Source organism: Sander lucioperca, chromosome 1 (genome assembly GCF_008315115.2).
Source record: "Sander lucioperca isolate FBNREF2018 chromosome 1, SLUC_FBN_1.2, whole genome shotgun sequence".
Classification (NCBI taxonomy): domain Eukaryota; kingdom Metazoa; phylum Chordata; class Actinopteri; order Perciformes; family Percidae; genus Sander; species Sander lucioperca.
In genome coordinates this window covers 2,271,456-2,343,544 of record NC_050173.1, presented here as the reverse complement: position 1 = coordinate 2,343,544, position 72,089 = coordinate 2,271,456, and the positions used below count along the sequence as shown (strand labels likewise).

Below are 72,089 nucleotides of genomic sequence, written 5' to 3'. Positions count from 1 at the left end.
CAGCGGCTGGAAACGATCGTAATGTAAATATCACGCCCCTATATATTCTCGGTTTTGAGGCCTCGCCCCTACAATTTACGACATGGCGAGACGTAATCCGGCTGAGAAGCGGCACTTTTCAGAGGTGGAGATTGAAACCCTGATATCTCAGGTTCATTTGCACCTACGTGTGTACTATTTGGCAGCCTGAAAACTGTTATTAAAGGCTGTAGAAAGAATGCGGAACGGAAAGAGATCACTGATGCAGTCAACAGTGTTGCCATGGTAAATCAGACTCCAGCTGAAGTTTATTTAATTTATACATCCTTGACACATGTATGCTATAGTCCTAATAGTAATATACAGGCTTATATTGTAATCTCTTAGGCCTACATGGTGTACCTATATTTAAATAAACACACAGTAGCGGAGTTTATGCAGAGCCAGGCAACAGCTGTGAGGGAGAGCGCATGTCCTCTGCCCCCCGGGCTGGACCACAACCCCGACCCTGTCTCCTGACAGCAGAGGGGCTAGAAAAACAAGCCGAAATGTGTCGGTCAATGGCAGAAATAAATCGTTCACTATGGCCATTAACGACACTTTAAAAGAGAAACGAAAACCTGAAGAATAAATAAAAATGTTGTGCATGTTTCCTGTATTGCCAAACATAACACTATACCTTTTAAAAGCGAGGAATAATATCCTGTCTCTTTCGTATAGCCCCCAGTTGGGGCTGTGCTGGACACTAGTCTCTGGGCATCGGGTCATCTGGCTCCATCACTACATTTATGGCACCCTGTTTTCCTGTGCAATGTTGTGCAGAACCCCACAGGCTAAAACTATTTTGCAGACTTTTTCTGCTGTGTATAGTAGATTATGATTATATGCACTGACTCGAAAACTTGCGTACACGAGTTCAGACCAGACGTGAGATAAATGCCTTGCTTTGCGTAGGAATCGGCGTACGCCTGTCCTACGCCTGTTTTAAGTTGTACGCATGTTTCATAAATGAGGGCCATTGTGTGTTGAATGTAGAGTCCAGTTTAATGGGTGAACTCTTTAGGGCTCTTGATTCTTCAGAGCTGCAGACTGCACTGGTGGTCCCAGTCCATGATTCAGCGCATGGCCAGCTGGCTGACCCTGATCAAATAAATGTCAACATGTTGTAGTTGGTCTACAGGATACAGTGGGTAGCCAATAGTCAGCTCTACAGTTACACAACACAGAAATGTCACTTGCCTCTGTGAAGGGCATCTGCAGCATGACCTCGGGAGCTGTGGTACAAAATCTTCCAGAGTAGCTAGCTATTTAGTGGTTCCTGGTTGGTCGGAGGCATGCCGCCCAGAATGCAAGCATGGCTTTTAGATGAACTGAATAAAGTGAAACTGATTTCATTAATAAAGGCTTGTTGATTTTTGTTTCCATTGATGGAGCAGCTGACAACAGCACAGGCCAAAATTGAAATCTAGCCATTTATTGAAATCAAAATACATTACATTGAAATCACGTTGATGGTGGCTTGTTTACTTTTGCCTACAATTTGGATTAGTCCATTAGCCATATTGCACCATTAACTTTTATATACCATTACTCTCTGCTATTAGAGAATGGTACAAATGTGTCTCTTGAATTACCTCTGTTAACTTGTTATTAGGGCTGTCAAACGATTAATTTTTTTAATCGCGATTAATCGCTGAATTTCTATAGTTAATCGCGATTAATCGCATGTTTTATCACATTTAAAATTCTATTATTTTGCATTTTAGAACTGTTTTTAAGTACATATTAACAATGGAAAGCAATTCTTACCAGTGTATATTGATTGGGAATCAAATGAATGCAAAGAAAGTGACTTTATGAACTTGATTTTAAGATTTGTGTTTGTATAAAAGAAAAATGTATGAATCTAGTCACACATTTGAATCTAGAGTCAATACAATAACTTATTTCACTAGTAAATAGCTGTTGGACGACAAAAACAACCACCAGATGGGAAATGGGCATTTAACAATAACTTTGAATGCACCACGAGGCTGTAGGTTACCAGTTTGTGCAGCTGCAGATTGTTACATCCCGGTGTTGGAATCCTCTACAGTGAAATACAGTCACCCTTTACACCGTTTAGCTGTCAGCATTGTAACTGTGTTTAATCCAGCTACTAGCTAGCGGTAGGCTAACGTTAGCTGCTGTCGAATGTAGTGTTAACTACCGTCACGTGCAGCAATGTTTCTGTTGCCTGTAACGTCTGTTTCAGAGCATCAGAGAGAAGCGCAGGCATATCAGTGGCACCGGAATGAGGCACCGAAATCCGCGTTAGTATTCCTGCAGCAGCAGGATGTGTTACGAGGAAGTATGGCAGCTTGATGATAAGTAAATGTGCGGTAAAGGGTCAAAAATAATAGCCTGTTAGGCATGACGCAAAGCCGAGTGAAGTGTAAAATAAATTAATAAATGGCGGCATGCGATTAAAAAAATTTAACGTGTTATGGTCGGCCCTTAATCGCATCGCGATTAACGCGTTAATGCTGACAGCCCTACTTATTATCAATTAGCAACCGAGGTGCCTAGCTTGCTGAGTTCCCAAGCAAGCTTGGAGAGCATGAATGATTAGAGCTAGCATGTTGCTGACACGCTAGCATGTTAGCTGTTAGCTCAACACACAGTGATGGCCAAATTAAGCCTCATAAAGCTTTGTGACGCATTTTCATAATTTTTCTGAGCCCACTTTATGGCGCTCTCTCTTTAACAAAGGGTTGAAAGCACACTGATTTGCCATTCACTGAGCGCAACATGTAACTTAATTTTCTCCTGATGTTCTTTTTCATGTCTATAGTTCCAAGTAGCATGTGAGTCCAGGCAGCAGTTTGCTCCTATGGTTGGGTTTTAGCCATGCCACTCAGGACAGTATCTTTACCTCAGCAGCTCTGTGAGTATAGCAAACCACAAAGTCCAGCGTGCTTAATTTTTTACACTCAAAACTGTTAAAGTATATTGTGCTCATCTATATAGATCTTTTTCTCTAACTCTTACCACAGCCATCACAAGTCATCCCTATCCCTCCCCCTACTAATGTCCCCTCTTCAGTTTATTTTCCCACACTTGTTTTCTGAATCTGGTGCCTTGTTTTGTTTAGTTGCAGCTCTTTGTGTGTAGTAGCCATGTCTCCTGGAAACATCTCCCTCTGCATTGGCTGTAACCAGTAAGCTGAACATTACATCAGGTCAGTCACAGTGAGCCACTTCTTAGCAGTGTCAGCAAGCTTTGACTCTCTCTCCTCTATAAGTCAGGAATCCCAAAGATTGTAGCTCTGGCTGTTCTGATTGTTTAAAAAAATAAAACTTTAACTCAGATTTTATGCACAATGTGTTGTGTTCTTTATACTATGACATGATTCTCCTTTATCTCCTTGAAAACAGTTTTGTGATACATCATAATATTTTAAACAGTAACATCTGTATCATCGCTTACATTGTGGCTATACACAGCCCTAACACTGTGGTGTTTTGAAATTGGGTACCATATGCCCCTTTTTAACTTTCAGCTCCTGCCCCCTTCAGAGGTCTCTGCATGGCTCTGTCTTACAGCGCCATGGTTAAGCAGCTGCTCTGCCTAGTGCATCCCATACAGACGCTATAGGGTGCATTGTGCGTCGGTATCTAACGCTGAGGGACCACTGACCTATCGTCAGTATGTTGATAAATTGGAAGTGAGAAAGGATTGTTTTCCCAGCAACAATAATAAGTCATGTTCTAGGAGATATTGGGTCTATTAGCGCCTTTGCTCATGGGCGCCTTTGGCAGAATTCATTCAACCCAGCCAGTCCTCATCTCACAAACCCGATTTGGTTTGTTACACATTTATTCACTCACACAAAGTTTCATCTTTGAAGTGTATTCTGTTTTTAGATGGAATTTCACCTTGAGAGTGCTCAGTCAAATTCATTTGCTTTAAACTCACCTGCTGGTCCGCCTATTGATAAATCCAGTAATTGTCTGTCTAAGCTGGTGTTTTTTTTGCTGGGCTCCCACATGACAAGGGAACTAATATGTTATAATGAGACTGAGCGCTGGGGTGACAGAATCAAATTTTCAGTTTGGTCCCAGGCTGAATTTCATTTGGATACCAGGCTAAAAAGTATTTAAGAGCCCCTGTGTTGAGCGATACTCCAGGTTGATAGAGCACTCAGAGATAAGAAGGCTTACTCCTGCCTCTTTAATAACACTGTACTTATGGACAGATATGTCACGCTTGCTTTCAAATTGCACTTTAGGTGACATCAAGCTGAATTTATTACTGTCACAACATGTTTAAGATGAAATGTATCTTGACATGCGCACAAGATCACAAAGGCTCTTTTTCAATCTCCATTTTTTTCTTCTTCTTTTATTTTTACACAATTGTACATCAGCACGCTTGGTGTGGCAGAGCAAACAGTGTGTGTGATTTGAAGGCAGATGAGCAGAAAGCTAAAAATAAGCCAAAATATGCAGAGCGTGTTGACACAGACGTGAAGATGAAATGTCAGAATCAGGAGGGAAAGAATCAGAGCAGAGATAGAAATGTCGAAGACACAGAAAAAGACTACCAGATTATAAAAAAGGGGATGATGGGAAGAGGTGTACAGGTAATAAACAGAAGCCACAAGCAAAAGGATCTAACTCGCTGAGTTAAATAATGACAAAACTAGAAAGGTCTCTACATGTAATTCAAATTATGATTGAAAACTAAAAGTATATGTGTAAAAAATATAGGCTATAGAAACTAATGTTATAATTTATAATTAATAATTAAAATGTATCCTCTTTATTGATCCCCAATGGGGAAATTACAATTTACACTCTGTTGTTATTACACACTACACACAGGAGTGCCTTGCTCAAGAGCACCTTGGCAGTGCCCAGGAGGTGAACTGGCATCTCTCCAGCTACCAGTCCACCTCCGTACTTTGGTCCGTATGGGAACTTGAACTTGATCTGCAGGCCAGAAGCTACTGTATACATGCCCCAGTCTCTTTACATGATATACAGTAAATCCTCTCATTCAATTTCCTCTGAGGAATTATTATCTTTGTAAATGTGAATCGTCATATTTCTCAAATACAGAACAGTTTGGAAGATTTTGTAACAATAAGGAATTGTAGCAAAGCAAAACAAGGAGCGAGCCTCTCGTATGAAATAATCATATTAGAATGGTGTTGAAAAAGAAATAGTATGTATTATGAAAATGTATATGGGACTACTCTGTAGGTGTAATGGCTCCTGAAATAACTGATAAATATTTACTCAGAATATTGAAAATAGGGGTGCCTGGATAGCTTACTTGGTAAAGGGTGCGTCCCATGTACAAAGGCTCTTTCCTTGTCGCAGTGGCCGCAGGTTCAACTCCGACCTGCGGCCCATTGCTGCATGTCATTCCCCCTCTCTCTCCCGTTTCACATCTTCAGCTGTCCTATATAATATACACCTAAAAAAATGCCCCCCCCAAAAAGAATATTGAAAATTAGTTCTTTAAAAATAAATGGAAATAGTTGGAGCCCAAAGGCAAGTATAAAGAAACTAAACAAAACTAGGGAAGCTAATTAAAAGCATACAGTAAGCAATAACATCCAAGCAAGGCAGAAAAAAAGATGGGCTAAATGTATGTGTGACTGCTTCACTGTAGACCAGTCAGGTTTAAAACAAGACTGAAATACTGTTACATAACCTAAGAAGAGATGGACGTTAGATGTTTAGACAATATTAACTAATATATATTTCACTTAAGATTAGAATTGTTTGTGGCATGGTTAGCTCAGTTGGTAGAGCGGGCACACATATGTATGAGGTTTATTCCTCGACGCAGAAGTTCCAGGGTTAGAGTCTGACCTGTGCCGGTTTTCTGCATGTCTCCCCCCCCCCTCCCCTTTCATATCTCAGCTATCCATTAAAGGCGGAAATGCCCAAAAAAAATCTTTAAAATTTGAATTGTTTTGGATTAGAAATGTAGTCAGTGTATTTTGGTAAAAGTCCAAAACTGGGTGTCTGGGTAGCTCACCTGGTAGAGTGTGCGCCCATGTATAGAGGTTTACTCCTCGACGCAGTGGCCGTCCTATAAAAATAAAGGCCTAAAATGCCCAAAACAGGTTCCAAACTGAGGAAGCTCTGTATAGAATGGTTTATTTCAAAGTGAATTTCCTCAAAAGTAAATTTGACTCTTTGTTATGGCAGACTGTTAGTTAGATAACTCGCAGTGGGAATTTCTTTCTGTGCCCATATAGCTCAGCTGTATAATCATATCTCAGGGATATGATTATTAAAGTAGCATTACATTCATTTTTGTATTGAGGGCTTCTTAGCCATCCAAACCAACCAAAGATCCTGATCACTTGGAATCAGAACAACAATAGCATGCTTAAAAGGTTGTGTCAACAGATTGTCTATGGCTCTTTCCTGTATCATCATGACAATCCCCCAGTGCAAAAAAGCCAGGCCCATAAAGAAATGTTTTCCCAGTTTGGTGAGGAAAAACTTGATTGGCCCCCACAGAGCCCTGACCTCAACCCCATCCAACACCTCTGTGATGAACTGGAATGCTGATTTAGCCTGAAATAAATTGCCATTTTGTTTTACTTCAGTTCATGTTAGCTGATGTGTTGTTCTTATTTTGCTTGATTTCTCCCTGAACAAAGAGTAGTGAGTGATGGATCTGAACATTTTTTGAAATGTGTTGAATTTGTTGACAATTTTTGTATGTTGACTTACAACAACCTACAGTTCTGTCAATGTTACCCATACATCTGGCCATTTTTCTGCCACTTTCTTTCATGGCTGAAGCTAGGTAGTATGGCTGAGGTAGTAGGGCTAGGCAGTGGCGGCGGTGGCAGGATTTCATAGTACGCACAAAAATCGCCCGCCCGCTGAAGCTGTTTACTGCGCCAGAAATCAGCTGTTCTTATAATATTTATGTGTGTGTGCTCCTAGCGTACTTTTATCACATAATGATGACAAGATTATGAAAGTATTTTACTGAACCGTTTTGTAAGAGAGAGAGAGAGAAAGAGGTGGATGTGCTCAGAGCAGTCAGCGGTCGGCGAGCCTGTACGGACAGTTCCGGCGCCACTGGGGCTGGGGCTTGTCAAGGAGCTCACGATTCGATTTAATTGCGATACTTTGGGTCACAATTCGATATAGATTCAATGTTGGAGTCTCAGTCTCTGGATGCTCATGGTTTTGAAATGTTCCGTTTTTAGTTTTTTTTTCTTAGTTGTAATTTATTCATGGGTTCCTAGGAAGGTATAATAATGATAAGGAACCTTAATTGCTGATAGAAGGAAAGTGATCTAACTCATGATACTATATGGGGTAACTTATTGCATGTGTTCTCAATATGGGTGATTCATATGAAAGGTCAGGTGTCTCTGAAATGTCTATAGAGAATATGAATGGTAAAAATGTATTTCCAAAACCAAGGCTATTGAAAGGAAATACGATAATGTTTCCCCCCCAGAGCACCACCACCTGCAAGAACTCCACGAATCTGTGAAAATACAAAGATAGAGAAAGAGATATTAGTGGCTAAAGTACACATAAAATGGACAGAGGACTTCATTAGGAAATATAGGAAGATATTCAGCCCCGTGTCTGTTAGATCAAACTAATGACATCCCTGTGTGTACGCAGGAAGCCTTAATCTCCACTCTGAGCAGACTGGGAATTTAATCCTTGAGAGTCATTGTAGATGGCTGGCTGCGCTTGCCGGCTTTTCACTGTCAATTTTTTAGTCTGCACAAACATGAAGGAGGGTGTCAATGCATCACTGTGTCTCCATCAACCCACCCCCATTTCATATGCTATCTTGGAAGGGAAGGATGCAAGATACATGGAGGGCCTGTAAAGTAGATACTATGTGGACACCTACTCACAGAAAATGCTCTCTGGCACAATAACTATTTGTGGAGGATCTTGTGAAATGGATCTGCATCATTGAAAGCTGCACTAATCTTAGTTAGTTAGTTTTTTATCTTTGAGTTTGAGAGCTTTAGTCCCTTTCTTTCTAAGGGACCGTTCGGTATTTATGGAATGGACCACCGGAGAAAAATAGGGGAGGGTCATGTCTTTTTATTCTTTGTTGAGGGGAGGGTCATCCAACATTTTTTAGTCTGGGGGTTGGGGGTCACCCAACTTTTGTATTCATGAAAACAGCTACATTTCAAAGTGGCTTGTTTGGTGCATATTTTTTCATGTAGCTCTTAGTCTCAGCCCTCCTTCGCTACCAGATGGGTCTGACCCATGAGTTTGCTGGGGGGGCCCCCTGGTGGCTGAAATGGGTAAGTGCTTTGTTTAAAAAATGAGTGGAATAATTATATCTGGCATGACCAGATATTTTATAAATATCTTAAATAACACAAAACAACTAAATGGGGGTAGGTAATACATCAGATTTCATATACTGCTTTAGTAAAACAAATATTACCTGGCTGACGATGGGAGCAGCAGGACGCAAAAAACGAAAGTTACTGTTGCACTAGTCTGGACATTGACGTGCCAACGTTGCAATAAAGGTTTCCTAAATGCCATGTATATACATGTGATGTCAGCTTACTAATTGATTGCGGGTTTTGTGTAGATTTAGATTTGTATACGTTTATTCCACTTTGTTTAAACGGCGAAGTGGAGAGGCCTCGTTCACCTGTTTGGAGCTGGCTGGTGAATGTGACGCTCGTATCGGCCTTGCTGGATACACCGTGACCCTTTTTGTGGATCTACTGATCGCTGTGGATTACTTTTTTTCCGTGTCACTGGATTACGGCAAAATACGGATCTTTTTTCTCAACGTGTCTTAACGTTTTATGGTGTGACTGCGCTTCGTTTCTGCGTTTGGAGAGGCATCTCAACAGACTGTAGGTCCAACACTGAGTGTTCACTGTTACATTTTAGTTGAATTTAAGTGTCGGCGCATTCCAAGACAGCTGTGCCGCGATTGGATTTCATAAGGGCGAATTGTTAAATTGTTACAATGTAATTTTAAAATCTGCTTTAAAAATAAACATATATGTTTTGGAATATAATGTTCAGCTTTGGCAGCTTTACCTATATGCTAAAATATACAATGACGAAGCCTAGTGACAAGTCCATAGCAACCAGTGTTGAATTGGTTATTTCCCAGTGTCCTTTGCTGAATGGTCTCAATGTTTTATTGTTTTATTTCATGTGATACTAGTTTACTAGAGGAGTAACCTCGTATTTGAAGTAATGCAGTAATGCAGGAAGTGTGCATTTAGTTTCCATGCTTATTGTGTTTTCCCAACAATGTTAATGAGTAAATCTACTGAAATGACCACCACACCATAACAGAGGAGTGTGATGTGTAAGATGAGAAAGCAGAGGTTAACTTGTGTATGTTACAGCTGTAAAAAATCGAATGGCATCTGTACATCTTTGCTAAGCGCAAACTAGCACATAAGGGGAGGGTCATGCCACTTTTTCAAATCATTTTGGAGGATCATAGAAAAATTATTACTGGCGAGGGGAGGGTCAAGTCTTTTTAGCCTAAAGGTCCCAAAACTCCTCCGGTGGCCCCTTAAATAAATAACGAACGGTCCCTAACCCTTGTGTTGTCTCTCATCAACCATGACCTTGTGTCCGAAATTGTTGATTATATTTCTCCTGACGTTTTTGTCGCCTTTTATCCGATGCTTTTGACAAATTTTTAAATGTTTGTCACTTTTTTCAACGTTTTTATTATTTATTACATGGTCAATTAACATAATTTATACCTAATACATTATACCTAATTTTTTTGTTAGAGAAAGCAGAAATTATGAATTATTCTGAATAATAGTTAAGATCAGAGGATGCTGAGTGAATCACAGACTGGTTTATATCATAGGTTTAGCCTGGATATGGTTTTAAAACCATTTAAAAAAATGTTTTGCAAATGCTATAAATTTGAATAAATCACCCAAAATTCAACAAAAGTAATAATTAATTTTAATGTCTTTGTAATGACAACTTGACATTAACCAGGATGACATAACTGCGAAGAACTTATCCATACAACGTACATCCATGCATCCATGTTATTTTTGGGCAATTTGGTTGAACGAAACCCATATTTCTGATATATGAAACTTTGAAAACGGGTCAAATTTGACCAGAGGACAACACAGGGGCTAATGTCCAATCATTGGCACCTCAGCCAAGGACCGTGCTGGAAATAAGTATTTTATTTTAGCATGTCATCTTTTAGATTACTGTTTTATCGTCTCGATCCAGAAATCAATCAATCAATCAATCAATCAATCAATCAATCAATCAATCAGCAGAAAACAAAAACATACTCTAACTAAACTAAACTAAAAAACAAAATATGTTGTTTGTCATTGCCTTCCAAAGTGATCATTATAATTATTTTATCTGACATTTTTATATTTTCTAATCTAATCCACAACTGGTTAAGGTTTGGTTAGGTTTAAACTACTTGGTAAACTATTTAGTTAGGAAAAGTGTCAAAAGTCACAAACCAATTAATCCAATCTGACTGAAAGTCACACCTACATTTACAACAGCAAACTTTGGTGGCAAAATAAATCCCCACAAATGTGTCACATTGAGTTCCGCTTTGGTGAACAACCCATCTTGACATTGGCCTTGAAGGGGCCAGGCAGCTTGAGAGTACAAAACAGAAGCTATCATAGTTGTTCCACTTCACTCCACTGATTTAGCATTGCACTTCTATAACATTGTCCGTTCCAAGGTCAAATTTACTTTAGAGGAAATTCACTTTGAAATAAACCGTTCTATACAGAGCTTCCTCAGTTTGGAACCTGTTTTGGGCATGTTAGGCCTTTATTTTTATAGGACAGCTTAGACATGAAATGGGAGAGAGAAGGGGAATGACATGCAGCAGAGGGATGCAGGTTGGAGTCGAACCTGCGACCGCTGCGTCGAGGAGTAAACCTCTATATATGGGCACATGCTCTACCAGGTGAGCTACCCAGATGCCCAGTTTGGAACCTTTGAAGTTGAAAAAAAGAAGAAGATACAAATCGATGCAGCAGAACCAGAGATATTGTCTTTTTTATTCCACGCATTGTACTTCCCTGGCAAAGCCAGGCACCTACATTACCCACAATGCAGTTTAATCAGAGATTTGACTGTGTTATGCTAGTAGCAGCTAACGTAGCCCTGGACTGGTAGCCTCAAGTAGAAATGACGACCGGGCCTGGTAGCTCACTTCTTTCTAACTCCTTACCCACAGATTATTTTCATTTTCAAACTTGTAGTCTTCAGCCTCAATGATGCTGACTCAAGTGACATCACTTAAGGACATTTATAAGACTTCACACATTTCTCTCTTAAGCAATAAAAGGCTTTATAATAGTTTTTTACATATGCAGTAGTGGTTCCCCTTTAAGTGACCCTGCACTGCCGACACTTAAGAGGCATGGTTTGCAGACAGTTTTGTGGAGTCAATAGTACAATACATCTCTTTAGTAAACTGTGTAAACTTTAGGCAACTAACTGTCGGTTAGCAAGCTAGTTAAAGGTGCAGGAAGTGATGCTGCACGAAGATGGTTGATGTTTGAACTCAACTGCCAAACAAATACCCCCCTTCAGAAGCTCCGCCCCCAGATTCATAGACAGATAACTACTGGCCGGCTGGCACATTCACATGCTGCCTACCATAAACTGTTGCCAATTGGCTGAAATAGTGTTTTGTGGCTTGTGCACTCCTTTAGTTTCCATTTACACAGCTGTGTATTAACAACAGATATTTTTTCAGCGCACACCGAAAATAGAGAGCTAGGTGACCGTGAGGAGGTATTCACTGAATTTGACAAAGTGTATTGGATTGACATCACTTACTATACCTTTTAATGGAGCTAGCTTGAAGAGCTATGCTAGTTCAGCAACAAACCTTGCAAGTAGTCACCAAGCTTCCAACACTAGCCTATCTATTTTTGTGTGTGTGTGGTTTAACTTAATTGTGGGACTTCCTGGTTTTTGATGCTTTAACAATGCTATAGCTGCTTGTAATGCCATGCAGTTCAATGTTGCATAAGTGAGAGTTTTTCTTATTTTGTCATGCTTTTATTTAGCCAGTGGAGGGTTTTGAGCCAGTAACCTTTCAGTCAACCATTTGAGACCTTTGCTCAGACGGCTGGGTTAATTTCTCATTAATGGATGGCAGGAGTCAAGAGTGGAGAGAAGGCTTCTGTTGCATGCTTTCTGGACATATACTGTCTATTAAAGATGATGGTCTTTGAAAACCCTCATGCTAAAACAGTTGTCTGACTCTAGCGACACATGACCTGACAGGCAAAGAGCATAAGCGGAGAGGATAAGTGAGAGTGTTAATAAAATTAAATGTAGGCTGCAGCATAGATATCAACAAATACTTGTCACAAACATGCTAATTCAGTTGAAGTAATCTTGTTATGCATTTCCACCCTTTGCCAAATATAGATATTTTTTGATTAACTGCTGGATATGGCTTGACAGTGCAAAATAAGATGGCAAAACATTTTAAGGGATTTAGAGGTTCAGTAAATCTCATTCTTAACACTTCATGGCACAGCTCTGATCTTTACATTGCTGTCAGAAAAAAACAGTGTCTGACCATTTTTATGAACTTCTTGGGTAACACTTTATTTGACAGTACCGACATAATCGTAACATGACACCATCATAACTATGACATGACACTGTCATGAACGTGTCATAAACCTTATGAACAAGTCAAACGTTTATGACTTCTGTCATTAAGTGTCATTCGGTTTTTGTCATGACAAGTTGACATTGTTTGGGTTGTCTTGATTATGACAACTTGACATTAACCAAAGTGACATTACCAGAAGTGGTCTTGGTCATGACAAGTTGATATTAAATTTGTCTTGATTATGACAACTTGACATTAATCAAAGTGACTTTACCAGAAGTTGTCTTGGTCATGAAAAGCCTTGTTAAGGCTTGTTTTGTAACACGATGGCCAAGCTCAACACTCACACTCAGGAATTAAACAAGAAAGCAGTTTAATAAATGAACATGTACAGGCTTTCACTTGAAAAACATTGTACAGAAACAGTTAAATTAAAATAGGTGCATACGAATAATAGGTATATACAAATAAATTCTTTGAACTCAAGTGGTACCATTTTGATGTCATTAAGATATCATTAAGGATAAGACTGGCTGTCATGACACCATTATGACAGTGTAACGAATACATTCTTTGACCTCAAGTAAAGTGGTACCATTTTGATTTGTCATTAAGATATGCAGGATAAATGTAACCCTTATTACGATGTAGTAAGAATGTACATTTATGAAATAGCTTGTAGTAGTGTTATGTAGTTGATATCAGTGTGAATTTGGACCAGAATCAGAGCCAGAGAATTGAACATCAATAAAGAGACTAGGAAACCAGGATAAAGTTTGAGAAGTGTATTAATATACACATAAATATAGCATACATAAAGATAAAACACAGGTATGAAAAATAACAACTAAAATAATAAAGTGTGCACATAAAAGAAACCCTTTTCAGTTCTATGAGCTCAATTGTTCTTTGATGAGAGATTTCAGAGATGTTCAACGTTGGGGCCCATATGAGTGTGGTTTCTGTTTGTCCTACCACCATGAAGAAGGAATCCAGGGCAATCCGTCTAAGTTCAGAGTCTCGATCCTGTAGCTCGCCACCCAGCCAACTGAACTGGGAATCTCTAAACCCTGGAAATCTCTGGGATCTGAGGAGTCGATGTGATCCAATATCCCTCTGTGAACTGGACCTCCCCTGCGTAGCGTTTCTCAAATCTCCACCAACAACCTGACCTATAGATAAGGCCAAATAATTCCTCTCAATTACTATTCTGTAATAAAATCAATTTCTTAGGCTACGATGAAAATAGAATGAGGTAATATTTCAGTTAACCCATATCGAAATATCTAAATCTCTATTTAGTGGTATAACTGTTTCTTAGGTATCAAAAGTATATAAATCCCTTTCAGGTATTAACAGTACATTTATATTAATAGGCAACCTTTATACAAAAAATACATTTCTAATTCAAGTTGTATGGAACCTTAGTAACATTAACACTATCCTAAATATAATTGCATAAATTGCATGTAAACATCTCTCAAATTGTATTATTTTACCATAACTTAAAGGGGTGATAGAATGATTGTATAGGGTATTTCACACTGTTCCTTAAGGTCTCCTAATAGGGTATGGAACATTCGTTAGGCGGAAAATGTCCTGGTTGGTATTTTATGGGTCCTTATGCATCCCTGTGTTTTGGCCCTATTTGGAACGACAGCTTTTCTTCCAAATATGGTATGCTCATGAATATTTAGACGCTGATTGGTTGAGCGAACCACATACACACACACACACACAGAGCTACATGCACACACACACACACACACACACACACAGAGCTACACACACACACACACACACACACACACACACGCATGGAGCTACACACACACAGAGCTACGCACACACACACACACACACAGAGCTACACAGAGACGGAGCTACACACACACAGACACGGAGCTACACAAACAGACAAACACACACACTCTGTGACATGCCCAGACATGCCCAGGCGCTAGCCGTGGCTGCAGCGCGCCTAAAACAGCAGAGAGAAAATACAAAGTTTCGACACTTTCATTACAACTAGTGTTGTTGTAACATTACCCTTGGAAACTCCACCAAAGAATCACAACTCACCCTGTAGCTAGTCAGCGTGGGAAAATTTAGTGGAGAGTGAATCCCTGCAGGCACATCCTCTGCGCCGCTGCGTTAGATCCAAACTCCCGCTCCATTGTCCGATATACTGTACTTCAAAACTTTCTTCTTTCTAAAGTACACAGCGCAGAGCGTGTGTGTGAGATCCTGACAGAGCTCCAGCTCATATAGCAGGTCTGTGAAGGGGGAGAGGCTGACCGGGAAGGCATCAAACCCGGCCAGCAGCCGCCTGCTGTCACGGCAGATTGTGGAAGTCCGACACTGTCTTACCAAATTTGCAATTAGCCATCAATTTTCGTAAAACAGCCCATATTTGAGCTCTACATAGTTGATTTCTCGCATAAAAAAGTCTCAGAAGTGAATTTAGTGATGGAATAGCAGATGAACATTGTATAAAATTTCTGAGATCTGCGTGACCTAGATTCAGAAGACTAAGCTGACCTCAGGTCAGTGGTGTAGCCTATGCAAATGTTGGGGCGTGACAAAGACTAGGAGTTGAGGAGTTGACGTCAACTTTTAGCTTTGTTGAGATTTGCCCGTTTTCAGCAGCAGTTTCAAATTTTGAGATTTGCATAGGAAAGAGGTGTCAATGGAATTTTGAGGTTCTATGTATGTCCTATTTACCCTCCAAACTTTCGTTTTTCAACTATGACAAGGTAAAATCGGTTTTGCATTCTATCACCCCTTTAAGCTACAGTGTTGTAATCTAGAGGCATTAAGACATGCATGCTTATTTATCCATCCCTGCACTGGTAACAGTAGAAAGAATGCACAAAAAGTTTGCCTCTTTAAGTTACTTCACTATAAACTCCAGTTAAACAATTAAACTCACAATTTGTAGCCTACCAACAGTCATTCAACAAAATACCCACAGCTAGCAATAGTGTTGAAAAGCAACATTACTTTTCATAACCAATAGATAGAATCATTAGCCTTTTCACAGGCAATATACAGTACTCCACTAGGCTTTTGTGGCTAATTACCCTATTAGCATATGAATGCACTGCACCTTAGCTAACCCATTAGCTTTGCGTTTGCATAGATGCTAGCGAACTCAAGGACTAGTGCTAAGGAATGACTCACCATTTTAACGGAATTCACTGCCTTTAACTCCGTGACAACAGTGGATTCAGGCACAGCTCTCTTTCGCTCTATTTACAACAAAGCATAGCCAGTATTAGATAGTATTGAGTATGTAAAATTGATTTAATTCACAAAATGTCATTCTTTTTCTCTTACCGAGTGAATAATGGCAGCCTCCTACGTTCAGATGCAAGCGCCAAAAGGGACGTGAGGAGATGTAAATCTAGCGATCTAACATTGATAGTTGATTGGTCAGCTCACGGACCCAAGTTCACCCATTGGCTTATTTACAAGACCATCAAAGCTAAGTGAAAGTTAAATCATTTTCCACTATTTTCTCCCATAGATTTTACCAACTACTTTTGACCACATTTTAATAACTTGGAAAACAAAAGGAATGTCTCAAAATAAAATAAAAATAATATAGGGGTGTCATTATTAAGCCTGGGCTACATAAGACATGTCTTAAGAAGTGCCATCACACACCAAAAGCCCAGGCTTAATAATAACACCCCTATATTATTGTTTTCCAAGTTATTAAAATGTGGTCAAAAGTAGTTGGTAAAAGCTATGGGAATTATAATCGTAATAATCTATCCTTTATGATATCTTAATGACAAATCAAAATGGTACCACTTTACTTGAGGTCAAAGAATGTATTCATTACACTGTCATAATGGTGTCATGACAGCCAGTCTTATCCTTAATGATATCTTAATGACATCAAAATGGTGCCACTTGAGTTCAAAGAATGTATTCGTATATACCTATTATTCATATGCACCTATTTTAATTTAACTGTTTCTGTACAATGTTTTTCAAGTGAAAGCCTGTACATATTCATTTATTAAGCTTCTTTCTTGTTTAATTCCTGAGTGTTGAGCTCGGTCATCGTGTTACAAAACAAGCCTTAACAATTATTTTTACATCGCATGATGTGTTAGGAAGGTAATTTGGTGTGTGATGGCACTTCTTAAGACATGTCTTAACCTTCATAATAGCTTAATGACAAATCAACATGGTACCACTTTACTTGAGGTCAAAGAATGTATTTGTTACACTGTCATAATTGTGTCATCACAGCAAGTATTATCCATGATATCTTAATGACAAATAAAAATGGTACCACTTTACTTGAGGTCTAAATATGTATTAGTTACACTGTTATAATGTTGTCATGACAGCAAGTCTTATCCACGATACTTTAATGACAAATAAAAATGATACCACTTTACTTGAGGTCAAAATATTTATTAGTTACACTGTCATAATGTTGTCGTGACAGCAAGTCTTATCCATATCTTAATGACAAATAAAAATGGTACCACTTTACTTGAGGTCTAATCATAATAGTGTCATGACAGACAGTTTTGTGAAATACCCTGCCACACATCTATCTGACCAAGTGCTAGAATTGGTCTCTAACCTTGCACATCTAATTATAAAAATCATTATGTCAACATGTCATGAATACAAAAAGGTGGATTTTCTGTTTATGTCAAGTTGTCATGACAGAGACATCTTCTGGTAATGTCATCCTGGTTAATGTCAAGTTGTCATTACAAAGACATCCCAAACAAATTTAATGTCAACTTGTCATAACAAAAACCGAATGACACTTAATGACAGAAGTCATCAACTTATATGACTTGTTCATAAGGTTTATGACAATGTCATGTCATAGTTATGACAGTGTCATGTCATGATTTTGTTGGTACTGTCAAATAAAGTGTTACTACTTCTTGTTACCTCCCTACATTTAAGATAAAACAATGGTAACATTGGAAAAGACAAAGTGGGGAAAGTAGACATTATTGTCTTAATCTTTTGGACACACACTTGCTTACTATACAAAATGGAAATTATATGGAAATAGAGATGAAAAAGTGAATGCTACTGCATTTGTTTCACCTGCATTGACAACACCCCTGCAATACAAGATCAGTGGAAGGAAACACAAAAGGAAAGCTGTACTTTGTCATTACTTTTTTACTTCACTTGTGATTATAATATAAAGAGAAATGATCAGCAAAACTTAATTCCAGTATAATTCACATAAAAATGTTTCACACCATTATAACAGAAGATATGTCCATGCAGATGCACTGTTTTTTGAGAGGAACATAGAAAAGTGATACTTTCTTAGGTTTTGTTGTCCTTTGCTTCTGTTCTGACTTCTTTTGTTGGTGGTGTAAAAAACAACTAATTCACTCTGTTGATCCACACAAGCAAAACAAGTGTAACCTATGTGAAATATAGGGCTACTATAATCCCATGTCATTCAGAGAGGTGTAGTTGCATGTTGTTACCATAAGGAGCGCAATTCACTGTCTGCGCATCTTAAGAGCTAGAGAGGGCTACGTGCGGTCAGCAATCATTTTCCGCTGTGAATGTGCTGCAAACGTCTAAGGAATTCAAGGCATGAAACGCCAGAATAATTCTAAAATTTAGATTTTTTTTCATGTGACACCACTTATAAGCTGTTCCTTTATCAGAATCCCAGCTGTGAACGAGAGGGAGACAGTTTCACTCAAGTTATTAGTGGTAAAGTAGTCTCACTTTGCCAGACCTTCCTTCACAGCACTGCGGAGGTGGGTCTGGCTAGTCCACATAGCTTTGCGGCATAGGAGAAAGGTTTATTGACATGTCTTTAAACCAGTCACAATCGTCTGGGGCGGCGCCACTTGGAGCCGTGCAACAGAAAAACTCAGATTGGACAGATAGTCTAGCTAGCTGTCTGGATTTACCCTGCAGAGATCTGAGGAGCAGCTAACCATAGTCCTCATAAATCGACCGGAGTTTAAAATTCCAACACAAAGAAAGAGGAAGGTAACGGACATCCGGCGGAATTTCCGGCAGCACCGGAGCAATCCCGAAAGTGGAACATCGTGGATATAGACTAGTGTTGAAGAAACTCTGTTGTGTTAAAGCACACATGTCTTTGCTAGTTGTTGTTAGCTATTAAGGCTAGTCTACTGTTGTGTCTTAATGTAATGTTAGCAGCCTTCTGGCCTAAGTAAAGTCCATCCAGGTTTTTTGTTCTGTCGAATAATGATAAACACAGCTCGTTTAGAATCAGCTTTGCAGTTCTGTTGCATCCAGCAACAATCCTAATAAAGATAACTCTGGCTGTTTGACCTTTTGAATTAAAATAAGGATTGGTCTTTGCTATGGCTGCTAACACTAACATCGCTAATTTGCTACCTGACCTGTGCTCTCTGACCCCGTCTCCTCCTGAGCAGGGTCACTAGCTCCTGCAGGTTATTTGATACCACCTTGTGGCCACAGATGCACTTTGAATATACACACACTTATAGTACTTATATCATGATCAGTGCTGTCTAATGTCTACCCTGATATTATATATAATGTTAAACAGACCCTGCACCCGCGGTACTAGAACCAGACCCGACTCGGACCCAGTTGACCTTATAAACCGTAGATCAGAACCCATACGGGTCACGGGTCGGATCTCATGTTCTAGGGTTCGGGTAGACCTATGAAGTCCTCTACCACAGTTGCCTTGATTTTTTTTTTGGGGACAAAAATTGAACACGGCAATGCTGATAATTCACACAGTGTGCATAGTTGTCATGGCAGAAAATTTGCATGCAGATTTTCTGTATTCTCGTACCCCATTTTTCTTTTGCACTGGTGAGAAATGGCTTTAAAACCACCCAGAACATCATTGGTACCCATCTACTGCACATCAGTGATATCGATGAGGTGAGGTGTGTGTGCTGAGCCCAAGGGATATTAAGGGGGCTTTGACACCTGCCTCATTTAGTTTGGTTGAATCGCCCTAGAGTTTGTTTTGTTTTCCTCCTTGGTGCGGTTCGTTTGGGCTGGTGTGAATGCAGCTATCGCACTTGGATGCACAACCTCGAAACACCCTAACTATGTTGGCAAGTCTAAGCTAAATGTCTCCTGTAGTCAGGTGTGCTTTGTAATTTCCGATGCGGCAGAGCAGAAAACTGTAGCTGCTTGCAATGTTTCTTTCACAGAAATAGACTGCAGTCAAGCTGGCCCTCACCTGCTTTTCCGTGGTCAAACTAGTCGCCGCTAAAGTTGGAGACAGATACTTGCGAAAAAATGTCTGAAAGATTATTTAAATGAAATGAGCTGGTTTGACCATGGATATGCAAGAAATATGCACTAGCCCAGAACACAGGACCTTCTTTCTGTATTTACTTTCCTGCTCCCGCCCCAGACACATCTGACCAATAAGCGGAGTGAACGTTCTTGCATGGTTTGTAGTGATGCATTTTGGTTCGCTTGGGTTTTTCCTCTGTATGTAAGGGGAAAACGCTCCAAGTTTACAAACTCATCACTGACTCGGACCAGAGCGAACAAACTATAGGTGTGAAAACACCCTAAAGACAATACTCACTCCAGCAAAGCCTGATCAACCTGCTGCTGTCTGGTTAGCAATACATAAGTATCCGTTGTCAAAGCACCAGAAAGCAGCTTCTTTCCTAACGCTAAGGTTGCTTTCCATTTAACCAGCCCTTGAGCGTTTCGTGGGATAGTCCGGTTCATGTGGGGTGGTGTGAAAGCTTACTCAAACTCTGGTGCAGACCAAACAACCGTACTCTAGTCCGCTTGAAAGCATGGTTCTCGGTTTGCTTCCAAGTCCACTACAGTTTGGTTCACTTTAGGTGAGGATGTGATCTGACCCAAATATAGGAAGTGAACTAAAAAACTGCATTTATAAGCCTGCAATTTGAACCATGCACACAATTTACGGACTTATATATAATTTAAGGGATGATACATTTCAAATCCATAACCTATTATGACCATATGTCGCTAGTCGTCTGTGTAATAACACATCATAATCTCTCTCTCATCAGGGCCCACCCTCTCCTTCACTCGCTGTCTTCTAAGCTGCTCATATTGTTTGCCTTCTTCTAAAATATTAATAAACACCAGGCAAAACCAGAAAACTCAATATGTTATTAATTTGGTGTTGCTCCATTATTTCTGAGACCAGAAGTGTCCACGAGTTTCACTCGGATATCCTGTCCAATAAACAAGCGACTGCTTTGTTTATTGGACAAGATATCTTTGTTTGGAGTGTTTGACAAAGTGCAGCGTGAATGCAACCCAAACCATATGAAAAATGCAACAATGTTGCAACTTCACCCCTGAATCGCTCGCAGCGAGTCTGCCGTACTATAGGTGTGAAAGCGCCCTTAGGAACGTCTGTCTGTCTGTCTGTCTGTCTGTCTGTCTGCGTGTTATGCACATATCTCTTGAACCGTTAGTCCGATGGATTTCAAACTTGACAGGTGTCTTGCTATGTGCAGTGCCAAGTTTGACGTTGTTTGGATTAGAAATGCAAAAGATATTGTTAAATATATATCGGTAAAAGACGCACATGGGCTTTTGCCGCTCTAGCCTCTGACCACTCCCCCTCTCACACTGCGCACTGAGTGACTACAGCACAGGACCAGAGACAGAGAGGGTCGAAGAAAGCAGCGGCGCTTTGGCAGCTAAAATGTGAAATACACCTCAGACCCACAAAATGTGCAAAGTAGCACTACTTTGGACTGTCTTTGACTTTGAATAAACAAACGACAATTCCTGAATTTAAGGACGTTTCAGAAAATTGACCTGGCGCGTATCTTTAGCGGAGCAGACAGCCGCTTCACGCACACTTCTGGGGCGCGCCGTGGCATAGCTGGTGGAATATCAAGCATTGACTTGAATGGCTGCGATTGCTCGGATGGCCCACGGCGCAGACGCGCCTGGTAGAAAATAGGGGTTAGACTTTCAGTCTTGCTGTGTTTATGCTTGACAGAAGGGCGTGATGGGAGTCTCACATTAGATACTTATGTAGTAGGCTTTGATTTACAGTTCAGCAGCTGCTTTCACCTGCAGATGGCACCTCCACAACACTTGATGGATGGATCATACGTGATCGGATTGCATAACCTCCAACGGTATCTTTGTTGAAACTTTTTCATTTACTTTCATATCCAGTAATGAAAAAATCCCATTATTGCTTGTATTACAGACTATTCCACATTTGCCGTATTGATGTTTCAATTACTGTGATTGAAGATTTGCGGTGGAGATTCTTTCGCTATATGTGTGTTAATCAAAAGAAGATTACTGAGCTTTCTTTCAACTTTATGTTGTCTTCACTATCAACACTCCCTAATGGCATCAGAAACTTCCTGAAGAAAACACAAGCAACCCAGGCTGACCAATCTCAGTTCATGCAGTCCCCATGTTGAATCTCTATAGTGTCCAAGTGTAGCTACATTTTTTTAGGCTGGGCATGTCATCTATGGCTAAGCTACCGGTGTAGCTCCAGTAACTATGTATGGGAGCCCTGTCGGTACGGCGTAACCCCTTCACTCAAACAAACTTAATTCAACCATGACGCTATAAGCTAATACCGTCAATGTTCTAAAGGGCTTTATGGGTCCAAAACGTTGGACACGATCTGAAATGGACCTGTGTCAATAAAATAATAAAAAATGAGTCAACAAAGAGCATTCAAATCAATAATATAGATCATGCTCTAGCTATTTATTGAGTATCTTTCACAAGTCAAGTACACAGCCTCTTACATGAAAAACGAGGGTTGCAGCAAAAATGCTATGCCTCTTGAATATGATTTTTCTCTTTATATTTGCTCTTAAGCTTTAAAACACAAAAATATGATAGTGCTGTGAATTGCTGTAATGGTAATAACCAAACAGGACAAGTCACAGACTGTAGGCTTTCAGGGAAGAGAGAAATATACATCATGCAGAACTTTGTAACTTTGATTTTAAGTTAGTCACAAAATGTCATGATATAACTGTTGTAAAATGTAATTTGTCATGTTACACAATGTCTATGATAATAATCCAATGCTCATCCCATGCAGTGTGTTCCTATATAGGCTGTTGTACTTTCAAAATACACATTGTTATGGTAGTTTCCTGAAGTGCTGCAAACATTTGCATTAATTATTCAGCTCTGGGTATAAAAGATTGATAGTCTTATATTCATTTCTTACATCTGACTTGAATGCAATATCTTCCAGGTTTCTGAGGCTTGGGACCTCCTCTGAAATATTGGAGCTCCCTGCCCACGCACACACACACACACACACACACACACACATATATATAGGCCAGCACTGCAGGTTAAATACCAGCGGCCAAATAAATCTGTCCCATCCATCAAATATTGACTTTGTGGTTCACATTAAAGGGTGAGTCTTGAATTTTAAGAAGGCTGCTGTATTGATCAGCGACCAAGACTCTTTCAGGCCATGCGGAGAAGTCCATTTTGCTGTAGTATTATTGTTTGTGAGAAACTGGCAGCAACCTCCTGTTGACATTTTTACCGTGGTGTGACTTAAAGCATTAATGAAGGCATATTGTTTCAAAAGAGTTTTGTTTACACCCCCAGAGTATTTAGACAATAAGTCAATTTGCTGGTCTGCATAAAATTCAGGAAGGAAAAGATTTTGGTTTCCTTTTGACTTGCATCTGAATTGCCAAGGCTATTGAGGCTGTCTAAAAACATTACAATAAAAGATGAATTACCAGGAAGCAGGTTAGTGTATATTTTTTTTATTGTCAACCAATCCAAGAAAAAAGTCCATCACTCAGTACTTTCTGAATTCTACACTGAGTATGTTTACATGCACACCAATATTCCACTATTATTCTGAATATGACAATATTCCGAATTTGATACAGGTCATGTAAACAGCATATTCCAACCAACCAGCCAATAGTTTGCAAGGCTGCAGACCCGATAAGAAGGAGAAACACAGATACTTTTAAACATTATCAAAGACTTGGATATCAACAGGTTTTTGGATATGCGCACACATCGATACGGCAACCTTTTCAAGAAGCTGGTTGAAGGAATAAAAGAGGGACGCTGTGTTCGCACGGTCCAACAAGTCCTCCACCGCTGGTAAACTTAGAAAAAAATCGTATTTTGTGGAATATTCACTTTCATTAGCCATGTTAACAGTTTAGTCGGCATTTCGTCTTTTTCAAAAGAAATTTTTTATTATGTGCATGTAAACGTCTGTCTGTGGCATTTGTGTTTTTAGGAACCGAGTGGGCCCCAAGCCCCTTGGTTCCAACTGAAGACATTCATCTTTGAAATGGGGTCAGACTGATGGTGTGAGTCAGTGGTTACAGCTGCCTCCCAACCAAAAGGTCCAAGTTCAAACCCTCAGACGCCCCACTCAGCATTCTTGTTGGAGTGTCTTGGTGGCCTAGGGGTTTGAGATGCCCACGCTGGTTTGGCACGTCACCCCTGAATAGAGAAGGCACCAGGATTAACCAAGCACCAGGATTATCCTCTACAGCGCTGCAGAGGAGGGTCTGGCTTGTCCACACAGCATTCCGGGATGGGAGAAAAACGTGCTCTGGTTTATTGGCATGTCTTTAAACCAATCACAATCGTCATGGGTGGCGCTAAGCGCCGGATGGAGCCCCAGTGCCGCTGCAAAATAGCCTCGGGAAGGAACTTGTTTTGGTGGAACATGTACGTTCAAAGGTTGTCTAGTCGTGCAACAGAAAACTCAGATTGGACAGATAGTCTAGCTAGCTGTCTGGATTTACCCTGCAGCAGTGGAAGGTCGTGAATATAGACTAGCTTTGTAGAAACCTGAAATTGATCGATCACATCAGAGACTTAACAGTATGTTCCCATACTAAATGAGCTCAATGTAATGTTTTACGGCTGAACACATTCAGCTGTCCACAGTCACTGCTTCCCGAAAGCTGTGAACCTCCAATATGGCTGCCAAAGTGTATGCAACAGTAAGAGAAAGCCACATACAGTATAAGCAAAACGCATTTAAACACAACAGTTCAGTGGCATTGCTCTCTAAGGGTAAACACAACGTACAGTATCTGTAGCCTCTGCTGAGCCCCTCATCACATTCAGTGTCAAGCCTCTCCTGAACAGCCTCACTGTAATAACTCTCATTTCCAAAGGCAATCTGTGTGAAAGGGGCTTGACAGCAGTGTGTGTGTGTGTGTGTGTGTGTGTGTGTGTGTGTGTGTGTGTGTGTGTGTGTGTGTGTGTGTGTGTTTGAGATTTGATTCTGACTGCAGAGAAATATCAGGGAAAACTTTAACCTTTATGCACCTTAAGCCCTATTCGTGCGGGACCTTGTGGGATTTAGAAATGACCCCCTCCCCCCACACGCACACACATCTGAGTTCCGTGTAGCGCATTTGCATTGGCAAGTGATGCCTGCTTTTACTTGAATGTACTGACATATCTATATACCAAGAGTTGGCTACCTGCAGGGTGCACAGAGGACAGCCAGGGCGAGACCGCCGCACCACACTTGGACCGGGGTTCCGTATCTTTTTGGGCCAGGCCCGGTAGAGGTTACCAGAGACGGCGGTACCCACACATCGTCACTGTGGTTTATTTTAAGACAAATTTCGAGTCAAAGGTAATGTGCAGATTGGTTGTACAAACACACTAACTCACGTATATTCGCCAGTAGCAAGTACAGTATATTGTGGGCTCCTGTGATATGCTGGGTGGTAGGGGTGATAAATTGTAAGACACACGTGCTAGCCACACTATATCTTCAGTGGTAGTAGTTGTGGAATTCAGGGGTGGTGGTAGCTTGGTTGATGGATAGCAGCTTATGATGCTGTGTGTGCGCGTGTGTGTGTGTGTGTGTGTGTGTGTGTGCGTGTGCGTGTGCGTGTGTGTGTGTTTTACTGTCAGCTATATCGCCAGCTGAAACTTGTAGGGTCTCTGGGATTGCTGGGATTGTTTCATAGCTAGAGTGATGAATTGTGACCAGCGTTTGTGTGTGTGTGTGTGTGTGTGTGTGTGTGTGTGTGTGTGTGTGTGTGTGTCAGCTCTCTAACTTGTGGGGTCTTGGGGATACTTCCATAGCGAGTTGATATATAGTCTAGGGGGTGGCCAACAGGAAAAGTGCTGAGGTTCACAGTGTGTTTGTGTGTGTGTGTGTGTGAGTGTGTGGGATTGAGAGAGCAATACCCGACCATGAGAGAACAGGCAACATGAGTGATGGACAGAAACCCATGGTTACATCAATCTGCTTTACTTACTCACACACAGACACACACATTCCCTCCCTCCATCACAAACAGCACACACACACACACACACACACACACACAGCATTTCTTCCTTCCTTGTTCTCTTGGTGCAGTTCTCTCTTTCTTTGAGCCCTCACATAAACATACACTGTGGGATAAGCAGCTGTACAGCTCCTGCTGCACTACTATGGCCTCTATTCTCTTGGCTATTGAGGTAAATGTGATACAGTGATGGAGCAACACTCTCTTGGCCTCTCTTTCTATCTCGGGCTCAGTGACTAAACAGGCCACGAGGACAGGGGCAGAGGGAACACAAAGTCCCTTAAGGACAATGTGGAGTGGTGTAGAATGCAAATAAAGAAACACAACTGTACTTTTACAATGTATTGTTCCTTAAACATATGAGACAATGAAAATGATCCTTTGGAAATATGTTTTTGCCTGTCTGTGAGAATGAGATGAGAAGATTTATATCACTTTCATGTCTGTGCATTAAACCGACAATACGTGTTTTCTTTTACCACTTAGGGGCAGCAGAAATAAGTTGTGAACACAACATAGCCATATCATCACTTTTTAGGTTCATATGGCAACCTTTCCATTGTTTATTTACACAAAAAACTGTTACGGAGCAACATTATTATTTAGTTGAAGTCCTGTTTCTGGCCAAGTTCAGTTTTCACTCTCTTTTACAGTAGCTCTGTTTTAGGTCTCCACCAACCCTTGAGGGAAATATCTGGCTCTCTGGCTGCTTAATGCTCCATAATGTTTACCGGATAGTTTCTACCTGTGTCTGTCTGGTGTTAGTATGCAGGGTGCCATGCCATAGTAGTAGCGTAGTGGACCAACTTTAATCAAGCGCTGCTCCTGGCAAAGGAGGGTGTTTTTGTAAAAACAAACAAAAAAAAACCCTCTATTTTGTTTTCTAGAAATTATTCTATTATTATGACAATACAGGAATGTTAGGAAAACCTAACAATAACAATGTTGGAACAATTAAAAAAATAAAAATAAAATCACAGCGCTCATTAGCGTGGTTTTGTTGGTCAATGGCGCGATCACTTTCCGCTATCTCGAGATAGCAATACGCCAAGAATGCACCTGAACACACCTCCCTGTAAGCCCATGGGCGCACAGATGGGTGCAGATGCATTTGCTATTTAAATGACGTGGGCAAATTGACAACTGCGTCGGTCTTCAACTAGCTATTTGCGTCGGGCTTTGCACTGGGTGCAAGATAGGGCCCATAATGTTCAAAACCTTAACTATTTTGAAAAGAATAGTGAGTGGATCAAGGAACTAAGGCACCAATACGTCCAGGTACAGTATGTTGTCTTGTCTTGTTCTATAGTGAGTTTTATAATTTGTTACTTTACATTTTAACATGAGTTACAGTACTGATACTGTGTTGGATATCTCTGAGAGTCATGGAGTTGGAGGCTAATCAAAACCTACATGAAACCATTTATGTATGGATGATGGGGCAGTGGATATGACACATACCTTTGGTGTGGGAGACCTAGGTTCGAATCCCACTGCGATACATCAACCAATGTGTCCCTGAGCAAGACACTTAACCCCTAGTTGCTCCAGAGGCGTGCGACCTCTGACATATGTAGCAATTGTAAGTCGCTTTGGATGAAAGCGTCAACTAAATGACATGTAATGTAATGTATAAGGCATGCTAAGCATTTCCATCCAAGGTGCATAGCGAGAGACGACATAAGACGTGATGTGGATGAGAACATGTGGCCAAATGCTGAAGATCGCATGGATGTAGACAAGGAATGTGCGTTTTTGTTTTTTCCCTTCTGTGCCTTTTTGTTTCACTTTTTTTTTTTTTTTTTTACAAATTTTGAACCAAAAGCGACTTAAGTTGGATTATATGTTGATCACTGACTGCAATTTCCTGTTGCTAATAAAGCTTTTACTTCGGCAATTTTTCTACTGTACATTCTATAAAGTAAAGATGACTGATTAATTTTTTTATGTAGTTTGTTGCCAAAATGCACACATTTGACCCTCAAGCCAAAAATAAAGGGTGGTTTAAAGTAAAAGGAAAATGAATTACAAAAAGCACTGGATTTGACATTGTCTGTTGTATAAAGGAGGTAGAACTGAAACATGAAAAGTAATGCATTTTTTTGTAATCTCATCAACTGTTAGTATTTAGAAAGGGGGTATATTTTGTCCCCGCCAGGGATAAAAAATAATTCAGCAGAGGCAGGAATATGTAGCAGAAAGGGGCATCCCCCCCCCCGGCAAATAGCACCCTGTCCATTATAGCTGCTTTAAGTACTGAGCTGGACTACATTTGTTCTGGCTTAGCATAAAGACGGGCGTTTTCCATTTTATGTAATCAATCAGCCAGTTAACATAATGTACTATAATTGAGTATCTAAGTATGATAATGCTTAAATTAAAATTAGAAGCAGGCAGATATTGTGGAATGCAAGGCAGCTTAATATTCTTCAGTTTGCCAGACACAAAATGTACAGATATTGGTGGTAAAGAACTGGAAAAATAAAATAAAAAAAGATGTTGTGATCGTCTCTCAGGTCAACCTAAAGTACTGTATCCTGAGGGATGAACCACCTAAATCCAAAAATATAAAAAACTCTGCCTCTGGCCAACACTTGTGGGGAGTAATGCTGTAAGGTTACGGCTTTGCTGTGATCCAGCAGATTCCAAAACCTTGGATTTAGCTTGTGGCTGCACAGTTGTACAGATAGAGCAAACAATGTTTTCACATGTCAGCACAGCCAAATATTTTTAAATCCCAATCCAAATGCAAATCCTGTGGTCAGTGAGTTCAGAGTAGGCCTGGCAAACTCGATGCCTTTTAAGGATTCAGGTTATTCTGAGTCACTCACTAAACTCACTGCCAAGTTACTTGAGTCAGTATTGCTAGCTTGCAATGTTTCAGACTGTCTGCTCGACCTAATTGCATTTAAACATACTACATTTATACACCAAAACCTACAGTAGGCCTAGCTAGGCTATGTGCAGAACATTGTATGTTATTTCAGAAGTGAAAGAATGGCTTTTGTTGTGGATTTGCTTTACCCTGAGCTCGAGGAGAGACCTCACTTGTCTGCTACAGATCCACTCATAGCCGGCTGATTCGTGCGATTGCCTTACTCACACGAGAACTCATGAGTCATCGACAACTCATGAGTGATCTGCGAGGCAAGCTGAGGCAAGCTTGCAATGTTTCGGACTGTCTGCTCAACCTAATTGCGTTTTAACATACTACATTTGTACACCAAAACCTACAGTAGGCCTAGCTAGGCTACATGCAGAACATTGTATGTTATTTCAGAAGTTAAAGAATAGCTTTTATTGTGGATTTACTTTACCCTGAGCTCGAGGAGAGACTTCACTCGCTCGTCTGCTACAGATCCACTCATAGCCAGCTGATTCGCGCAACTGACTGACTCACGCGAGAACTCATGAGTCATCGAGGACTCATGAGTTCTCGAGTTAGTCCCATGGTCTGCGAGCTTGCAATGTTTCCGGCTCCGAGTCTGCGGGTCGGGAGGTTCCTATAACCTGTCTCGGACTGTCTCTCTGCTCAGTCAGTCGCTTGAGTTGACTTGTGGAGTTGTGGTTGCCTACGAAATTGTAAGTTATAAAGCTTTTGGCAGCTAAGATGGCTAGGACTAGTAGTTGTTATTGTTGCAAGAGGTTTGTGTGTAGCGCTGTTATCATTTAAGATTGAATTGTAGTAGGACTTAACTGATCTGAGTTAATGATACTAGAGACTCGCGAATCATGAGTCAATTTAAAGACTTGGGTGAAAGATCCGAGTGAATCACGACTCAAACAGGTTTAGTTCAGAGAACACACAGATCAGCACTCAGCTTCGGAATATGTAAGTCGTGCTTTTGATTTGTACATAAACTCTAAGCTGCAGACTTACAGTATGTCTTTATGCAAAGGAGCATGTATACATTCAGAATCCTGGTCTGTTTTTGCTTATTTGCTGCCATACTGTATTTAGTTCTCAAAATGAAATACTGCAGTAAAATGAGCAATAGTTGGCTACCTGTTTAAAGATGGATGTATCTGATGTAGATTGACTCTAGTTGATTGAATGACATTTTTGACATTCTGTCTTCTTCACTGAAAATTACAAATCATAGCTCCACAACACATGCAATGCTATTTGTGTATATGTGTGTGTGTGTGTGTGTGTGTGTGTGTGTGTGTGTGTGTGTGTGTGTGTGTATAGAAATTATCCTGTTAGTTCATATTCCTTCTCTGCGTATGCTAAAATATGGTCACTATTAAATAACAAGTACTCAAGTAAAGGCAGTCACCAAAATATAATTTCTGGTAGCCACAGGCAAACGGCTTTGTATAAAGAAAAACAACTGTCTGTCTTCATTGCATAAGCTACAACAAATAGATGTAATACCATTGCACAACATTAGCAGTATGCAGTGATGTAATGTAACAAAGTACAAATACTTAGTCACTGTATTTAAGTAGAATTTCCACGTATCTGTACTTTACTTCGTTATTTATATTTCTGGAAACTTTTACTTCTACTCCACTACATTTCCTAAATAAAATCTATCCTTTTACTCCACCACATGTCCCCTAAGCATCTTTGTTACTTGTTATTGCAAGAAATGTTTTCGTACGTTGGAGTGAAAGGTTCTTCCTTAAAAGGAAATTTAAATTGTGTTTGTTTTCTTTTTTTATGTCAGATATTGAATTTGATGTTTTAGAAGGTGTGGAAACCCTGACTATGATGCTTTACTATAAAGAAGCCACAATAACATTCATAATCAAAGTGTTTTGTTTTACTTCTTATGCTTACTTTATACTTTTACTAGTACTATATCAGAAAATGACTTTTGATACTTAAATACAGTAAATATCAGATACTTTAAGACTACTTACTTTACTTTACTCAAGTGGTATTCTAAAAGGTGACTTTAACTTCTACCAAAGTAATTTTCTGGTAAGATACTTTTACTTGTACTCAAGTATTGCTTTCAAGTACTTTATACAAGACTGGCAGTATGAATACAGTACGAGTATGAGAGAAGCAGGGGTACCTGAACATTTTGATCTATAACATGTACTATAACATGTACTATATACAGTGTAAACCTGCAGCTATAACCACAGTCTACACATACAGTTGTGTTCAAAATAATAGCAGTCCAACATCACTAACCTCATAAATCAATTTTTTTGGTAGAAGTGATATTTCTACATGGCAAATAATTTACTAGTAAGTGTTGTAGAGTCATAGAAAACCAACAGACCCAACAGTCATGACATGCATGTTGCTCATTCTGTGTAATTGAATCTGTAATTGAAAGGGGCATGTTCAAAATAATAGCAGTGTTGTGTTCAATTAGTGAGGTGATTGATTTTGTGAAGAAACAGGTGTCAATTATGGCCCATATTTAAGGAAGGAAGGAAGTAAATGTTGTGCATGCTGGTTATAGTGCATTTTACACTGAAATACTCAGTAAAATAGGTCGTTCCAGACATTGCTCTGAGGAACAGCGGACTTTGATTAAAAAGTTGGTTGGAGAGGGGAAAACATATAAAGAAGTGCAGAAAATTATAGGCTGCTCAGCCAAAATGATTTCAAATGCCTTGAAATGGCATCCAAAGCCTGAACGACGTGGGAAAAAACGGTCAACTACCATTCGAATGGATCGAAGAATAGCCAAAATGGCAAAGGCTCAACCAATGATCAGCTCCAGGAAAATCAAAGAAGACTTAAAGTTACCTGTGAGTACTGTTACGATCAGAAGAAGGCTATGTGAAGCAAAGCTATCAATTAGAAGCCCCCGCAAAGTCCCATTGCTGAAAAAAAGACATGTACTGAATAGGTTGAAATTTGCCAAAGGACATTGACTGGCCAAAGGAGAAATGGTGCAACATTCTGTGGACTGATGAGAGCAAAATTGTTCTTTTTGGGTCTAGGGGCCGCAGACCGTTTGTCCGACAACCCCCATGCACTGAATTCAAGCCACAGTACACTGTGAAGACAATAAAGCATGGTGGTGCAAAAATCATGTTATGGGGATGTTTCTCATACTGTGGTGTTGGGCCTATTTATCGCATACCAGGGATCATGGATCAGTTTCAATACATCAAAATACTTGAAGAGGTCATGTTGCCTTATGCTGAAGAGGAAATGCCTTTTTGAAATGGGTCTTTCAACAAGACAATGACCCAAAACACACCAGTAAGCGAACAAAGTCTTGGTTCCAGATGAACAAGATTGATGTTATGGAGTGGCCAGCCCAATCCCCAGACCTCAATCCCATAGAAAACTTGTGGGGTGACATCAGAAATGCTGTTTCTGAGGCAAAATCCAGTAATGCAGAGGAATTGTGGAATGTAGTTCAATCGTCCTGGGCTGGAATACCTGTTCACAGGTGCCAGAAGTTGGTCGACTCCATGCAACACAGATGTGAAGCAGTTCTCAGAAATAATGGTTATGCAACTAAATATTAGTGCAGTGATACAAAGTAAAGCAAACCCTTGAGACATTTTTCAGTTTATACAGTAAATGTTTGTTTGTAAAGAAAAATGCAAATACTGCTATTTTTTTTGAACAGCCTAATAATCCATTTTCTTTACTTTCTGTAAAGGTATAACACAAACTTGATCAATTTTTGTCATGTTTTGATTTGGAATTGAATGTGCAGTGTTCCCAATGCATTGATAGCATGGAATTAAAAGCTATTGTAAGGATTTTGAGCATTATTCACTTTTTTTTAAACACACTGCTATTATTCTGAACACAACTGTACTTCATGTCTCTGTCAGCTCAGTATCAGCACAGTAATCTGGTGTCCTGGACTCAACCCAGCATTCACAACTACAACTTGATGTTGTCGGACATCATGAACTGTTTGTCATTGATACTCTGACAAGAGCAGAAAAAAAGGCCAAGGATATTCTGCTTCACCTGAGTCTCTTGCTATAGCTGCAACTGTTATTCTACTTTCCTATTTATGTTACTTTAGGCTATTGTTTCTCTCCCTTTTGTGTGTTCTTTTTGACATGTGAATTGTAGATGTAGGTTTAAATGTGAATTTGGCTTCGTAAAAGCAGCAACTGATCTCTAACTCTGTTAAATAACAACAAACTTCAAGCTGGCAAGTCACACACTGAAAATGGCAAGTTTTCAAGAAAATTTGGATCGTGCAATAAGGCAGGCCTGCATAGTTCTTTCGGGGAATGACTGTAAATATTTACAAAGAATATGCTTACAGCATTTACTATCTAATTGGGACGTTTTGGGACCGATTTGTGGTATTGCTATCGACGAGGTACACATGGCGATACACTGGTAAGAGCAAATTTAATTTAACCATGTACAAACCTAATTAAAATAGCTCATGTTACTGTATTGTGTGAACCATTAACTTAATTATATATTTTATGTGGAGTTTTCTTTTGCGGGGTGCAAATGTCCCACCAAAACAAGTTCCTTCCCGAGATTTTGCAGAGTCACCGTCGCTGAGTCTGGAGAAAACATCACAATGTTATACAATGTGTGTGTTTCTGTGTGTTCACTATGAAATGTTGAAAGATTAGTGATTGTGATTGGTTTAAAGAAATGCAAAAAACCCAGATTGTTTTTTTTCTCCCCATAGCGCCGTGGAGACAGGTCTGGCAATGCGGGACTACCAAATCAGTAATTTGAATAAAAGACAGTCAACAGACGTTACCTCGTATTGTCTTAGCCCCACACTTCCCCATTAAAGCTCATCAATTTAGGGGTGGCAATAGCTCAGTCTTTAGGGACTTGGCTTGGGAACCGGGGGGTCGCTATCACGCACACCAGAGAACGGATGCACAAATGCACGACTCAGTCGAGTAAAATACAACGGTTTTATTAACAAGCTAATAAAAACTCACAAGCAACAGTGTCCAGCAAACGGGGAATCCGAGAAAACAGGCAATGGTCAAAATCCAAGGGAAAACAGGAACTCAGGAATACAGGACACAGGGGAAAAACACTCAAAGGCTGAACACATGGAAACAGACAATCTCGCACAGGAGCAAAGAAAAGACTGAACTTAAATACACAAGACAGGGGAGACAATGAGACACAGGTGCAACACATTAGGGCGGGGACAGGTAATCACACAGGCGGGAAAGTAGAAGACAGGAAGTAAAACAAAACAACACATGGGAGAACAGAGAGACTACAAAATAAAACAGGAAATGGAAAACTAACAGAAAACATGAAACAAACTAAACACAAAAATTTGACACAGGGACGAGACATGACAGTTGCAGGTGCAATTCCGTGCAGACCAAGTATGGACTGGTAGCTGGGGAGGTGCCATTTCACCACGCTTTCATGCCAGAGAGCGGAGTTCACTTTGCGGCGAAAACAAAATATTTTCACCCAGGAAACAGGAGTATTTTAACCACAATCTTTTGTCTAAACTTAACTAGTCGTTTTGGTGCCTAAACTGAATTGTAATCATCGCATGACGCTCACTTTTTCTAGCTAAACTCATCCATGGTCCCTAAAAGGACCATCATCTGGCGGTGCCTGTACCCGGCTCACAGTCACCTATTGGCGGCTTAACAACTGCTGCTGGTAGCCGGCGTCTTGGAGCTCTGCAGTGGCGACTAAATACAACCAGCAACTGCCACTCAGATTGTATCGTTCTATGGCACTATGTGTTCACACAACATTATATTGCTTTGCTTAGTTTAAAATACTTCCATTTTAGGTATATACTATATGGTCTATTGGTGAAGTATTGATCACTTTGAGGGGGGGGAAACATTTTGTCCCCACCTGGGATACAAATAATTTTGTAGACCAGAAAGGGAGAAATCCGACAGATTACTCCCCCGGAAAATCGCACCCTGTGTGTATATAACCATAATAATTTGACATTTGGTCTACTTTCCCCCAGACTTCATCAGATGCTGCCAAATGCTCTAGTGATTATCCAACAATTCACTCCAGACACCTCCAGTCCACCTAGATGTTCATTTGCATCTGTGAAAGCGCCACAAGCAAGTTCCTAAGATCAGACTCTTACAACAAAATCTAGCACTGCTACAGCTTAAGCTTTTCCTTCAACATGAGTTACTCCTGTTGTGAGATCAAGATGTTACACCCAGCAGCCTGTATCCAAATTCACAGGGAGGCCAATATTTCAGACATCATATGTGCTTCCCACAAGAACATTTTTTTGCACACCAATACCTCAAGTAATGTAAATAAGAGGACCTAGGGAATAAGTACAGCTACAGCACTTTATATAATTACTGATCATTGGACATCCATTTGTACGACCAGCTGTATGACCATCACCTTCCTTTTTCTCCTTAGTGATCTCTTATGTGATGGGCTATTTTAATTTTGGTGTGTCTTGTTGTGGGATATAATGGTTGCATGCATCAGTGACAATGCAAATGTCACAGTCAACAGTGATCATCCACAGAATCCATAGTCTTGACTTGTCAAGCGTCAACCTCCAGGCCTAAAAAGTGAAGCCAATGCAGAAGTGACTTAAACTTGTATTATTTCAAATGGCCAGCAGTGGTCGACTCCACTGGCTACAAAAATAGTCAATAAAACAGGGTATGCTTCGTAGCTACACGCCGACCTGTCAATCAGTATAGAGCCTTAGCCATGCATATCAATGGCACTGTGTACATTAAAATAGACTTGTTTTGAGTGTTGTCCGTGTTTTTGTCTTAAAACGTTGACCCTCTCACAGTGTGTTTTTAGTTAATGAAAGTAAATTGGAACATTTTGGTCGCCTAAAAATGTCTGACCTTGCCAACTGAAGCTAGCTAGCTAGTGCAACCGTTAGCCAGCGTCACACTCCAAAATACCAATGTTGGGAATAGGTAGGGGTACAGATTCAATTATTGGCAAATTATCAAAGATGTTTTATCAATATTAATGAAGTTATGAATATGTGTATTAATAACTTCACCAAATTGACAAACAATCAAAACGGGGCACCACCCTGGAACCAGGGACCAATAATTGAGCTGTGAAATAGTCTCATAGGTGGTGTTCCCTTTAAAATACAGATCTGAATTAATTTGATTAATTTATCTGGTATCTGTTAAAAGGAACAAAAGGAAGGGTGAATCCAAGCACAGACCTGTTTAACCAGCTTGTTATTACAATAGATACACAAATAATCACAAACAACTGCTGTTTAAAGTATAGTAGAATTTATTTAACTTCAAAATTATCAATGGCTAATCAATAATTCTTCAATCATCAAAACCTATATACCTTTTTACAAACAAACAACAAACAGACATGTAGCAGGCATGTCTCTGTGTCTGTGGGTCTGTGAGTGTGTGTGTGTGTGTGTGTGTGTGTGTGTGTGTGTGTGTGTGTATGAGGAGGAGGGGGGTGTGACGAAAACCGGGTGGTTGCTAGGCTACGCCCAAGGTTAGCCGTTAGCTCGTTCAAGCTAACGTGTTACAGACAATAGTGTTGTAAAATGGTGCTGCGGCTCCTTTAAGAGAGCTCCGTGCATGTGGGTGTGGGTGTGTGTGTGGGAAAGGGGGCAGAGGAAAAATAGAGAAGAAGGAAGCAGACGTGTGAATGCGACCGGAGCAGAGTTGGTGGAATAAGTTTAAGTTTTGTACAGTGTGTGCGGTGTTCGAAATGAACTCCAGACTAAAAGCTATGCTCATTCATTTGCTCACCAGAAACGTGATTTTAACCCCGACGTCGGCCCTGGAGGTAACGAGTCTTCCCTGGTTTTCTGACTACGGTTGGAAAAGAAGCAATCAGGAAAGGTTAACAATAGGCTATGTGCTTGCCGGTTAGCTTATCTGTGAGTGACTGTGGAAGCTAGCAAGGCTAGCTGCTAAAACTAACGTGTGTGAGCTTTGTAGCAGCCTCACGTGTGGCTAGGGGCTAGCTGTTAGCTGTTCAAGCTAACTTGTTACTGACAAAGACGCGCTCCAAGGAGCGCAGTTGTGAAGCTGTGTATGCTCCTTACTTGACTAGCTGGCCAGCTGTTCAAATTGTGTAGGTTAGGTTTGTGTGCAAAAGAAGAGCGGAAAGCACATTTAAAGAAAGAAAAGACACTTTGGACCCTGATTATCTCACTCAGTACAGTCACTAAACTCTGTGAAGGGAGCTGCAATGTAGCATTTACAGTTCAATAACCTACATTAGTCAACACAAACTCAACAAGTATCGTGATCAAAAATATATTCACAGCAAAACTGGGACACGGCAGACTCCTAGGCGTATTAAGTCCCTTTGGTTGCTGGGATCTGGGGATTGGCTAATGTGGACTGATAATTGACACCTGGATCAACTGATTGCTCACATGTCCATAAATAGGAGTGCCTGGGCAGTCATTTTCTCTCTTTTCCCTCCTCAAGGTTGCTTGGTTTGTTTGGATTTTGGGTTTAGTTACTTTTGCGTTCTAGCCTTGATACACCTACACACATCCATACACTACACACATTACTGATTAACTGATTGCACGTTTATCTTTGTTTATTACAATAAATTGGATTTAATGTGTTATTACCTTTTGTCATACCTTTGAGCCAGGTTATGACACCAATCACAGATTGTAACAGTAGCACCTTATTAATCAAATCACATTAATGGGGAACAATGGCAACATTAGCCTCCACTCATTAAAAAAACACACATACATTCTCTGCCCAGAAACCTCACGCCTCTTTACAGGACAGAAACGGGTTAACCACTTGGCCAGTGATTAACGAAACAACTCCATCCGGGCAGGGTGTGTGGAGCGGTTCAGAGTCGACTCGGAAGAGAAAAGCAGTCTGTGTTGTCCAATTTCCTTCTAGAGAAAAGCGTGGTTGATTTCCCTCTCTGCAGAGCTGAAACACCGATGCGTGTTTCAAAGGATCGAATGGTGCTCACCAGAACACCGAAATAGTTCACTTTTCGGGAAAATTAAGCTATTCAAAGCAAACGTTCGTTTGCAAAATTTCCAGCAGCAGAAGCCACCGGGGTAAGACAATGGAGGTGAAGGGGCTCGTTATCCCCTCGGTCCCACCTGTGGTGTTCAGGTTCCAGGAACCAATGGAAGATCAGAGTTCTCGGACCTGTGGCCATTTTGTGAAGTGACACCTACGTGTGACCCTCTGGCTGCTGCAGTAAAATGGGGACTTCACCCTTTTGTCTGAGGAGACGTGCTTTGCTTTGTTCCAGAGGGGGCCCTGGGCTTGGAATTTTACGTGTAGGCCGAAAATCCTTTGTTTGAAAGAAGCCACATATTGGTCATGTCTCAGAGGCCTTTGTTTAAAAGATAATGTTTAACCCACTGCTGGACGGTTCCAACACCAAGATTGCAACAGCCAACTGCAATCTCAAGGCTTCAAAATGGTAGTCCACAAACCAATGGGTAGGCTACTGTCACTGATGCTACGTCCATTATTTTTTACAGTCTAGCTTTGTAGGGATGAGAGAGTACAGCATTATCTGTATCATTATCTGTTAACCATATGAATCATCTGTATCTGTATCTATACTCGGACTGGGCGGGGCCTAACCCGGAAGTGGGCGGGATTTAACCCGGAAGTGGGTCGGTTTGTCTTGAAATGGGCGGGGCTTTAACCGGTATGTTATTTTAAGCATGCAATTGATATGGGTTGATCAGAAATTGTTATATTTATTGCTGATTAGAAAACTATTTACATGACAGCATCAGCATTGAGCTTCAGATCAATGGTTTTGATCATGATAAACAAACTATATACAGAACAAGAACAATGAATATGTGGTTGCAATTATGAAGTAAAATGTAATGAACAAGAGTTTTCATACTCAACATAACTTTCTTTTTTTAACTTTAAATTTTTTTATGATCAGTGTGATTTTTTTTTATTATTTTATTTTATTTTTTTATTTCCACACCAGGTATGTGTGTGTGTGTGTGTGTGTGTGTGTGTGTGTGTGTGTGTGTGTGTGAGTGAGTAAGAGAGAGAGAGAGAGAGAGAGAGAGAGAGGAGGGGGGGGGGGGGGGGGGGGGACTGTGTTCTACGGATCAAATAGTCCGACGCTGTTTTTCAGATCTGTTTAGAGCCAGCTGACGGTTTAAAAAAGAAAAAAAATCTCCGACAGGCAGAGACGCAACGCGAGTCGCATTCTACCAAGTACCACGTCTGAACAAACCCCACGTTTACCAGAACTCTACTGGTTAATAAGTAAGTACTACAAACCGAAGTAAAAAACAAACCTGAAGCTGAAAAAAACCTAAACGTTAACGGAAAAGCCCCGCGAACCTGAGTGACTGAGGGAGAGACAGAGAGAGTTGTTCTGTGTGAGTGAGCAGAGCGGGACACCTACAGCAACACAATACATCTGTATGTGTGTAGGGGAGGGGCGCTGTGACGACTAGCCTATCACAGAACGCAGACACAGTCAGCTCCCAATGAGGATTTTTATTCAATCCGAGCACAGATATTGACTCGTATTACTCGTATAATACTCGTACTCGGCAAAAGTGCTTTATCCGTACCGGATACTCGTTTCAGCCGAGTATCCGGCTCAACTCTAATGCTTTGCACACATATGTACATATGGGCACACCAGAACTTTAGCTGCTTGCTACAAGGTGGAAATCTACACTTGATATCCATTAAAAAGTAAAGATGCCACCATGCCTACATTAGCTACAAAAACAAATGTGACCACTGCTGGTGATGCATGAATGGAGGTGTGTGTTTACTTGAATAAACCCTTTCTGCATACGTCTGACATCTTGATGTGGCAGTTGAACTGTCTCATCTGTGCATTAAGGCCATGTTTGTGCCCCGTGAGCAAGTATTTTCCAAATAAAGGTCACAAAATCACTGATGTAAAAAGTAGAATCAACAGTGGTAAGTCTCTCTGAATGTCAGACTTTCCTTTGTGACAACACCCCTTTAGGCGAACAAAGAGGATAGAGTGCTAAGTGATGTGAAGTTTTATTTTAAATTCAGTTTTTTGTCTTTTGACTTTTCTATTATTCTAGTATTTTCACTTTCTACTTAACCTAGACTTTTATTACTTGTCAAAAGAGTAATGCTTTTTTTGGATAGTGGGATTTGCTTGTCCTTTGAATTGATAGGTTTGAATGTGAATCTTAACATTTTCAGTCAGTAGTAGAATTTAATATAAAACTATATAACAGTAGACATTCTCACACCAGGTAGATTAAATTGGGAGGGGGGGGGAGATTGTAGGAAGAAAAAAAAATAGTCAACCTTAGCCATGACAGTAAGGGCTATGTTTTGGCCTAACTAAATGGGTCCTAAAGGCCAAATTCAAAAGCAGTCAAACTGCTAACTGTAAGCAATTCACTGCACTTGAAGGTGGTCTTTAAGGCAATTAGCTACTAATGTACTTAAAAACATAATTTACCCTAGGCGTGAAATGAACTTCATCTCCCAAAAATAGCCAAGGACTGTCATGTCAAATGTGAGGGTGCTGTATCTTGGCACTATTTGACCTAGGAACAAATGTAGCCATAACACAGTTGACCAATTCCTTGGCACCAGCCTTCCACTGGCACCTTTGGGTAAGTATAGGAAACATGATCTTCATGCCAGGGTGGTGGAGGGAAAGCTGGTGCAGCTCCTCCTTCATCACAGTGACAAGCTTGACGCTGCTGACTTCCCCCATGACCTTGCGCCACAGTGGATGAAGAGGACATCCAGGGCTGCTTTTTCTCGCAGGGAGTGGGAAAAGAATGGGAAAAGTCTTTTCCACCACAGTCCACCCCAGCCAAACAAACAGACACGGACGTCCAGGTACGCTGCGGTTACTTCCCAAGGTGTCTGTAGCTCTCTGGGCACCACACCAGACATAGCTATCACAAATGATCCACACTGTGACTAAGGGAGGAAAATAAATGAGTAATAAATGCTTCAGGTGATGAGAAATATTAAGTTAATTATAAAGAATGGCTCAGTTTTTTATGTTGACAATACTGTTATGTCACATCTGAAGGATAAAATGGAGCAAGGGAGCCTCAAAAATACCTCACAATATAGATGACCGTAGATACTGTTTTTGTTGTTGTCCTTTGAAGACAGCTGTCTAAAGTCAAGTAGCCAAGACTGGTACCTAGAGTTTATGCTGTGTGTAGCAGGTGTAGTGAAGGCATTACAGGTGGCCATGACATCAACAAGGACTGAAGTAGTGAATTAAAATAACATCTTGCAACAAATATAAAAGTGCATTTTTTTTCTCAACAGTAATATTCAAGATAATAATCTGGCACAGCACTGTCAAAAGCTGTACACAAAGTTTTAGGCCCCCGCGGACTGTCAAAACTATTAATATGCGCACTGTTTGCAATAGCAGCATGGGGAATTATGATGTAAAGATAATTATTATTATAATCTCAGTGCGGATGCATCTGTGCATATTGATTTGCTTCAAACTGTTCGTTTTACATGAATTAAGTACTAACTTCCATTGCCATATAGGATATTATTGTTGTTAGTTATGTAGTTTTGTGCTATTTGTATATATGTATTAAGACATGCATTTTTGTACTTAAGACTTAGATTTTAAGACCTAATCCTCTTTCCAAATAATTTTTCCCTCATTCTATAAGTCCTTTACCGGCATTTACTTTTACTTGCACTGTTTCCTGCAGAATTACAAACACGTTAGAAGAAAGATTCAGAGTGCAGCAGAGTAATACACATTAGAACAGGATGGCCAAAAGAAGTTAGAAAAACAGCAGTTACTGATGTTACCTTGTTCTGTTTAGCTAAGAAGGTACTGTAACAACCAAGAGGTGCCTTATGCATTTCAAAATCCATGGACTAGCCTGAAGCACCCGCATCTCTGTTTTTGCAGTTTTTCAAACTCAGCACTAAAAAGTAAAGCTTTGCAGCTTTTTTATTTCATTCATGAGCAAGCTGACAAGGGGACTGCCCATTTCTCCGACGCTCCATTGTTTCGACCTCTCAATAACCCGAAAAATTCCCTTTGGTCCTACAGCCCACTAGTCTGACATTCCTTTGTTTCGAAAAAATAAACCCTTTGCTCCGACATCCCATTGTTCCGACCATATAGGGTTAGGGTGAAGGTTAGTGTTAGGGACAATTATTTATAATATTTCTTTAGGATTTTTGCCTTGTTTAACATGTCGGGAATTCGAAAGTATCCTGTTTGAAACAGTCAAGATGAGGCGTCTTCTCACTGATCAAGTTAGTTTCACATTGGTTATTGCAGGGATATGCTCCATTCCTATTCATTATCATTGCAGGCTTATGGAAATATAAATATACATCCAACCCAAAACTAACTTTACCCTGTTGGACTTTGGACTTAGCGTACATTTTTATTTTGTTTGTTTCAAAGTGGCTAAACATTTAAATGTGTTAATAAGCCAGAGAAAAGTAAAGATTTTAGATTATGGACAAAAGCCTATATGGTCGACAATGGGATGTCGGAGCAGAGGGTTTATTTTTTTCGAAACAAAGGGACGTCAGACTAGTGGGCTTTAGGACCAAAGGGAATTTTTTGTGGGTCGGAACAATGGAGCGTCGGAGAAATGACATGGCACCAGCTGACAAAGCATTACAAGTCAAAGTAGCCTTTAGCTGATTGAAATAAACATGCGTATACAAGGAAACTCAAAATATCCCATCATCTATGGGACCGTTTTACCATTTCCTTGATGCAGACGCAGTTTTATAGAGAGTTGAAAAAGAGCTCAAATTAAAAAGGATGACTAAGCTCTGGATCCATGCATTTGCTCGAATAAAACATTGACAAATATGGCAAAATCCTGAAGTACACTAAAGTTCAGTAGCATGAAGTAAAGGCAAATGCAAATCCAGTTATTCAGAGTGTAAGGTTGGCTTTAAGGGCATACTTACACTTGGGCCAGTTAAACCGTGGCCAAGCACGTTTGACCCCAAAATCCGGTTTGTTTGACTAGTGTGAGTGCGCCGTACCGTGCCCGGGCATGGTACACTAAACTGTGCCGTGGCACACTTGAAAGAGGTGGGCCAGGGCACTGTTTGGTTGGATTCGGTTACGGTACGCATCAGTGTGATCACTAAATGTGCCCGGGTCTGGTTCTTACGTTAAGAGATGAACGGTAATTGTAGTTGGCGAGTCCCGCAATGTAATGACGTAAGCATGCTCTGGCCCAATATGTTTTATTGCATTGTGAGTGCAGACCAGCGGGGGACGGGGGACAATTGTGCTTGGGCACGGTTCAGGGCAACTGGGTCAAGTGTCAGTATGCCCTAAGTTTGCCCTGTACTTTCATTTTACAGGGAATACAATAGAGGCTTTCATTCACTAAATTATTTATTTATTGGACCAATTGTATACAAATTAGAACATTACTTAAACATTGTTTTATCTCACCACGAAATTGTATTTTGTCTGATAGAGGCAAGTTTTTTATGGCTTGTCATCAATACAATGTTTTTGTATAGAGATGGTGGTCAGACAGATACACATTTATTTATTTAAACTATACATTGCTTTTCACACTTCAGTCAGACATTTATCAAGGCTGTGAGTCTTTATAGTGGATTTAGATCACAGTTTTGAAAGCATATGAGATGAAGTGAGTTGTAAACAAAGTTATTATTTTTAGAAAGATGGATGGAAAAAGGGGAAAGGAAGGAAGGTGAGGAGAAATATAGCAATGGAAAAGCCTAAAAGTCACAGACAGATTGACATACAGATGGACTGACTTAAGGTAAGGTTTAAGTTAGTGGTTTGAGTTTTTGGGGTAGTTGGTTAGGTTCCCTGGGGGGGAACAGATAATGTTGCATATAGATTAAAGCTTTAAAACGTTTTTATATTAATGAACGTCTGTTACATTCAGGCCATCGGCAATTGAGTTGATACAAAGCTAATATCAGCTCCACAAAACTTTGTATTTATCAGCATCGCTATGTTCAGAAACTGGTGTCGTCCGGCGACTTTTGCATGTAAAAACTCAAGTGAAGATAATTACCTCTTCTGAAGAGTCCATCAGTTTTTTTTAATCCTCCGTGTCGTCCTTGGTTACTAGCAACTGTGTGGAGGGGGGGTGGGGTGCGCAATCATCGAAGGCTTGTATCATGTGGATGTGCCGACAGTTTTGTTGTCATTACTTAGAATTCCTCATGGGGGAGAAAGAAACTACGCACTATAGCTTTAAATTCTTACATAAAAAAGGTACAACAACTTCCAACCAGTGATGACATTTTTCCAGACATATTTATATATGTTAAATTATACCTATTATGCTTTTCCGTATTTCTGTCATATCTATAATGTTACAATGTCGGCTGTTCATATTAAACGTGGCCAAAGCTTTAAATAATAAGGTAAACCTATTTAAAAGAAATCCCTGTGTGCTGAAACCAACAACCCACTCCGATTTCAAATGTTTTTTCTACTCCCGGCTCCATATGGTGTCATATTGAGACGGTTTTCTATATATTGTCATCTCCTCCAGGGAGGCGAGCTACTGCAGAGTTTACTTTTCAAACAGTGCCACATGTAGCTACAGTACATGTTACATTAGGGAAACCTGTACACTTGGTTGCAGAAGGTGTTAATTTCTCCCCAATTTCAGATGTCCAATTGTGTAATATTTGGTTTAGAAGCCTTTATCTGTGATTTTTGACTGTAGAAAGTGCTGCTATACTCCATTACAAAACCACTGCTAACTACGTGTAGCTACATGCTAACGCTAGGAAAAGCTGTAATCTTGGCTCTGATGTTAACTTCAATTCCAGATCACATTCCCGCTCGAACATGCCCGGTTGTGTAATATTTGTTTTAGAAGCCTGTATTGGTGATTTATTCATGGTATAATGTCCACCTATACACTCCGTTGCAGTCAGTCTCCAGCTGCACAGCTGTACAGAGTGCAGAATGCTATGTGGAGTAGCCAGACCCTCTCCAGCGTGCTTTGGAGAGTCTGGCAAAGCAAGACTAGTGCCGGCCTACCGTATTGCATGGCTGGGTGCCCATTAGAAAACAAAATACAAAATTTTCATAGTGCATAAATTAATTTGTGGTAATATTAAAATGCTTAAAACACCAACCTCATTCTGGGGGGGGGGGTCGCGACTCGAAAAGGTTGAGAACCAAGCCTACAGTATGTCAGGGATGTGCTGGTTTTACAGTAATTTCACACCTGTAGACCAACAGACCAGGTGGCAAGCTAAAGCTGCCTACAGGTGATGGGAACAGTGAGTTTGTGTGACAGCATGTGTGTGCGTGCGTGCGTTTGACAGAGAGTGTGTGATCTTGACAGCCAAACTAACAAAGACGAGCAAAAAAAGGAGTTTTTTGGTTTCTTTTTCTTTCCAAGATGTTCCTGGAGGTGTCTCACCCCTGTCTCCAATTTAATTTATTTTCTAGCGGTGAGCAGATTTTCCATCAGCTCTGCTTTCACTCCTTGTACAAAGCTAAGATGATGACGTCATGAATTGACGTCAGTATTGAACTGAGGTACAAACTTGAAATTAATATTGACTGTCAAAAGTGAAGTAAAAGATGGGGAGAAAAGGTGAGAAAATAAGCAATATGGGGGGGATGGAGAGACAGAGATGTGGATGGATTAATAGGTTAGAGAAAGAAGAGAAGAGAAAGAGGATTGTCAGTAATGGAAGAGGTTGATACCAGCAGAGAAGGTGTCTGTACTCTCCGCCTGAGAGAGTAATCGATTTCAGGCTCCCAGGCTCTTTTGTTGCCCCTCAGACTGGATGACTGGCAGTGAAATAACTCCATAGTGCTGAGAGAAACAGATTAGACAGGGAAAGAAAGAGAGAGGAGCAAAAGTACTGTAAATAAATACCAGAAAGAAAAAAAGATGGACTGAAAGAAAAGTGTAAGAAAAAAAAATAGACACAGTAATGGAAAGATTAGGTGCAGGGAGACATCTTATTTATAAAGTTAAGGTGCAAGAGAGAAAGAGTGGTAAAGCAAAAAACAGGTTAAATGAGAGACAGAAAAAGTGTTTCTGTACAGACTAATATTTCCTGAGAGTTGCTGTTATAGCATTTCAAAATCAATTAATAACCACTCTCATTAGCACACAGAACTAATGTCTGCCAACAAGTCACATATGGCAGAGATTCTTCTTTTCTTTGTGATATAAAAACAGATTGTTTCATAGCCCAAAGCAGAACGCTTCCTCCTTTGCACATGATTTAAACCTCATTTCACAGCGTGTTGGCAGTTATTGCCTTTTGGGACAATGCCAAGGGAAAGGAGGGAGGACATCAAAAAGGATCTTTGTGATAGGAAACATTGGTTTCATGGAATATGTAGTCAAATTCATTTTATACACCTGCGTATCCTGTTAAAGCTGCAGAGTGTAAAATAAAAAAGCCAGAATTTGAAGTAGAGTGAGACCTCTTCCTGCAGCTCTCTCTCTCTGTCCAGCCCCTCCCATCAGTTGAGCAAAGCCTCTTTTAGGCCCTGTCCACACGAACACAGGTATTTTCAAAACTGCCGCTTTTTCTATATGGTTAGGACGTTCGTCCACCTCTTTCACTGACAAGCATATGTATAGCATGTATAGTTGACAAATGCAGCTAATGTAATGTACTGTAAGTGGCCCTCTACGTAACAACACCTAGCTGGAATCCTAATTAACTGCAGTTGTCAGCGACTAAGTGCTCTGTCAATCAGCACTGTATACATACTGCTCACCGGTCTTCAAGCTGGGAAAGATTCCAATAGAACTGTAAAAGTAAAAATAAAAACCCTCACAAAAGACCAAATTACAACACTTTAATTGAAACATGCATCCTTCAAAGAATTCTGTTCAAAAAGAAGAAAGGTCTTATTATTTGGCTTAGTTAAGGACTGTTCGTTATTTATTTCAGGGGCCACCGGAGGAGTTTTGGGATCTTTAATTAAAAAAGACCTGACCCTCCCTTCACCAGCAATACATTTTGGATGACCCTCCAAAATGATATGGAAAAAAAGGATGACCCTCCCCAACAACTTATTGATGCATTCTGTACTGGTTTGAGCTTGGCAAAGACATACAGATGGACATTGTTTTTTTACAGCCATGACTTGTGTGATTAAACCTCTGCATTCTCATCTTACGTATCCCACTCCTCTGTTATGGTGTGGTGGCCATTTCAGTAGATTTACTCACTAACATTGTTGTGGAAACACAATAAGCATTGAAACTAAATGCACACTTCCTGCATTACTTAATAATAATACTTAGTAAACTAGTATTCACATGAAATAAAACAATAAAACATTGAGACCGTTCAGCAAATCACACTGGGTAATAACAAATTCAACACTGGTTGCTATGGACTCGTCACTAGGCTTCCTCAGTCATTGTATATTTTAGCACAGGTAAACTTGCCGAAGCTGAACATTATCCAAAACTCCATTTCTCAGACATGCATCACTTTGGGGGCTTGCATGCTACCACTCCTTCCTTCTCAAATGCCTTGAAAAGGCTGTCGTTTGCACAATTTCACAAATAATCACCGGGACCGAAAGGATATTTGAATCGGGTATGGCTGCAGCCTGGAGACCTCCTGTCTCATGCCCTCCCAGCTGGTGCAGTCCACGAGCTTCGACTTTGAAGCTTGTGTCTGGTATGTTTTTGTACAGTGTTTTGAATGTTTTTGAACTAAACAGTACGGCAATCATGCTAATGAATAAAAATATTTTTTCAGCAGATGTCGTAGTTACAACACGAGCGGGATTTATTCAGTTTGGGAAATCCCACAGTCTCTAAAGCTACAGCTCAAATTGTCTGGCTGACTAAACAGGGAGGGACCCATCTGCTAGCGATAGGGGCCGAGACTGAGAGAGCTACATGGATAAATATGCACCAAACAAGCCACTTTGAAATTTTGCTCTTCTCATGAATACAAAAGTTGGGTGACCCTCCCCCCTAGACTAAAAAAAAATTGGATGACCCTCCCATCAACAAAGAATAAAAAGACATGACCCTCCCCTATTTTCCTCCGGTGGTCCATTACATAAATACCGAACGGTCCCTTAAAAACTTTTTGTGTGCTCTATCAGTTTTGCTTGCAGTTAACTTAACCAGACTACTTTGCTGTAGCTCACTTTCAGTAATAGCTACACTTTTGTAATATCTTTTCCATCAATGTGATAATTACAAAAGGAAGTGGAATTACATTTAGTGGAGAACATTTCATTTAAAGCTGAAGATATCACATAGCATTCAAATTGGTCCTGTTCAGTCTCACTTTAGCTGCTGATTAATTCCTCAACAGCTTTTCAAATATAAAAACAGGACAGAGTGGCGTTTCTCTCTAACAAACCATCGTTGGCTGAGCATACAGCCACCTATCACGCTCACAGGAAGATGGACCCACAAATGCACAACTCAAAAGTGATTTAAACCAACCTGGTTTGAAGCAAGCAGAAAACTCACAGGCAGCGGTATCCAGAACAAAAGGCAGTCAGGGTAATCCAGAAAACAGGCAGAGGTCAAAAACACGGGAAGACAGGAAAACGAGAAATACTGGGAACTGGGAATAACGCTCAACCGCTGCCACAAAGGAACAAGGCGATCTCGCAACGAGGTAAGTTACAGGGACGGTTAAATACACAAGGACGGGGGAGATAACGAGACACAGGTGAAACACTTGGACCTTTTTCACGGCAGACATTTTGACTTGTCATAGTAGGAAAAGCACAGCTGAAATTGATAACCTTAACGATGGCTCAATTCCATCAAGTGTCCCAGTAAGCTATTGCAGTGAGTCAGCATGAACAATACCAGGGACTCTCCTAAGTGGAATGCAGCCTTTTCCTACTATGACATGTCAACACGTCTGCCGTGAAAAAGGTCTATTGGGACAGGGGAAGGTGATCACACACGGCGGGAAGGCAAAGACCAGGAAGTAAAAGTGGTAAAAACCAAACAGAAAGTAACATAAAACATTAACTTGACACTGGAGCAAGAAATGACCACCAGTTTAAAATTCACATTCATCAGATAAAAGCAACTAGTTTCATTTTGTATTATGCCTAACTCATGAAATACATTTTTAGACTGCTTATAACACCTACAAATTGTAAGCCTGCTAACAGCATTGATCCCGCCCTTGATTTTCTAATGGGGCGATTGTGGGCAGGGAGCTTGTAGTCGGGGGGACATTCTGACTCTGGCTTAAATCCCACAGAATAGGCTTGTTCGAGATGAGCCAGGTCTGCGCAGAATTGATCACCGGCGATCGCTGGCCACTGCATGCCGGTTAGATTTGATCCGGACTTGCTCTGACGTCATGCACACGTGGGCAACGATAACCTCACGAGATCAAGACGGCCGCAGATCTGAGATGCAGGCAGCGCAGTTGCTTTTCACCGACTGCAAGACCCAGGCGGACCCAGGAAACCCAGGAAACTCCGGCCTCTCAGCTGATCTAACAGCTGATTGGTTCAGAATCGACTCAACATGATGACGTTTTATATAAACTTTTTATTGATTTTGAATTGGAGGGATTTTAACTGCTATTTGTGTGATTTAAAGGCTTATTCTGTACAAACCACATGTTGTGTGGCTGGTAGGCTGTGTGATTACAGATCATCTACAGTGTATTGTTAATTAAAATCAGCAACAGATCGCATGTAGAGCATTTTGAGAGCTACTCTGTCATAATTAACAACTGGAGACTGGGTACAAGCTGATATATGGGTCTGATAACATTTTTTAAATCAAAATCGGACCACAGTGTTTCTGTCACTTCCTGTTCAGCCTGAAGGCTACTGGAATCGGCTGAAAACTGTCAGACTTGACAGTGGATTTTTGTCACCGCCCCCTGCTGCTGCTTCCCGCTCTCACCCACTTTACAGGCGAGGCATCGTTCATCTTGTTTTTTGCTGCTTTTGAGATTTTTTTTTCCTCTGATGCAAAAAAAAAAAAAGCTGACCTCTGCACTACAGAGAGGGATGTTTTTATGATAGCTTTTTCACACCTCCACATGCTATCTGCTCTCTTATCTCTTTCTGTGCTGCCTGTCTTCCTGTGTTACCTGCCCTCCGAAGAGAACCATAACGGAGTCAATCGGCTTTAGGTCATGGTTTACTGCGGAGGGCAGGACCCTGTGGAAATTCAAGATGCAGGCACATGGGAAGGGAAACAGAGATTAATATTGCCTGGTCAAAAGCCAGCTCAACAAGGCTGTCAGGGTGAAGAGCCAGTTTGCCAACAATGACTCAGGCTCAGCATGGATGGCTGGCAGCCAACACAATCACAGGCTACAAGGAAAGAGCCTTCCTAGAATACCCCTCCCTCCTTCAGACGTGTCAACAACCACAAAGTCCTTTCACTGCCAGTTAGGGCTGGGGACGCACTATACAGTGCATCTTAACGATGCTAAATGCGACATTTAACACTGATGATTCTTTGCCACTTCTTGAGAAATTAATAAATTTTTTTAGACAGTATAATTACTGTAAATGAAAAAAACACCACTGGAAGCCGATACATTTACTTTCCTATTGTCTCAGGGTAATTTGTTGCTGTGTTTTTGTTGCGGCCTATTTTATTGTGAACATTATCATTAAGAATAATAATTTTCAATTTGAATGGGTCTATAACTTTCGTATTGCCATACTTAATGAACTTCTATAAAAGCAATAGATCACGTTGCGTCGGGTCGAACAACTTAGCTGTGATATATATATATATAAATGCAGTCCATTTCCCATCTACCATAACACTGATTACTGAGGTATTGGAACCAACACACATACTTCATTGTAGAGTATACATATTAGAAGTGTTAGCAAAATATAGATAAGAAGAGGCAATAGAAGCAGAAAGTGGAAGATAAAAGAGCAGGAAAAGCCAGGAGAGGAGAATACATGAAAACAGGACACAAACAAGTCTAGAACATATGGTCTAGATGGGGAAAAGGAAAAGACAATTAGACAGAAAAAAAAGACATTTGTAGCATCAATCTTTTTTAGAGCTGTAATTCAGAGCTCTGGAGAGTTGGGCTCAGAGGATGCAAACAAAGAAGAAAAAAATTATCTGAGACATATACTGTTGAAATGAAGCCTTACTACTGAATGCAAATGGCTGTGTTATCATAAGATTGACAGTTTTGACAGTTTCTCTTCCAATTATTACACTCGCAATATAGTTTTATCAATGCAGAAGTTAATTGTTTTACTCTATTTGTTTATATGAAAACATGCATGCAGACCACATGGTTGTTGTCAAATTAAGAACACAATCCAATTTCATAAACAAATATAAACAAAACCCATTATGTTTAATTTATTTGTCACATTTATATTATAATTACATATAAGTTTAGGACAACTAGCTATGCACTGTCTGTCCAACTTGGCAGTTTATTTGTTTGATCTTAAGGAATATGTTGTTTTTTTCCTCCAACTGGTTGTCTGAAGTTTAACTCCTCTTATCCACAGTGAGTTGAAATTATAATACATTTTAATTAATTGTGAACCTGTGGGGGGGAATGCTGTAAATTAAGAAAAGAACTATACTAAGTTGTATGAAACCGGACACAAACGTTGGGGGGTGGGGAGTTGATACATGTTGCTCTTTTTTGGTGTGTAATGGAGGGGTTGAGTGGAGGGGGCAAGGAGAGCGTGATTTACATGTAATCTGGAGAAAAGTCTTCTCGACCTGCAGGCCGCTGCTGTGAAAGCCTGGCATCACCACACAGCTAACGTTAGCGCATTGTAACGTCTTCCTTGAGTTCACCTGGAACTCCCAGACAGCAAGCATGTTTAGTTACGTCTGTTTCTCTCTGCCGTTGTTGTTTTTCCACATAGAACTGGACTGGTTAAAGTAAACTTAACTGAAGTTATAGAGGTCTGCTAAAACAAGCACTAAAGTTAGCTAAAGTCAGCTATCGGAGCTAACGTTAGGTTGTGACAGACAATGGCAGAGAGAAACAGACTTACTTTCTATTTGGGAGCTCCAGGTAAAGTCTGGAAAGACGTTGCTGTAGATGTACGGTAAAGCCATGCACGGAGATAAGGCACTGGCCGTTTTCGAAATCACCTACTACATACTGCAGACGACTGCGGTATGCAGTATGCAGTACCTACTGCATACTGCGTTCATCAGTAGTATGCAGTATGAAACAGTTCAATTGTTTTATTCTGCAGTATGCTAGGCCTGGCTGAGCCTTTGAGCAAGCTCTTAAAGCACTGGGCAGAAGAAAAGAACTCACACCACTATTGCAAATGAAAAATATAACTTATTGAGCTTTGCATTTTTTGTTTGTTTACTTTATAAGATGCTGAAAATTTAAGAAACTGAAAATGTCTTACATCTTTATTTATGTGAAATAAACAAATAAAACAAAACCTAATTATGAACTGAAATATTAAATGTAATGTATGTGTGTGTGCCTACAATCTTTTGTGGAGCTTTATAACTTTGAAAAACCACAGGTTTAATCTTATAATGGATATTTGTGTTGTGTTATTTAAATAAACGATTGGGAAAATAAACGGATCTTGTCCGCGAGTCTCCTGATAGAGCTCCAGCCAGCTCACTGCGGGGTCTGTGAAGGTGGACAGGCCGACCGGCAAGCCAGCGATCCCAGCAAGCACGTGCCGGCTGTCACGTCAGACTGTGGAGCTTCTGAACTCCGACACCGTCGCACCAAATTTGCAATTAGCCATCAATTTTCGTAAAACGGCCCATATTTGAGCTCTACATAGTTGATTTCTTGCATTAAAAAAAGTCTCACAAGTGAATTTAGTGATGAAATGGCAGACGAACAATGTCAAAAGTTTCCAGTTGTTTGCCACAACGGCAATTCGCAGTTGTTGTAATTGTTGCGGCGTTTGCATTGTGGAATACAGTAGGCGAGATAGACTGGTCCGAGGCATACTGGAGATTCCGGGTATTTTTGGCATACTGCAGATTTTGCTTTTGTTTGCATACTACATACTACATTTTGGCCAAATCAGTACGCACTGCTAGTATGCGGCTTTGAAAACGGCCACTCTGTTTTTCTATGCTGGTTGGCATCCTTCTTCTTCTCCAGCATTTAGCAGCAGACTAGAACACTTGTAGGTGTATACTGTCCCTGTCAGGTCCGTAAGAATTGCATCCCCCGGTACCTACGGTACTGTAGAAAAACGAGTACCGTCACGTTTTAAGTAGGGCTGTCAGCATTAACGCGTTAATCGCGATGCGATTTAAGGGTCGAGCATAATGCGTTACTTTTTTTTAATCGACTTAATCGCATGCCGCCATTTATTAATTTATTTTCACTTCACTCGGCTTTGTGTCGTGCCTAACAGGCTACTATTTTGCCGTAGTTCCTCGTAACACATCCTGCTGCTGCAGGAATAGCAACGCCGATTTCGGTGCCTCATTCTGGTGCCACTGATATGCCTGCACTTCTCTCTGATGCTCTGAAACAGACGTTACAGGTAACAGAAACATTGCTGCACATGACGCTAGTTAACACTACACTCGACAACAGCTAACGTTAGCCTACCGCTAGCTAGTAGCTGGATTAAACACGGTTACAATGCTGACAGCTAATGCTAAACGGTGTAAATCGTGACTGTATTTCACTGTAGAGGATTCAACACCGGCATGTAACAATCTGCAGCTGGTCGGTGCATTCAAAGTTGTTGTTAAATTCAAATGTGTGACTAGATTAAATATATAATAAACAAATACAAATCTTAAAATCAAGTTCATAAAGTCACTTTCTTTGCATTCATTTGATTCCCAATCAAGATAAAGTGGTAAGAATGGTTTTCCATTGTTAATATGTACTTAAAAACTGTTCTGAAATGCAAAATAATAGAATTTTAATCATGTGATAAAACTAACTATAGAGACCCAATGATTAATCGCGATTAAGAAAAATTAATCGTTTGACGGCCCTAGTTTTAAGAATTTTTGGTACCGACTTGGTACCGAAGTACTGGTTCTCGTGACATCCCTAGTTCTATCTGGACCCATTACCAATTTCTGATAAATGAATGAGAATAATTAATAGTCTTTACGGTGCATTGTTTTTTTTCCCGACGCTCATTGCTATAGACTACACATAGCTATAGAGGACACAACTAATTCAGTTAATACAGCAATAGCTTCACTCAATTGAGCAAATCAAATTGATTGATTACTGCGCGTAGACAGTTTTCTAGAGAAAACAACAGTGTAGGAGAGCTGCTACTTTCTGGCTACATAATGTGTCTGAGTCTGTTTAACCTGGTCTAACCAAAGCAGCACTACACATTGACCATTTTTGGATCGACTTACAGTACAGCTGTGATTCAGCTTTCTCAGCTATGAACATTATTAAAATCAAGTATTGCTGCACCCTCAACAGGGAGCACCTACACGTGCGCATGAGAATGGCACTAACTCAATTCAAGATTCAAACTACTGGCAGGGCAGTCACAGGCCCATTTCTCTGATTTGGGGAGGAAGTAGAAGGAAATTTCGGTAACTAGACCTCTTTGAACTACAAACTGTTAATCAATGGTTGAAGAACCTCTCAAATTTCCTAGCCCTGAAACAAATTTAATATGCTAAGGCAATCCTCAGGCATTGAAAAATATATGGGGACATTTTATGCACTAATTGGAAACAAAGTGACCAAAACAAGTTGGCTTTAAAAAAAATATGCATTTTATATATATTTATTTATTTTAAAGCCAACTTGTTGTTTCCTGATTCCTGTGTGTATTTAGTTTCCATCTGTGTTTGATCTATAGTTGTCTATGATCTATGATCCATCGAGATTTTTGCAGATATTATCAGGCTCACAGATGTATGGACCCACAAATGCACGACTCAGGTACGTAGAAATGCCAAAAGTTTATTTAAGCAGACAGAATAAACTTACTGGCAACAGTGTCCAAAACGACAGGCAAAAGGGAGAATCCAAAATACAGTCAGTGGTCAAAATCCAAGGGAAACAATCAGGTATATAATTCAGGACACAAGGAAAAACGCTCAAAGGCTGTACACGGGGGAAGCAGACAATCTTGCACTGGGGTAAGCGGAAGACTGAACTTAAATACACAAAACAGAGAAGACAATGAGACACAGGTGCAAAACATTAGGGCGGGGACAGGTAATCACTAACGGTGGGAAAAGGAAACAACAGGAAGTAAAACAAAGACAACACAAGGAAAACAGGGAATTAAAAAATAAAACAGGAAATGTGAAAACAACCCGAAAAAATAAGAATCTACAACAAACCAATAACTTGACATAGGAGCGGAACGTGACAGATATGTTATATTGTAAAAACCTGCATTTTGCATCTTACCAATAAAGGACCTAATCTAATAGTTTTGCTCCCTCTTCCTTCTCCTATTCTTTCTATATATTGACACAACTCTGTGATAAACAATGCATAACTTTACCAAAGTGACCTTTCCCCGCTCTGTTTCTAGAATAATAAATGCTAAAAAAAATAAAACTTAAATGCTAATTCTCCAATCCTCACACTTATATTCAGTTGCTGTATACAGTAACCTTTTACATTCAGCTCTTGTATTGTTGCTTTGTAGTCTCTGTTGGTATTCAATGCTCGTCTCCGTAGTCCGTCTCTCTGAAGCTTAAGTTCCTCTTTCTACTCTATTGCCCAGTCTGTTTACAAAGAGGAGGCGTAGCATATGTTTTCATCTAGAGGCAGGACAAATTAAGTCCTATCTGGCCCAGCCACGCTTGCAGGGAACTGAGGAGAAAGGGAGTGTGTGTGACTGTGTGTGAGTGAGTGAGTGAGTGAGTGAGAAAAAGCTGTAGCAGGAAAGAGGTGTGTGTGAATTAAAGGGAGAAGGTGTTTGTGTGTGACAGATGTAATATGAATACAAGGAAGCATTTAGGAGTCTTGTGTGTGTGTGTGTGTGTGTGTGTGTGTGTGTGTGTGTGTGTGTGTGTGTGTGTGTGTGTGTGTGTGTGTGTGTGTGTGTGTGTATGTGTGTATGTGTTTTGAACAGCAGGGTTGCTTTAATAGACCCTGGTAGTGAATTAAACAGTTGGAAGCTTTATGTTGTTTATGCATGCAGGCTGAACTGCTGTGGGTCAGCAAACCTGGGTGGGACTCAGCTCTAAATGATGATGTGAAATAAAGTTGTTTTCCTCTTACTAAGATGAACAAAGTTTCTACTTGGAGTTGTAAGATGTGAATCGAACAGAGAGATTAGCACTTGGCTCGAATAGGCACAAGAAATGGACACGATGGCACGGAGTGAAATAAAATGTCTGCTGCTTATGTATTCTGTTGCAGTGCGCACACAATAGGAACCACTGCAGGGAAGTGAAGGGGGCTTTGGTTTTAAATTAAAAAAGGTAATAGCAAAAAAGCTTGCAATGCGGTTTTCTGCTTTGAATTAAGATGTAAAATACATGAAGTTGGACTTTTTGAGTTAAGGGTGCAATTACGTTATGTAAAATGCCATAAAAGTGGGCCACAAAGCTACAACTTTGAATTAATAAGTAGAACAGGTGCTATAGGAAACATAAAGCTACCTAGATGAAACTACCTAAACTACCTAGATGATTACAGCTTGTTTTGTTTTTTTTCAGAAAAAAAAAATAATCCAGGATGTGCAATCAAATAGGAAACTTGTAACATGCGCAACAATGCCATGATAGCTAAATTATGGACATTTTCAGTATTTAGAAATGAAGGAACTTGTTAGAAACCAGTAAAATGATTTAAAGATACATTTGTATGCAGCACCTGTCCTTACATTTTCTTTTTCTTTTTGGGCATGTCATGTAAAGGGTCAAACACGGTCTAAAAATGCAACTTAATTCAAATCTTGACAAGCATTGTAAAATCCAACTACAATATGGAGTGATATCTGGCCTTAAAATACAGGTTAACCTATTGCTTATGATGTTTGTAAAACTCTTAGTATAGAAAAGAGAAAAGAAATCGTGTCTGATCACAGCCTTACTTTAATTTTGTAAATAGAGGTTCCAAAGATCATTTGTCAGTGCCTGACCAGGTTATCTGTCTGCAGTGATGTTTGGCAAGGCCTCTATGCTGGGCCTGGCATTGATCCATTCTTCAGCCTAATGCAGAAAAACCTTGCATGTTATTTTAATTTGTTTAGCCTTCATTGATAGTGGCAATAAAGGATGACAAGAACATTTTTTTTTTAACACAATGTACAAAACATACAATTTGAAATATGAACATCCCCCCCCCCCCTCCCCCCACCCTCGTCATCACCACCCGCCTAGACAAAAATCAAGTAAAGATGACACAGTAACTACAATATTCAAGCCCATACAACAAAGTATTAAGAAAAAATTAAGAAAAATAGACACACTATAAACCAAATAAACATATGTTTAAATGACAACTCCATAAGCCCGTCATACACTTCTTTCCCCAGCACAAAGCTTCTTAGGAGCCCTCCAGGAAAGCTGAAATACCTTCCCCATTTTCCCGTGTAGACATTCAATCTGGCGAACTGTTTGTATGACATATTTTTAAACGCTGCCAGCCTAGCCAATACTCTGTTATCTTTCATGTTTTTTCCTCGTTAAAAAGTATAAAAAAAGCCCAAAAGGGTCTGAAAGCACATCTACTCTTTCTTCCTCATTGAGAAATTCTGGACCTGACCTCGCGCCCTGCTTAGCACTGCTGCTCGTGCTAGGTTGACTGGTCAAGATGGCTTCAAATATCGAAAGGGATTCAGCCATACATGTTTAAGCCACACATCGGGTTCAGACAGGAGACGAAAGCGCCGGGAAGCGCTCGATTGACTGCCTTTTGAATCTGTGATGTACCAAAGATAGCTTGCCTGGGGTACGTTTGAATCTCAGATTTTAGGGAGCTTCACAGACAGGTAATATGTAGGTCTAGTTACTGTGTTTTGCCTTAGGGCAGCATGGCCCTGTGGTGTTTACATGAGAATTTATTAAGCATTAAATATATCTGCTGTAAAACCAGGCAGAAAAAGATTAACTTGGAAAAACTCTCTTTTAAATGCATTGAATTCAATAGTTGTTAAGAGAATTAAAGGAATCATTCACCTTGAAGATGTTTATTAGATAATGTCTTTAATTTTGAAAATTTCAGACTATTTAGTTTAGTTGAAACAACTTGCAACAATGCTGTAAGCTGTTTAGTCAGTGGTGGGCAGAAATGACTAAAAACAATGTTTTTCAATCTCTTTTGAAAAAAAAATCACGCTTAAGCAACTTGAGGGTAAAAGATTAGATAATCAAACTCCCTTTTCTCTCTCTCTCTCTATCTCTCTCTCTCTCGGTCTCTCTCTCTCTCTCCCCTTCTCCCTCACCTCTCACTGGCAAGGCTATTAATTTTAATATGATTGAAAATTTCCGCTAAAACTCCAGGGACTCTTGTAGCCAGACCGGGCTGCGAACAAGAGATGAAACTTCAACTAGTTTCAACACTCCGGGCACTTGAACATCAACAGCGCTGTCATCTCTCATAAGGCCTAATATATCCAACTACAGCCATCCCATCTTTTTCAAAATCAGGATCAGAAGCAATCAAGTCATCCTCCCTCCCACCCCACACCAAACCCTCCCTTTTTAAAATTGTATTTCAAGTGATTTAAATTACTGTTAAAATAAGCACTGATGAAATGTCAGGTAAGACCTGACAGAAAATTTAAGCGACATGATTATTTTCAACCTTGCCAGACACTTTGAAAGGCCTCCAAATGAGAACCATCACAGTGCTTTCACTATTTTGAATGCAAAATAAGCAACGCACTAGATTGATGGCTAAATAAAGCAGAAAGCTGCTGACACTTGAAACAACAAATAGAGACCAGCATTTTGACAATTACTGACATAGGTATAGAAATTCACTCATTTGCTAGTCTCGCTTTGCCAGACATTCCTCCACAGTGCTGCGGAGGAGGGTCTGGCTAGTCCACATAGCATTCCCGGGATGGGAGAAAAACGTGCTCTGGTTTATTGGCATTTCTTTAAACTAATCACAATCGTCATGGGCACTATGCACCGGACGGAGCCACGGTGCCTCTGCAAAATAGCCTCGGGAAGGAACTTGTTTAGGTGGAACATGTAAGTTCAAAAGTTGTTTTAGTCGTGCAACAGAAAACTCAGATTGGACAGATAGTCTAGCTAGCTGTCTGGATTTACCTTGCAGAGATCTGAGGAGCAGTTAACCATAGTCCTCATAAATCCACTGGAGTTTAAAATGCCAACACAAAGAAAGCAGAAGGTACCGGACATCCGGCCGAAAAGAGTGACATCCGGCGGAATCCGGCGGCAACGGAGCAATCCCCGGAAGTGGAACGTTGTGGATATAGACTACTCATTTGCTAACAAATTATGAACATCGGGAAAGATTTCTCACTTCTGATATTTAGGACAGTTTTTTTCCAGTGGCTTCAGTCCTACTTCTTTCGGCAGCTCTCCTTGTCTTTTGTGTACGGACCTTAACATGCTTCTCTTTGCGCTCAGTAAATTTTCATGACTGTTGAATGTGTAGCCAACCTGGCAATTCAAGCAGTTATTGATTCAGAGCGATAAACTATCTCTCATAAAGGCAGATCCTGGTTATTTATGGCTCCGTGTTGCCTCAGCTGGACAGGAGACAGTAGTGTTTAGATCAGCTGTCATGCTGTGATACAATGGACTGCTACATTTTCCTCTCTGATTCAGCATTTTTTATGCTGTGCAACTTCAGCTGTGGTCATACATAAATAGAAGAGTCAGATTTGCTAAACTGCAAAAAAAAAGGCCATCTTGTCGGTAATTTATTATTGCTATTGCTATCAATACTTAAATTACAACACATATCTTTAAAAAAATAATAAAAAATAAAAGCAGTGAAAGAAGAAGAAAAAGAGTTTCTTGACATTTCTTGGTTTGCTATAAAATAGGTCAGATCACTCTTCTGTATCAAGCACATGAATCAAATGTTGCTTTATTCAATAAGAAAAGCAAAGTGTCTCACTCAACTGACTGATCTTTCCACTTACTCATCCATATCCCTACTGAAATGTTTATAGTTTCCATTGCGATGCTGAAGTCAGCTCTTGATTTAATGTGCAATGCATCATCCTCCACAAGTTTGCAAAGTTGTCAGAAACAGTCAACAAACTTGCAACAGCTGTAATGATGAATGAATGAGTTTATGCTATCAGTCCCTATTTTCAAGTCTTCTTCGTTACAGCACAATGTTCACTTTGTAAATTATGGTCCCATTTATTTTAAAAATTGACAATACAGCAGGGGATACTTAAGGGGCTTGACTATACACCGACCTCTCAATCATGACAGAAGCTTAGCAATTACATGCCACTGTGTACATTAAAATAGCTGTGAACTGTGTGTTTTTACTTAAAAGTTAATGGGACAGATAACAACATTGAACACTACACAAACAGTAATTTATTTTTTTCATTTAGGCGATTCATTTTTCATAGTGACACTCGAGGTGCCGGATCCAATAAAAAAGGTTCCGGATCCAACGTTGGAGGTGCCGGAACATGTTCTGGCGTGTTCCGGCTCAAATTAAGCCCTGGTCCTTCCAGAGGATAAGTCCAACAGCTCCTCTTCGGCCTTACCAGTAAGGCCACTTGTTGTTGCACTCGGGGCAAAAGGATCCAGTCCCAGGTGTCAGTGTTCACATCAGAGAAGTATGAGTTGAAGTGCTTGCTCAGTGCAGTGAGGTGAGAGGTAGCTACCTCGCCCACTATAGCCACAGACAGGTTGTTTGTGTGGAGAAACTCTGTCAGTTGGGGGAACATGTCTGTTACTCCGTCTCGTATTTTTCTTTTCTTCATGAAGGCGGTGATTTTTCTTGGATTGAGAGGTTGAGGCTGTTGAGCAAGTTGATTATGTCGGCAAGATGTGCCAATTTGTCTACAAACTCCGGGTCTCATACCTCCGCCATCTCACTGCATGGCTCAAATACCCGCTGCAAAACTTTACCATGAGAGAGCCATGGCACTTCACAGTGATATAGCAGTGTGTCATGGCCAGCCTTCATCTCTCTACAAAGTTGTCCAAACAAACGTGTCTGCAGTGCCCTTGACTTAACAAAATGAACTGCCGCCACAGCACAATGACAATAATGCAAATGTCTGGCTCCATGGCTTTTGATGCCAGTATGTGTCGATGCAGCATACAGTGCGTAGCCATAACCTTTGGGTTGACAGTCTTTATCCGCAAAACAACCCCACTCTTTAGGCCAGTCACTGCCACCGCACCATCCATACAAACTGCCACACATATTTCTCAGCTAAGTCCTGCTTCAGTCATGAAAGCATCCAGGAGTCTGAATATTTCTTCACCCGTTGACCTCCCAGGCATCTCTTTACAGAACCTCCAAAATGTTCCCTTCCCATGGATATGAGTTCTTGTCCAATTGTGTGTGACTTCTTACTTCTAGCAATCCGTTGCGTCACCAAATAGGAAGCCTTCTATGCTTTCTCAGAAGTTGTGGTCAGGGTCACCATTTGTGTTTTCTGACGCGTGTATTCCTCGCTCTTTCTACGGAGCATCTGAGAAAAGCTTGGTCTTTCGCTTGTTTTAAAAATGGTAATAGTTGGGGAATTTTTTTTATGTTCTCTGGAAGCTGGTTCCAGAGATGGACGCCATAGTGGTTAAAAGCTGCTTCCCCCTGTTTTGTTCTGACAGTATGTTTCAGTAGTATTTGCTTATGTTGTGATCTAAGGGGTCTTGGTTGAGAATATTGTTGGAACATGTCATGCAGGTAGTTTGGCCCATACTGTCCTTTCTGTTTTTATTCCTTATATGTTAAGTGAGTGTTGTACTTTGAGAGCGAAGATTAACCAGAGTCAAATTCCTTGTTTGTTTACGCAAACCTGGCCAATAAAGCTGATTCTGATTCTGATCCCCTTCAGTGACTTAAAAACAAGCATAAGTGCCTTAAAATCAATTATGTATCTAATTGGGAGCCAGTGTAAGGACTTTAAGATTGGGGTGATATTATCTGTTCTTTTTGTTTTAGTAAGGATCCTGGCTGCACTATTCTGTACCATTTGGAGTGTTTTTCTTTTGTTTGTTTTGGGGCATTTTTAGGCCTTTATTCGACAGGACAGCTGAAGACATGAAAGGGGAGAGAGAGGGGGAACGACATGCAGCAAAGGGCCGCAGGTCAGAGTCGAACCCACGGCCACTGAATCGAGGAGAAAACCTCCACATATGGGCGCCCGGATAGCTCGGTTGGTAGAGCGGGCGCCCATATGTTGAGGTTTTCTCCATTTGGAGTGGTTTTAAAGTCTTTTTGGGGAGTCCTGTTAAAAGCACATTGCAATAATCAATCCTACTAGAAATAAAAGCATGTATGATTTTTTCAAGATTCTCTTTGGACATAAATCCTCTAAGTTTATTGATGTTTTTAAGATGAAAGTATGCTGATTTTATGACTGCTTTAATGTGACTGCTAAAGTTTAGATCATTATCTATAAGGACACCAAGGTTTCTTACCACTTCCTTTGCTATTAAACCTTTCCTTTCAAGCAAGGCAGACATTTTGCATCTTTCCTCCTTTTCCAAAAACTACAACCTCAGTTTTATTTTTGTTGAGCTGGAGAAAGTTCTGTGACATCCATGTACAGTTGTGTTCAAAATAATAGCAGTCCAATCACTAACCTCATAAATCACATTTTTTGGTAGAAGTGATATTTCTACATGGCAAATAATTTACTAGTAAGTGTTGTAGAGTCCAACCAAAACCAACAGACCCAACAGTCATGACATGCATGCTGCTCATTCTGTGTAATTTAATCTGTAATTGAAAGGGGCATGTTCAAAATAATCGCAGTGTTGTGTTCAATTAGTGAGGTGATTGATTCTGTGAAGAAACAGGTGTCAATTACGGCCCATATTTAAGGAAGAAAGGAAGCAAATGTTGTGCATGCTGGTTATAGTGCATTTCACACTGAAATACTCAGCAAAATGGGTCGTTCCAGACATTGCTCTGAGGAACAGCGGACTTTGATTAAAAAGTTGGTTGGAGAGGGGAAAACATATAAAGAAGTGCAGAAAATTATAGGCTGCTCAGCCAAAATGATTTCAAATGCCTTGAAATGGCATCCAAAGCCTGAACGACGTGGGAAAAAACGGTCAGCTACCATTCGAATGGATCGAAGAATAGCCAAAATGGCAAAGGCTCAACCAATGATCAGCTCCAGGAAAATCAAAGAAGACTTAAAGTTACCTGTGAGTACTGTTACGATCAGAAGAAGGCTATGTGAAGCAAAGCTATCAGCTAGAAGCCCCCGCAAAGTCCCATTGCTGAAAAAAAGACATGTACTGAATAGGTTGAAATTTGCCAAAGGACACATTGACTGGCCAAAGGAGAAATGGTGCAACATTCTGTGGACTGATGAGAGCAAAATTGTTCTTTTTGGGTTTAGGGGCCGCAGACAGTTTGTCCGACGACCCCCATGCACTGAATTCAAGCCACAGTACACTGTGAAGACAGTAAAGCATGGTGGTGCAAAAATCATGTTATGGGGATGTTTCTCATACTGTGGTGTTGGGCCTATTTATCGCATACCAGGGTTCATCAGTTTCAATACATCAAAATACTTGAAGAGGTCATGTTGCCTTATGCTGAAGAGGAAATGCCTTTGAAATGAGTCTTTCAACAAGACAATGACCCAAAACACACCAGTAAGCGAACAAAGTCTTGGTTCCAGATGAACAAGATTGATGGTATGGAGTGGCCAGCCCAATTCCCAGACCTCAATCCCATAGAAAACTTGTGGGGTGACATCAAAAATGCTGTTTCTGAGGCAAAACCCAGTAATGCAGAGGAATTGTGGAACGTAGTTCAATCGTCTGGGCTGGAATACCTGTTCACAGGTGCCAGAAGTTGGTCGACTCCATGCAACACAGATGTGAAGCAGTTCTCAGAAATAATGGTTATGCAACTAAATATTAGTGCAGTGATTCAAAGTAAAGCAAACCCTTGAGATTTTTTTCAGTTATTTTTCAGTTCAGTAAATGTTTGAGATTGTAAAGAAAAATGCAGATACTGCTATTTTTTTGAACAGACTAATCATTTTTCTTCACTTTCTGTAAAGGTATAACACAAACTTGATCAATTTTGGTAATGTTTTGATTTGGAATTGAATGTGCAGTGTTCCCAATGCATTGATATTATGGAATTAAAAGCTATTCTAAGGATTTTGAGCATTATTCACTTTTTTTAAACACACTGCTATTATTCTGAACACAACTGTATCTATTTCTTCAATGCACTGACAGAGAGTTTTAGGCATCAGAGGTAGATAAATGTGGGTGTCGTCAGGGTAACTATGGTAGGAGATTGAGTTGTTCTTTATGAGTTGACCAAGTGGTAGCATGTAAATATTTAATAGCAGTGGACTCAAAATTGAGCCCTGGGGAACTCCACAGGTCAAATATGTTGGTGTTGAGGAACAGTTTCCAATTGTAACAAAGAAACTCCTGTCCATAAGATAGGATTTTAGCCAGCTGATTACAACACCAGTGAAGCCAACCCAGTGTTCCAATCGATGAAGCAATATGTTGTGCTCTACAGTGTTGAAGGCTGCACTGAGGTCCAGTAATACTAGGATGAATGCCTTCTGTATTTAGCCGGATGTCACTTACGACTTTGGCAAGAGCTGTTTCTGTGCTATGATTGGCCCAGAAACCTGACTGAAAATTGTCAAGGTAGTTATCATTTGTGAAAAAGTGAGTTGATTAAAAACAATTTTTTCAATAATTTTGCCAATGAACGGTAAGTTGGATATGGGCCTGTAAGTTGCTTAATATGGATGTGTCTAGGTTGTTCTTTTTGAGAAGTGGTTTTATAACAGCAGTCTTTAGGGATTTAGGAAATGTGCCCGTCTGTAAGGATGAATTTATAATGTTAAGCAGATCTGGCGCTAGGAACAGATTTAAAAATGTTGGGCTGTAAAGGCCATGGTGTAGGCGAAATATGCTGAGTCAAAGGAGAAGGCCAAAGCTGAAGTGAAGAAGGAGGCTGCAGTGAGCCTAACCTCTGACATGTGGCAGTAAATTGCCACTTTGTGGACAACAACACCTGTCTAACTCAATTTTGTTAGGAGTACTAAAATCCCCCCAGGCACACACTGCTGAAAATGTAGCTTGTGTGAAAGCCTTCCTCATGGTGGAATGGGGGAATAACTGCCTGGTTATAGACTGTGCTGCTAATATGATAACCTGTGGCAGGGAACTGAGGCTCTGTCACACAATCTGCATAGTTAAAAAGTCTCTTGACCTGACCCGTTCTCTCTGACATTCGGGGCCAAGGCAAGGAAGCTGCTGGGATATTTCAGAAGGAGCATTACTGCTAAGGTGTGTTCTTTGCCTTTATTACAATATCAGATTTATTCTGCTTGTGTTGCTACTGCTGGGACACTTAAATTGCTATTCTTTTTTTTTTTTTAAGGAGAAGCTTGCACAGGTGCAACAGCAGATGCTAAGTCCTACACTAAAGTTCCTTCAGGAGGTAGAGACCCACTAGAACAGCACCTTTCAAATGCTTCACCGTCTGGTGGAGCTCAGAGAGCCAATGGGGGCAGTTTTAGCCAGTCTGCCCACTGAGATACCCCCACTGACCTCTGATGAATTCACCTCTGAGTGCATGCCTTTCTGTTTTCTGGCTTTAATGATGCCACCGTGGAGCTGTTGAAAGAAAAGAAGGTTTCCAGCTCAAAGGTAGTGCCACTAGAACAAATGCTAGAACAAATGCTGCAGGAAGAGATGACAAATATGGCAGCACCAGTGGCAGGACAAGTGGGAGAGCATCTTTAAAGACAGTTAAGGGAGAAGCTTTACACATGAGCATAATTTCACTTGCAACACTGCTGGACCCTAGGTTCAAATGGATAGAATGTTTTAGTCATACAAAAGCCAATGGGGCAATACATCTGAGTATGCTGCCATAATTAGCTCTGCAGCTCAACCATCACCATCCCAGCCATCGACATCAGAACAGCCATCAACATCACAGGGGGCTGAACTTGAACTGTAAGCCCCAGGTAATTTTGATTTTGGTTTTGAGTTTAATTTGGGTTAATTACTACACTCACTAACAAGGTTTTTGTATACTTCTCAGGTAACAAACTGTGGCGTCATCTGGACGACATTGTGATGGCATCAAGGGGAAGGCACAATGTTACAGCAGACGCTACTGTGGAGGTCCAGCGGTACCTTGCCAAACCAAATATCAGCAATTGGAGGACCCCTCCGGTACTGGAAGAAGAAGATTACCCCGGTTTCATCTGTGCCATGCGAAAAGGTGTTTTCCAAGGCAGGAGAAGTTAAAAAAAGAAATTGCCTCAGCCCTAAAACAGATGAGAAATTATTGTTCTTTAATAAAAACGCATAAAGTATACCCTCTTTATAATTTTCCTTGATACACAAGACATTCACTGCCCTCTGCCCGAGTTAAACCACTGCCACTTTCAAAATAATATTTGTTTATTAAACAGTTATGTTATATAATCATTATATACCACCAGAAAAAAACACTATAATCATATAAATAGATTAATCCATGTGAAAATGAAGTTTTTCTGCAACGTTATTTCAACCCGTTCTCATTCCCAACTCATAAAATACTGACGCTTGGACAGTGCCTCAGCGTCAGATACGAAGCAAAAAGCACCCTTTAGTGTCTGTATGCTCAATTGGCCGCCATCATCCATACGTAGACTTTTGCACTGGTATAACTTCATCTACAAATCCATCCTTGGGTTGCTGCCAACATATTTATCCATTTACATGTCACGCAAGAACTGCAGTCACAGCCTACGCTCCCAGGCCTTCATTACTTTCAACATTCCATCAGTTCGTACAGAGCTTGGCAAAAAGGCTTTCTCTTTTTCTGCCCCCTCAACCTGAAATACACTGCAGCAGGATCTAAAGCTGTCCAGCTTGATCCCAGTAGGGGATTTTCAACTCATTTTAAGGGCATCTTGTTCTTGTTTTTAGTGTTTTAGTAGTCTCGCATTGCCAGACCTTCCCCCCACAGTGCTGTGGAGGAGGGTCTGGCTAGTCCACACAGCATTTCGAGATGGGAGAAAAATGTGCTCTGGTTTATTGGCATTTCTTTAAACCAATCACATCGTCATGGGTGGTGCTAAGTGCGGGAGAGAGCAAAGTTGCCGCTGCAAAATAGCCTTGGGAAGGAACTTGTTTTGGTGGAACGTGTGCGTTCAAAAGTTGTTTTAGTTGTGCAAAAGAAAACTCCGATTGGACAGAAAGTCTAGCTAGCTGTTTGTATTCACCCTGCAGAGATCTGAGGAGCAGTTAACCATATTCCTCATAAATCCCTCTGGAGTTTAAAATTCCAACACAAAGAAAGCAGAAGGTAACAGACATCCGGGCGAAAAGAGCGTGATCCGGCGGAATATTCGGCGGCACCGGAGCAATCCCGGAAGTGGAACGTCTTGGTCTACTTGGCACTTTCGTTTAAATATTGTATATAGTAAATCTTGTGTGTACTATTGTAATCTGTTTGTCCGTTTGTAAATTATGTTGCTTATTGTCCCATACAGGTCTCTCTTGAGAATGAGACCCTGTGTCTCAATGAGATTATACCATACTATACATGTTTAGGTAACCAAACTAGCAATCTGAGTGCATGTGTTTCTCTTGACAGGGCTGGCCTTCAATTAACACCAGCTGCAACATCCACATCCATATTGCTAGAGCATACTATGCTGGAAAATATTAGTAATGAAGAGGACCTTTGTTACAGAGAATGTAACATTATTATTTTTCAGCACACACACAGCTTGAAGAACTGTAGATTTTGTGATAATTATGACTCACATTTCCTGGATATTTTTAGAACACAGAAGTTAGAGGGACCAACAAAATCTATAAACACCTATTAATTTTGCTGGGCAAAATTGTACCCCACTATATAATATATAATGGAACCCACTGTTGCCAACTATTAACTCCAGAGCAGTGGACAACTGTATGCCCCTGTACAGCCGCGTGGTTGTACATGCACTGTGGCTGCATGCTACATGGGAACAAGCACCTTTCATAAAAGTAAAATGCCCCCTGTGGAATAGTGTATAAAACATAATGAGCTTTCTTAGTATATGTTATATTCTAAGTAGTGATGGCCTCATGAAGCCTCATGAAGCTTCGTGAAGCATTTTCTTTATTTTCTAAGCCCACTAGATGGCGCTCTCTGTTCAACAAAGGGTTGAAAGCACACGGAAGCCCCTCTTCCGTAAACCAAGACCGCCATCTAGTGAGCACAGAAAATAAATAAAATGGCTTACGAAGCTTCATGAGGCTTCATTTGGCCATCACTAATTCCAAGTCAGACGTGTTGGTGTGTAGGCTTGTAGGTGTTTGCTGCAGTGAACCAAAAGTTTAACATGTGCTCCTTTTAAAATTCACATCCATACACACGCAAGTTATCTATAAAACTGTAAGATGTAGTGCAGGGGTCTTCAACGTTTTTTTAAGCCAAGGACCCCTTAGCTGAAAGAGTGACGGAGCAGGGACCCCCTACTACATATATTATATCAAATTAAGTTGCATGTTAAACTGGGTCTACAATAACGTGTAGGGCAACCTAAAGCCTTTAAACACACCTTTTAAACTAATAATTGTTGGCATGCTTTAATGTTAAACATACATGTAGCACAGTGAATCCTTAGGATTAACTGTATCTGTGTATGGCTACCTTAGTGCCAGGCCAGTAAGCCTATCATTAATGGGGGGGGGGGGGGTTCCCACATATAGGCTGATTTATATTTGCTAATAATATGTTGGATTATTGTTAAGACATTTAAGTTTTTTTTTTAAACTTTCAAAAAATTTACAATTTGGTGGCCGCCCTAAGGTAAATCTGAGGACCCCCTGTTGAAGATCTCTGGTGTAGTGCGTTTCACCCCCCCCCCCCCCCACACACACACACACACACACAAGGGGCATTTCAAATTTCATGTTAATTATACATTACTTCCTTCAGCTACTATGTAGTAGTTGTGCATTTGCATGTTTGTGTGACTGGAATGTCAGTTGAAAAAGGGAACACTGAGCCAATTAAAGGCTGCTACATCAGCAGCGGCAGAGAGTCCAGGCCTGTTGAACAGTGTGATAAGCACTGCACAGCCACGGGTTCTTCCCCTGAATCCAATTCCTGCAAGTTTTCAACTATGCTAATGTTTTTCTCTATTTATCTTATGAAGGCAGAAAGCCCACTCATTGAAATGTCAGAGTTTGAGTGCACAAAAGAACACCTTATTAGGATTTATGTGTTGTAAAATGATGCATTAAAGATGTGTTATGGCCATCACATGCTGTGTAATTGGAATACCTTTGAGTGCACCGAGTGGAAAACCCAATCCTTTTATAAAAGTAAATTCCAAATTGCTTGTTGACACTTTTTTTTAGTAACATCACTTCTAAATAGTATTTGTTAAAGTTGCAAAGGGTTGACAATGGCCCTGACCGAGAGTGCCTTGGCATAAGATTCCTGTGGTCGCTTTACAGACGACAATAAACGTGAACTTGACTTTTAGATGTAAGGTTTTTAGTGGGTTAGTCCTGGAGCATCTGGTAGAACTTTTAAGGTCAGATCCCAGTACTTTTTTCCATGTATGATAAGGAGATCATCATTCAAAAACTGGACTGACTTAATGCTATAGTGCGTAGTTTCTGTCGCCCCCATGAGGAATTCTAAGTAATGACTACAAAACTGTAGGCGCGTCCACATGATACAAGCCTTACAAGATCGCGCCCTCACCCCTCCTCCACGCAGTTGCTAATAGCCAAGGAGGACAAGCAGGATTAAAAAAACATGGACTCTTCAGAAGAGGTAATTATCTTCACTCGAGCTTCTGTGCGGAAAAGTCACTGGACGACACAATCTTATGAACATAGCCATACTGAGAAACACAGAGAGAGTTGTGTGGAGCCGTCAGTCTTAAAGTGCTCATATTATGCTCAATTTCAGGTTCATACTAGTATTGAGAAGTTATATCAGAATAGGTTTACATGGTTGAATTTTCAAAACACCATATTTTTGTTGTACTGTACATTGCTGCAGCTCCTCTTTTCACCCTGTGTGTTGAGCTCTCTGTTTTAGCTACAGAGTGAAGCAGCATCACACTTCTATTCCATCTTTGTTGGGAATCGCAAATGCGCAATACCTAGGTCAGCACTACAAGCCAGTCAGGGCATGTCACGTTAGCAGCTAAGCGAGCATTATAACGTGTGTTACAAAGTGACGCACGTTCATCACGGAAGTAAAGGCTGGACTACAATAGAGCTGTTTGGAGCAGTAACCTATTACATGCACAAAAAAGATATATAACAGTAAAGGAAAGGGAAAAAGCCAAAAACCATAATATGAGCACTTTAATTAGCTTTGTAGCAACTCATTCGGCAATGGCTTGAATGTAACGGACGTCCATTACTGTAGTATGAAGCACTAAAACTTTAATTATACAGAAAGAAATCAGAACTCTTCATGGAAATAAAGGGACACAATGCTAGCCTGACAAGCCATGAACTCACCATTGGCAGGGCTCAATCCGAGGGGCGGGATAAACGGTTGTCTTTCAAATTCCCTCTGCACGCAATAGGATAGCGCTACAACCAGGTAGAGCAACGAAGAAGGTAGCCGAGCTAGTTGATAGATTAAACTTTTGCCGTATCCGGTCGGCAAAACTCCGAACACATCTTCCTTTTTTAACAATGACTTCAGTGCCGTTCTTTGTTCTTTTCTCAAAGAAAAGCTTAACTCCAAGTCTTCCAGAAGACCGCTGTTCCCAGCAACAGCAGCCATAAGCCCGCCCACCGACTCTACACACAATGTGATTGGCCTGACTAGAGTTTGTTTTTTCCAGCTCGCAAGCCAACGGAGAGTGCCTAGACCCCCCTGGCTGCAAATTAAATTTGCTGCCGCTAGGGTGCGTCTAGATTTCTAGGCCGACACAATGCTGCAAATAGAAAAAAACCTCATACTATGAGCTTCTCTCCAAGTCATGTGAAGGCATGTGTCTATATTCATTTTATAATAACACCCACAGAACTTCCATTCCAGGAATAACAGAAATGCCATACACATGAAAGAAGCCAATTCATATAACAAGATACCATAGAAGGATCAAGTCTACAAAGCAATCCGATTTATGCATTCATTAGGTGTAAGGTAAGCGAGAAGGCTTACAGACACAGAGGGATCACTGTACAGCAGCCAGTCTTATTTAATTATACAAGTGAGAGAGCAGAGATCCATTTACAGACACTGAGGAATTGCGGCATGATATGCTTCGTCTGCCAAGGAATCAATCCTTATGCTTACACTGTGAGATTCCAACATGAGGCCTGGAAGTTGGCCCTGGAGTCAGGAACACATGTTGGTTGATCCAAAGCCAAAATGCTCCCTGAATGCATTTGGCCAGTTGGCTTGGAGGTATCTCAGTATACTGAGCTGGGAATCATTTGCTGGCCCATAACTGGTTTGAAAGTCAACCCTAGGGGAAAAGAAACACACTGGTAAACTGTATGCCAAACATGGTACTGCCCAGCTGCTTTTACACAGCTGACACTCCTAGCTCTTCCTTGTAGCACTGTAGAACATGGCTAATAGTATGAATTAAAATAATAATGCTCAGTATGGTCCAGTTCTCTAATTCAAGTTGTATGACATGGTGTTAGTGATTTGCTACTCATTAGGCAGATTTTTTGTCCAAAGTGACTAAATATTTTTACCTGCATATACTAGTGATGACCAAATAATGCCTCATGAGATTCGTGAACCATTTTCTTTATTTTCTGAGCCCACTAGATGGTGCTTTATGTTCAACAAAGCGTTGAAAGCATACTGAATTGCCATTCCTTGAGCCTTTTTCTTTAGACAGAGAGCACCATCTAGTGGGCTCAGAAAATAAATTAAATGGTTCACGAAGCTTCATGAGGCTTCATTTGGCCATCACTACCAAATACACAGAAACTGACATGGACAACCATGAATAAAAACACTAACCCTACAATTGATGGCTGATCCTCTCAACCATTTGAGATACAGCCACCCCATTTTGCTGTGCAGTTAGCTCATATAGAGTAACCTAAACCAAATCTAGCACTCTGGCTAGCAAGGCTCAAAGAGCTCTACATGCAACTGAAAATTGTTCTAAACTTAATGAAGTCGAAAAGCATCTGAAACCCCCCTCCCTATATATCTCAATAATAAACCATGGTTTGACATGGGCACCAACTTAATGCAACCAGATGGAGAGAAATTGAAGTGCAAGATCTGTCTAGAGTGAAAATTACA

At 40.4% G+C, this 72,089-nt stretch overlaps 3 long non-coding RNA genes across 3 annotated transcripts; 2 read left to right on the top strand and 1 right to left on the bottom strand.

The window, feature by feature from the left end:
• The first annotated feature begins 15,073 nt into the window (after positions 1 to 15,073).
• LOC116042222 lies at positions 15,074 to 33,882 on the top strand. Its single transcript, XR_004103160.1, has 3 exons — positions 15,074 to 15,084; positions 23,741 to 23,749; positions 33,801 to 33,882. It is a non-coding gene; the product is annotated as an uncharacterized LOC116042222 (long non-coding RNA).
• LOC116042221 lies at positions 33,805 to 55,219 on the bottom strand. Its single transcript, XR_004103159.1, has 4 exons — positions 55,210 to 55,219; positions 53,768 to 53,771; positions 41,837 to 41,842; positions 33,805 to 33,899 (listed from the first exon to the last, which is right to left on the bottom strand). It is a non-coding gene; the product is annotated as an uncharacterized LOC116042221 (long non-coding RNA).
• LOC118495197 lies at positions 44,090 to 58,906 on the top strand. The gene is made up of 3 exons (XR_004897521.1): positions 44,090 to 44,204; positions 51,893 to 51,898; positions 58,895 to 58,906. It is a non-coding gene; the product is annotated as an uncharacterized LOC118495197 (long non-coding RNA).
• Positions 58,907 to 72,089: the final 13,183 nt, after the last annotated feature.